The sequence below is a fragment of the Sinohyriopsis cumingii genome, chromosome 4, assembly GCF_028554795.1.
Source record: "Sinohyriopsis cumingii isolate HCF-2022 chromosome 4, ASM2855479v2, whole genome shotgun sequence".
Lineage (NCBI taxonomy): Eukaryota > Metazoa > Mollusca > Bivalvia > Unionida > Unionidae > Sinohyriopsis > Sinohyriopsis cumingii.
The window spans coordinates 48,727,781-48,799,869 of record NC_142964.1 but is presented as its reverse complement, the minus strand read 5'-3'; the positions used below and the strand labels follow the sequence as shown (position 1 = coordinate 48,799,869).

The 72,089-nt window shown below is 39.6% G+C and overlaps 1 pseudogene across 1 annotated transcript; it reads left to right on the top strand.

Annotated features, from left to right (window-relative positions):
• The first annotated feature begins 15,791 nt into the window (after positions 1-15,791).
• Positions 15,792-46,678, top strand: LOC149801130 (transmembrane protein 135-like; annotated as a pseudogene). The gene is made up of 4 exons (XR_016420441.1): positions 15,792-16,252; positions 20,439-20,562; positions 44,158-44,635; positions 44,995-46,678. The product of XR_016420441.1 is annotated as a transmembrane protein 135-like (transcript).
• Positions 46,679-72,089: the final 25,411 nt, after the last annotated feature.

The following is a 72,089-nucleotide window of genomic DNA, read 5'->3' as shown; positions in this document are numbered from 1 at the left end:
TGATATACTCGTTCTGCTACTTTTCGTATTGAGGCGATACAAATGTCAAAGTATCTACTGGCTTCATTCATCGACTGAAATATTTTTTCCTCGTGAGTTGTTGTATCAAATGACTTTACGGGTTTTGCTTTCTTTGGGTATTTACCGGTTTGGCCTTTTTTGGTATTTTGACTCTGCGAGACGGCTTGCAAGTTTATAAGAGAATTATCAGTCTTATTATTATTAATATGATCAATCACAAGTCCATTTTCGATTAATCCGTTGAATACCTCAAATACCGCCCTATGAACATGGTACTTCTTCTTTCCGGCACCAAACATCAGATACCCCTGATTACTTACGGTACCAACCGGCTTCTTCAGTTTGCGGTTTCTAACAATGCCGTCGCGAGATGCCTCGTAATTGACGAGCACAGGATGCGGCTGAAATTCTTGGTCCATTTGTATAATAATACTATTTGTCTAATTTATTATTTGGTTTAATTATAAATCTTTCAACGTAGTCTTGGGGGGTTTTGATGACGAAGTCGGCGGTGGGGTCAATGACGGCGTTTTTAATTCGCTTGTCATAATAGCGTTTTAGTTCCCTGTATCGCTTTCCGCCACAATTGATACACAACTGCGATTTTCCTCTTACACCGACGTGACAAACCAAGCACGGGAGGGGGCCAAGAGAACCATTACGAACGCTTTGTAAATGATACCCGCAGAATTCGCCTCTACATGATTTATTGCACGGGGTTATCGACCCAATCATCAACCATTTGCATTTATTCATTATACTATATTCTTTCATTTAAATACTTGTTTTAATTATATGGATGAGTTCGAGAGATTAGCAGCAATTAAGCCCTGGAAAAATATTAAGTTCAATCTCGATAGAGTCCTCAAGGACGCACCAAAAGCGTTAATAAACGATAGAACCCTGTTGAGTAAAATACGCGATTGTATCGATGAATTCAAGCGTGATGGCGCATCTCATAGTTGGTCAACATTTCGAATTGATGGCGTTGTTGATGCTACCATGAACGACAACCGCGCAGCAACGATAATATCACAACTTGACGGTAAAAAGTATTTCTTCAGAGTAAAATTCATTGTCCGGGTGGAATCAGGTAATTGGATCATACGTGATAAATTTGAACCAGTTCTCAGCGACAAGAAAACAGTCATTGTTAGCCGCGACTCCAAGCCGGGGCTGTTAACCGGAATTGACAGACCATACTATGAACGAGCGTATCCTGAAACAGCAGTTGTTTATGGAATATACCCGTTAAATAAGAAACCTGATATCGGAAAACTGAAACCAATGAAACAGTCAACGGGGATAAATTGTGTAGCAGAACGAGTAACAGAGCATTTTACAAATGCGTGTCGAGGAAACAAATTGACTGATTTACGACGTAGCAAAATCAACCAGTGGGAACTAACCGTAAAAGAGCGTGGAGCAACCATCAGCGACATAGCGAGATTAGAAACGTCGTTGAGATTTCCAATAACCGTTACAACGATAACCGGTGAAGTATTATACGAATCAAAGTACAAATCAAATGGGGCCCCAATCAAAATTATTGATCATAACGAACACGCATGGACGCCCGCGATCACAGTGTTTCCACGGGATAGAACGGTAAAGTATATCCCGGGGGAATTTATACAAGATGGTTTTCTCGCGGAGAGGAAACTATTTGATGCTATCGCTTATTTGTGTAAAAACGACCCTGTATCAGTGTGGTTACTTCGCAGCGCTGATACCTTTGATCAGTTTGTAAGACCAAACGGTGAATTATATCGCACTGAAGCATTTCACAACAGGATGAAAAAAACCGCCATAGAATTTGAGGAGCATGATGAACAACTGCTAACAAATTGTTTTACGATTCCATCGGTTGTAGCTCATGTTGCAGCAAGGAAAAATGCGTGGAGTCCAACGCGCAAGGAATTTCTACCGGATGTACAATCCAGTTGTTTGGAATACTATCATGGTGGACTATGGAACACTAAATACAACCGCGACGCTATGATTTCCGTTGATATGGTTGCCTGTTATCCAGCGAGTTTTCTCGGGTATGGATCCGCCGCTGAGTATTTCAAACGATTTGGACACCCCAGACATGAAATGACTCGTGTTGCTATTAATGGACCACTGCCTGATTTTGATTTAACCGGATTCGCTCGCATAGTATCATTTGAGTTCGCGGCAGGACTTCATCGCTGTTGCTATATTTGGATCGGTAGACACATGGCTGAAAAGAAGTGGTTGCCAATAGCGCTGCTACGGTATATGATTGATTGTAAAATGCTAGTTTCGTTGATTGTCAGTGACGCGATTATATCATATCGGGCGCAGACTGAAGTCTGGTTACCAGAACCAGAGCGTCTAGATAGCATAATTGACGAATCCAGAAAACACATCGATGCCGACGAGGAATATATCGTCGAATGGTCCAAAAAGATATTCAACCAACGAAACCGCGAGGCAAAAGATCTCGGTAGAAGAATAATCGGTAAGTTCACACAAGGTGGAAAAAACTGCGACTACAAACGATATTGCTCACGGCTGATTATAGATGACGCAGAATATGATTTCGTAATCAAGGACGCAGTGGCGAAAAATAGATACGTGAACTGCGAAACAGCTTTCTTGTCCAATGGAACAAAGTTGGGTACAGTTGTTACCTACAGCGATGGAGACAGCCCGGCATACCCGCATTTGAGGGCGTCTATGCTGGGTTACGCCGCTATCAATTTATTCTCGATGATAAATAGATTCCCCGACACCGCGGTTAGAGTAGCCGTTGATTCGTTTTATGTTGACGTAGCGTATAAGGAAAACGTAGCCGAGTTTACTAGTCCGGACGAGAGTTGGGGTACATGGAGAATTAAAAATGAAATACGACGCGATTATTCCCCGTCAGCAGATGTCACCGTTGAGAACAATTACCTACGCGGCGATAAATTGTCAGAATGGTCTAATGCACCACCGTGTTCTGATCCAATTTGTAGACACAAGACAGTTTATTTAAGCGGCTGTGGCGGGTCAGGAAAGACGACTCGGGCAATTGAATTATTTCGAACGCGGGCAAGTATAATCGTGCTTACACCGACCCATAGACTAGCGCAAGAGATAAAACAACGAAATGTTGACGCCATTACTTATCACAGCTTTTTTCGATACAGCGGCGGTGAGTGGACCCCTGATCGAATGGGGGAAAAATTTATTCCTGGGGTTATCATTTGGGATGAGATATGTACTGTTTCGTTAGATACTTTACGAATGTTTCTTGATTGGTTGCTGCTCGCGAATACAGCGGTAATCATGTGTGGGGATCATGGCCAACCACCACCATTTGTCGGCGAGGGTCCACATGATTGGTTGAGCGGGTTCGTGGACTATTATGAAGAAACCGATACTGATTACCGAGCACTTGATGAACAACTGCGCGGGGTTAAAAAATTAATCAGATTACAGCCGGATAGAATTCAGTGTGAAATAATCCGCGAGGTGATTCCGGAAACGCCGTTAAATGAATTCTGGGAAACATGGAGACCAAACGATTTGATTGTAGCGAGTAGAAAGATAGTCAGAGACACACTTCAGCGGAAGTTGTTTACGTTGCATAAGGAAAGGTTTCCAACGCGTCCAGTGCCGTTATGTTATAGACCCGCTGACACACGGCGGCAGAACATTGAAGTTGAAATTCCAGGCCGGACAGAAAAACAAATTCTCGTGCTGAATGATATCGTGCTCGTTGATATCGGCGTCGTCGAGGACGCGCTACGTGCTGATAAATCCCCGTGGACGCTAGGATACGCAACAACAATACATTCCTCGCAGGGACTAACCATCACGGACACAATTGTTTGGATGGTTGATAATCGCATCGAATGGTCGAATCTAGTCTATCTTGCAGTGTCCCGAGTACGGAGAATAAATCAGCTTCGAAGAATTGTTATTGACGGAGTCAGCGACTCCGTCACTGACAAGGTCAGTGACGACAACGACATCATCGATGCAAGTGTCATTGATAGAAAACTCTCGGGTTACCGCCAACAGGATAAAAAAAAACAACGGCGTTTTGATATTGATGCCGAATTAATAATTGCGTTACGACAACAACAGAATAATCACTGCGCGAGTTGCAATTGTATAATGAGTTGGCGTTATTCGGATAAAGACGCTCGCCAATTTACCGTGGACAGGATCGATAACAGTCTCGGTCATGTCAAAAACAATGTGAGGTTGACCTGTCTTGAGTGCAATAGACGCAACGGCGCTAGTTAAGACCACGCGGGGGTAATTGAGTATCGTCAGGTATCACTTGTAGTTGCTCGCGTGTAAACCCCCGCTGTGGGGCAGTTGAATCCAGTCTATAGATCGGTGGTCTACCAGTTGATCGTGTTATCGTTGATATGTTATGTGTGGTAACACTCCAAATAGGATCAGTAGCTCTTTTTTTACCGCCTTCAAGCTCTCCTGGTTCATACAGATATCTAACAGTGACATCGCCGAGAATCGGCTTGGAAACGCTATCTATTTTTGATCTTCCGGGTATATACTTTTCTTTAATCGCGTCGCTGGGCTTCATGCTGATTGCTCGGGTAATCTCGTTATTTAACGCGGCAATTACGCCTGGCAACCTTTTGACCCATTCACGAGATCGTTTTTCTTGGATGAATTCCTTCGCGTATTGATATCCAAATAACCGTTCAGCGACAGTCCGATTGAATCGTTCAACAATTGCCTGATCACGATGTAGCGCAGTATGACCTCGTCGTATCGCGACGCTATGATGTTTCAGCGTTGATAGAACAGCGCCGCGAAATTCACTACCGGGATCAACTTGTAATAGATTTGGCCAGCGCAGAGGACCTCTTCGATAAATTCTTTCAAACGCAGCGGCTACTTCAGTTGCTGACTTTGTTTTCAACGGCTCCGCTTGTTTGTATCGACTCGCAACATCAACTACGGTTAGCGCGTATTTGTAACCGTTGTCATGCGGCAGAAATAGTATATCAGCCTGATGAACTTCATTAGGTACGCTGACATCAAAGCGCGAGAAGTTGATTTGTTTAGGCGGTGGTAGATAGATTTGCCATATAGCCTGTTTGGATAACCAATTAGCCGCAGTGGCCCTCGTTACTTTTGCAGCGCTTGCAAGCTTACCAATTGCGGCCTTCCCCTTCCAGTATCCTCTCGGAGAATAATAGATGGATTCCATGTTGTTATTATAAACGCTAGCGTTTTCAATTACCAGCGCGAGAAGCTCCGCTTCCAATCATTAATTTACCTTTCATAGCCGATTTTACCAACCATGAGGCCAATTTTTCTTTGACGGATTTATCAGGAATAGCATTTAACGCGTGAATTAATTTTACGTCCGCGATATGACGCTGTTGCAGATCGCTACTTTTGTAGTAAGCAACATCATGAGCATGACACGCCTTATCGATAGCGTTTATTGGGTACTCACCGGGTTTGGGCTGATTTTGATCATCGAGTCTGATATCTAATCGCGTTCCGGGGCCACAGTAGCTATATCCTGGGAGGTGTTTTTCTCCTGGATACTTTGCCCACGGGGTTCCGGGGAGTTTTGATAACTTGGCTGCAATATCACCTCCTCGCTTTTTTTTAAAACATCCCCGGGTTTAATAGAAATAAATCTAAATTTCTTTGTACCGCATTGTGCACACTTGCCAGTAAGCGCCGATCTGTTATTTTTTGTTGTAGCGGTTGTCATATCATTTGTGCCAGTACGTACTCTACACTTTACACAATATAGATCCATAATTTATGTATAGAGACATGAATATAATTGACTTTTCAGCGACTAAAACAAGAGAACCAGTTAAGCATGTTGCAGCGTTACCAAACTCGATCCGGATGATTATCATCGGACCATCTGGATCCGGCAAGACGCAATTGTTACTCAATTTAATAATGAGATGGATGAAGTGGGATAAGTTGTATTTAATCGCCCCTAGCGTAGATGATCAACGATGTTACGAGGTGTTGAAAGATTTCAACGAGAATGCATCAGCGATCGCTAAAAAAAATGTCATCGAGTTTATTACAGATATCAATGATGCACCAGGTATCGATGATATTGATGGCGACGTTAACAATCTAGTCGTGTACGATGATGTTATGTTAGACAGTCAAAAAAACCCAGCTAGGATATTTTCCAGAGGCAGGCATAAAAACACTGACGTGATATATGTCACTCAACGATACACTCAGATTCCAAAAGTAATCAGAGACAACTGTAATATTCTTGCTGTATTCAACGGCGTTGATACACACACGCTACGAAATATTTGGCAGACATGGTGCGGCGGTGACATGGACTTTAATGTTTTTCGAAACTTTTTTAGTCATGCTCAGTCGACCCCACATGGATTTGTAACGATAAATTTACATGACCCTCGGACACGATATCGTATCGGACTTGACCAAATATTCGGTTAGTTGTAAATAATTTTCATTGTAAATAGCCCCTTAGCAGCAGGGGGGGGGGGCGATGACATCGACGCGGTCGTCGCTGTGTTTACCGGACGCTGACGACGCTGGGATCGGCTCGCATTAAACTAAATGTCGTCACCGTCGTGTAGGATGGACCGACGTCGTTTTTTTTTACCGGCGCTGACTACACCGGATCCGCTGAGTGCAGAAGTAATAATTAAGCAAAATAACGATTGGACAAAATGTCGGATTCGCCCCCCCTGCTGCTAAAACAGATAGGGCACTGTTACGGCAACGATGAATTAAGCTCAGTAAATCAAAAATGTTCGCACATCATTTCATAGGCTGTTAAGTAGGAATGTTTTAAAATTGAAATATTTGAGTCCAGTAAAAATGCGGAACATTTAATGGTTTCTGGCACAATTATGCAGTATTAACCCCTGTCCAAAACTGAGCCTTTGTAATCCTGCAACGTAGGATCCGATCCGACTGGCGAGTCGTGTTACGTGGATAATGATAAAACGAGGCTTGGAGAATAGAGTCATTTAAATTGTTTGATCTTTCTCCTTTATGCCTGCAGGAGGACTAGACTGACTGTAAGGATTATGATTGCGTATAAAAGGTCAACACTTGTTTTGTATACTTTCCGACTCCTTTGGGAGTTTGTTTTCCAGTTTCAATACAGTTTTATCTAACTCCAACTTTGGTGGCTCAATTGTTAGCTTGCCGGCCACGCAGCTAGAATGATGCAGGTTCGAACACTACCATAGATCAGACCTTACTCTAATTGCATCAGCACTAAAAAAAAAAAAAAAAAAAAAAAAGTTGTCGGTCGCCGTTTTCTAAAACGGTAAACAAACAAAACTAAATTTTCGTTGCTCCCTAAAAATTGAGATATTTTTCTGATGCCAGCCATGCTTTTTCGTTGCAATGATCATACAAAATGCAGAACTTTCCTGATCGTACCTGTTACAGTGTTTAAATGTATTTACATGGCTAGTTTGGTTGCAATAATGCAGAAGAGCTGACAACGCTAAACTGAGTTCAACAGTTTGCAATGTAAATACTACCAAGGTAATATTTGTATCAGTCATACACTGACTTATACCAGCGTCAAAAAGGGAAAATCGGACTCGACATAAAATCTTGTGCCGTATCCGTTTAGTTTTAGCACTTGTCATGCGTATATACTTTTATGGGAATGTTAAACACTTAACGAAAAATCCGTAGTTAAGTTGTATTATATCATTTTTGTTAGCCATACACTTCGTAAACCGGAAGAGCTTATGGGATTATCTGTTGTCTATCATCTGACTTTAGTCCGTCCGTTAGCACAGGTTTGTTATCGCTACTTTTCCTTAGCTACTTGGAGGATTGCCGTGACACTTAACACACACATTCATCCATGGTCTGGTTTATCCTAGATAAAAATGGTGCCGCTCGAACATCCAATATGCCCGTCACAGAGGCCATCTTGAAAATTTTGTTATTGCTACTCCTCCAGAAGGGATGGCCATATATACATGGGGGTGGGGGCACTAAAAGACTTCTTATAATGTATACTTTATCCTAAATGAAAATGGCGCCGCTCTGAAACCCAATATGGCAGCCACAGAAACCATGGTGAAAATCTTGTTATCGCTACTACTGAATGGATGGTGATATCATCATGGAGTTTTCCTTAAAGACTTCTTATTTTGGCTAGTTAGTCCTGAATAATAATAGCTCTGATCTGGATTCCAATATGGTATCCACAGCTGTCATCTTGAAAATCTTGTTATAGCTACTCGTATAATCATAACAAGGAATTTGCACTGAAATAAACTTCTTATGATGTCTAGTTGGTCTTAAATATAAATGGTGCCAATCTAACATCCAATATGGCCACCACTGTAGCCGTCATTAAAATCGTATTGAAACTCCTCCTGAATAGAAAGCTACATTGGCGTTGACCACTCCTGTGGCCTAGTGTTTAAAGTGTCCGCCTCGGAAGCAGGAGGTCGCGGGAGCGATCTCCGGCCCAGTCATACCAAAGACTTTTAAAAATGGTACTAACAGCTGCCTCGCTTGGCGCTCAGCATTAAGAGGTTAGTGTTTGGACTGGTCGACCTGGTGTGAGGATAATGTGACTGAGTGGTATACGATACTACATGTGTGCGGTATGATGCTTCAGTGCTAGACGTCACTACAAACTGCTACAGTGCAGACATCGTAGCGATATGACTGAAAAATTGTTAAAGCTACGTTAAAAATCCAAATCACACATACATTTACGTGTTTTCACCAAAATAGTTCTTATAATGTCCATTTGGTCTTTAACAAAATATGGTGCCAATCTGAGGACCAATATGGCCGCCGCGAAGTAGCGATCTTGAAAACCTTGTTATCGCTACTGCTTCTGAACGGATGGACATATCAACATGAGGCTTTCACTAAACACTTTTTAAGATGTCTGCGTGGTCCGAAATGAAAACGGTTCCTAGCTGACATCCAGTATAGCCGCCGTCTAGAAAATCTTGTTATCGCTACTTCTACTTAACGGATTGTCATATTGACACGGGATGTTCTGGGGTCTAATATGGCTGTCACAATGGACAGTTTTAAAATTTTATTATCACTACTTCTGTGAAGAAATGGTCATCTTATCGTGGGGTTTTCATTAATAGACTTGTTATAATGTTTAATTGATCGTAAATTACAGTTTTTCGGATCAGAACTCCAGTATGTGGCCACCTTGAAAATCTTGTTTTCGATACTTCTCTTAAATAAAAGTCATTTTGACATGGTATTTTCACAGAAGGGTTCTAATGGTGTCTACTCGGCCCTAAGTGAAAATGACTAACCCTCAACAGGGCCACTATCGCTGTAATAAGATAACCGGATGGGATTTCGGATTTACAACAGAACACTTTTGATGGTGATACAAATACAATGTTTAATAACGAACGACTTGAATGAGCAATTAATTATGATTGATATGTTCGTGTATATGATCCAAATATTGGATCGGTTAACATAAAACGCACGGACTTAATAATGAAAATACAAATAAATGACCTTACACAGTACAAGGACAAGGGGTGAATGATTCACAGTGATTTCACAACAAAAAGTTTGATGTGTTTTACTCAAATAGTAAATCAAATGTAGTATTTTACTCGTATAGTAAAATGTATTCACTTAAATAGTGAAATGATGGAAACAAAAGGGACAGATATACAAATTACCTTTACAGTCCCAAAAACACTGAGTTTTACAAACCCCCAAAATTAGCCCACGCCTAAAAGATTACATGTATGGAATTACACACTCCGTCTGCAGCACACTCGGCTAATCAAGCCGTCAGTATTCCAGGTTGGTCAATCAAGCAATCAGTTCCCACCAATCTTATTCAGCAACGACCGATCACCTGCTACACCGTTTATTCAGTTCTACGGCTGCTATGGTTCAGCTTAACAGCTGCTATGGTCGACTTCTATGATTAGCTCTGCAGCTGGCACCACTTCGACTCCGATCACTCCGATAACTCGGATCGCTTCAGACAATCGGGTCAGCTGAAAATGCATCTAACACCTTGTACTACGCATGACACGGGCATATACGATAAAACGTAATGACGTTATATACGGTAAGTTATACAGATTACATTATGGGCACAATAATTACAAAACAACAAACAGGTTCAGAAGAAAACCTAACCGTGCCCGACAAGAATCATACGGTACTAAACGTTTCTAAAAAATGCAGCTTTATATTGCTAATATAAATCCCTTGCTAAGTCACAAACTAGAATATGAAATATTTGCATTATACTACGTAAACCGATGCTACATAGCAAACATACAAAAATAAACGCGGTAGTAAAATAGTTATAACCTAAACACAAGAAATTAATAATTCACATACCCCTACAGCTGAAGATGTGCCAGTCCTTACATTTATTGGTGTGGTCCCTTTCAGACTTGCATCATAGAGGAAACCCCCTAGTGTCTAAAGTTAAAGGTCTTTTATGTGTTTATGTTTTCCCCCCAATATGTCTTTTCTTGTATTAGTTTTAATAAATTTTATTTTATTTTGTTCTAGGATTTGTACACCTCCCTAACTGGTGTTTAGATACTCTTAGACCCTGGCTAGTCTTAAGAGTTTTGTTTACAGAAGTTATCCATGCCAGGGATCAGTTTTGTCCGGTGTTTGCTATGTATTTCGTTCTATATTGTTTTGTATGTTATCCCTTGTATTTTGTACGGACTGGCTGGTAGAAATCACATTTTTTAGTTGTTATTTAAATATGCAAAATGTAAGTTTAGTAGAACCAGTTTAATGTAGGTAAAAGAAGGAAGTACATATAATTTGGTGCAAAAGATGAATAAGGAATTACTTGACACATGAGTTTAAATTATGGTCGCTTAGTTATAAGTTATTCTAGTCTGGTAATTGGTAGCAAATCTGGTGCAATCATTTGGTAACTCTAGAGTAACTCTAGCAATCAGTATAAATTAGTAAACCGAATATAAATTCAGGAATATGTACAAATTACCAAGTTACTTTCTGTTGAAAACATTTGGTAGATCTGAGATAAGTCTAGTAATTAATGAATGTAATACATAAGAAACACTGGAATTGCTTAGTGCACGAGTTCGAATTAGGGTCGCTGGTATAAGCACGGGCAGCGCTTACGCTATGTATCATGGAGCTAGTGAGCACTGTTCGTGCTAGTACACGTGTTGTTAATGTTTTGTCAGTATCGCTGATTAAGTATATTTAGGTATTCAGACAAATCGTGTTATGTCAATTGATAGCAAATCTGGTGAAATCTAATAATTAGTGCAATAAGCCAAACAAATGTAAGTTCATGAATCAAATTACAAATTACTAAGTTACGTTCTATTGAAATCATTTGGTAAATCTGAAATGAGTCTAATAGTTAATGAATGTAAATACATAAAAAGCATACAATTTTGTGTGGTGTTTGTGTGTTTGCAAATAGTTTAGAAGAGTTACAGTAGAATATAGAGAATCGTTAAGAGTTGAAGAAGCCATATCTCTTCATTCATTCCTGGTTATTATCCTTATTAGTACGAAAGTCCTTTCCTGATGTAGACTATCTGTTCTTGTTCTTGTGGAATCTTCATTGATCAATATCATTTTTTCTTCCTAGTTGTATAATTTGGTATGCAATCTATTGTATTGTTACCTTGGTCTCGAGTTCTGTGCCTCGACTTGTATACATTCCTGTTTTAGAAGCCTTTATATGCATTTCATTAAGAATATGACATTTTTACCGTTGTCTTTATTCTGTTTCTGTCTCAATAATGTAATATATAATAAAATTCCATCCTCATTCATTCCACGTAGACAGCATTCCTCCTACTTGATTGAAATAGGGGCTATCCGTCTCGGCGAAAACCGGGGGATTTTTTGTTGTAGCATTCCGTTTTATATCCTTATTTCCCCTTGTATCCATTGTCTGAATCATATTCCAAATCCATTTCGGGTCATGCAACTCTTTAAATTTATTGGTGTGGTCCCTCTCAGACTCCATCATAGAGAGGACCCCCTAGTGCCGAAATTTGAATGATTTTATGTGTTTTGTTGCCCCCATAATATATGCAGTGCGTGTATATTCAAATATAATTTTTACAGAATAATTTGGATTAGGCTTTTGTACACCGTATGTAGGTATTAGTTCAGGAAATTCGAGTTATGGCAATTAATAGTAAATCTGGTGAAGCAACATATATATTTTAGGAGTAATTTCGAGACAAGTCTAATGTAATTCGGGCAATTTTAAGAGTAATTCTTTAGTACAATTAAATACATAAATAATGCAACTAATAGTGTGTGTGTTTGTTTGGTGTTTGCATGTTTGTGATTAGTAGAGAAATAGTGAAAAATCTGGCAAATTGCCTGCTCGTGGTGTAGTCCATTTGTTTTATATTCCGTAATCAAGAATGTCCATTTGTAGTCCATAAATTGTAGCCATTTCGTAATCAAACGATTTTATAATCAATTTCGTAATCATACGATTTTGTAGTCCCGTTATTGTAAATTTTCCATAAATTCTAGTGTAAGTATTGTCTTGGATCTGAAGTCCGTATTCGTTCCATTTCATGACTGAGTAAGATATTAAGTCCGTTGTCTTAAATCAGAATCCGTATTCGTTTCTTTTTGGTGTATTGGTGGTTCATTTGTCTGGCCTGTTTGTGGTGTAGTTGTTGACGCCTCTTAGCCCCACCTCAGCATATATAGCTGGTGAGGACTTAGAAGTGACACCCTGGTTTTTAAAATGTTATGTGGTGAGTGTCTCCCTGTCCACCCTTTTGATGTTAAACGTGTACGTGTCATAAGAAGAAAATTAATAATAAAATAAGTAATTTAGTCAGGGTTGTTCTCTGTTTTGTTCGTCAAATAACAGTTTTATGTTATCCCAATAATGCTTAGGTAGATATTCTTTCTTCTCTGTGCCTGGGTTGGCAATGGGCCTGATTTCTAACTACCCTCACTTGAACATAGGATAGTACTAGCTTCCCTTAGGACTATTATATCCAAGGGAGGGGCTCCTTTCCTTTTTATTTTTGGTAGTTACTATTTTTAAATTGACTCTGCGAAATTCGTTTTGTCTTGTGTTGTGCAATAATGTGCGTTGTGCTGTAGTTGCTCCCCCTATCTAGGTCAAATTCATTATAGGTGTACGTTCTTATCGAAAGCTATTTGTGTCAAAGGAAATTTTGAATAAGTATTTAAAGCCAAAAATAAAATATTTAGTGTTGAAAAATAATAAAGTGTTTTAGTGCTTGAGTTTGTTTGGTGAATGCATGTGGTGCATGTTATTACTGGTGTTCTAGTTATTCTATATGCCTTAGCATATTGTGACTGTTGTTAAATTGTTTTATATTGTCAATCGGTAGTACTTAGTTGCATTATGAAATCCAAAATCCAAAAGAGAGATTTATTCCCTTTTATTAAAGTTCGTTATCAAAATAAAATAAAAATAGTACGTATTGCCAATAGTAGTAAATAGTAAGTCTTGCTTCGGCAAATTAAAAGTAATTCAGTCGAGCTGAATTGTGAAAATCACTTGATGGTAGTAATATTTTCAGTTGTTGTAATTAATATTTATAATCAAATTCTTGGCTGTGTGTTAAAATGCCGATAATAGTTGGTAGTAAGTCTTGCTTCGGCCAATTGAAAGTAATTAAATCGATCTGAAATGTGAATAATCACAGGTTCAAGGAAAAATTGCTGTTGTTGTAATCAATATTTATAATCGAATTCATGTGTTTGAATAAGATTACGTCAATCCCATGGCACATTTGAGAGTATTCCATCAGAATCGTTATCCAATAGGTTCTTCTTTCCTTTGGTTCGTTTTGCTTGGTACCAAGATTCTCCTCCTGTTTTGAGTTTTCTGGGGGTGGCTCCGTTACAGAGTCAGAGCTAAGCAGGGTATACTTCAGACGAAGTGCCATAGTATTTCATTTCTATTTCATTACTTTAGAATGTCTTGTCCGTGTATATTTGTGCTGGTCCAGAATTTTCCGTGTCTTGAATCTGTATTCCGTATGGTTAAGTTGTTTGTTTTGCGTTTTATGCCCCTTAGAGGTATGTATGAATCAGTCTGAGGTCCACCTTGCTGACGTGTCTGGCCTTCTCCCCCAAAACCTGACATTCTGTCTGCTATGAAGGACACAGATTAATTGTTTGAGTTCCCGTATCTGAAATGACTTTACTAAATCGAAATCCTTGTTTGTTTTCATTACTGCTCTGTAGAATAAATATTTTGTTTTGTGGTTTATACCCCTTAGGGGTATCAGTGAATCAATCCAAGGTCCACCTTGCTAACGTGTCTGGCCTGACACAAAAACCCGACATTATGTCTGCTATGATAGACACATTAATTCTTGCATCACTATAGTAGACCGCTCACTGACAATATGTTCCGTAATTTAAAGATATAATCTTACTGTGGTGCATTTATACACTGTCTGTGCGTTGGAAGCAGTCGGTTTTTCCCATTGAAAGTACTTCACACAATATACATAAATCACCCTCCGGTATCGTTTTACACAAACCCACGTACATGTATTTAATAAATAAAAGGATTTATACAATTCCGTGGCAATTGTGGCTATCATAAACCTATTGTTATCTCTACCCCCTAAAGGATGGCGATATCAACATAGGGGTTTTCAGGAGTGGACTTCTTATTTTAATAGTTGGTCTTAAATAAAAGTGGTGTCAATCATACACCAAGTATGGCTGCAGTGATAGCTATTGTTAAAGTCTTGTTGTCTCTACTCCCCCATGATCGTTATGGCATGGATTATAGACCAAAATACTTCTAATGGTGTCTACTTTGTTCTAAATGAAAATAATGCCAATCTGATATCCAATATGTTCACCACATCAGCTAATTTGAAAATCCTGTTATCGCTGAAGATTATAAGAGATAGTTTCAACAATCATCAGTTAAAAGGAAGAAATGACCTTATCTTGAATTCCTGGAAATTCTTTTAGCCCAGTAGAGCATCAGTTCCGTTGGGACTCTCGTTTGTTACACGCACGCAACAAGGCGGAACGTTTAGTGTTATGATGTGCGTCCTTCCGTCTTTGTTAGTAATTTCATTCCGCACAATAACTCAAATTGTTCAAACGTTTTAGGCGGCTTGCACTTGGGGTAGAGAATAACTCAGATGATCTATGGGTCAACGGGTGAAAGGTGAATATCAATGTGACTGGAAGAAGAAAAATAGATTCTGCACAATAATTTCAGTTTTCCATCATCCACAGTTACCAAACTTGGCTATCAACGTGATTATTAGATGGAGTTCAAGGGCCGGAAATCTGAAGAAAAAAATAAGGAAACCGTCTCACATGGGCGACCACGTACCCCTGCGCGCGTTAAAATCCAGAACCGGAAATATGCAGAGCGACTGCGTTGTCTAGACGCGATTTCATAAGCAATCAATTACACCTTTCATTTAGCTTCCTTCTAGTAAACAGTTAATTCGAGAGACGAAATCTCTCTCTCTTTCTCTTTGAGCACATTCACATGCACCTAATACAAAATATCGTACAAAAATAGCTTGTCACTTGTACATTTTATGTAGATTTGTATACAGTTCAATCTTTCGAACCGCTCTGGTGGTCTAGTGGTTGGAGCGTCCGACTCGGATGCGAAAGGTCGTGGGTTCAATCCCCGGCCGAGTCATACCAAAGACTTACAAAAATGGTACTAACAGCTGCCTCGCTAGGCGCTCAGCATTAAGAGGTTAGTGTTAGGACTGGTCGGCCTGGCGTCAGGATAATGTGACTGGGTCGAACATCGTGCTACATGTCTGCGGCATGATGCCCCAGTGCTAGACATCACTGTAAACTGCTACACTGCAGCGATATGGCTGGAAAATTGTTAAAGCTACGTTAAAAATCCAAATCACACACACACACACAATTTCGATCCGTCATGCTATGTATTATCTTTAGAGGGGATTAACACCGTGGACAGACTTGTGGCCCGTTACATCTGGTCGATAACGGCAGAATCATGTGAGGTTGTAGGTGTGAACTATGTCTACCCAGCACTACAAGCATAGGTGTGAACTATGTCTACCCAGTACTACAAGCATGACAAGGACCACGAGAATGTGTATAGATTCAAGGAGGATTTTAAGCTCTCTGAGTCAGCCAAGATGTTTCTCCGACGGTTTCTCAAAGGGTTTGGCAGCGGAGTTGGACTGTTCGTCGGATTCAAGCTTGTGTCTGCACTCATGCGAAACCCTTTCCGAGAGAAGTAAGTTTAGGCCACCGATCTTTAGGGATCTTTTCTTTAAAGAACTCTAGCCACACAAATAGCTTAAAAAAATATTTCTTTCTCAGATGTGATGAAAAATTAATTTATCCATTAGTCGAAAAACAAATGAGTTAGCATGCAGGAAAATTACCAACAAATTTCTTGTCATAAAGAAAATCAGCTCCCCATTCCGAAAATGCTTATTAAAAATAAATGCTTGCCCCTAATGTACTTTGGTTGAGCCCGTGGTCATCACTATTCTGACAGCGTAAACAGTTTGTTAAGATTTTGCTAATGTTTTTCATTTGCCTGTATTTTCTAAACATTTTGCTGCGTAGTTTAAAAAGGTACGCTTAGTATTTCTCATAAAGTTTGATATAGGATAGGTAAAACTTGACTTACCAATGTAGTAAGTTTATCAAACATATCATGAAGTCGGTCGAAATTACGTCACTTGTTTATATATTGATTAGCGTGCACGCAGAAGAACCCTAGCAACCTGGCAAAAAAGATTGACTATCATATGAAATAAACGTTGCTTGACCCTTTGTATAATCACCATAATGTACAACCATTGCTTGACCCTTTGTATAATCACCATAATGTACAACCATTGCTTGACCCTTTGTATAATCACCATAATGTACAACCATTGCTTGACCATTTGTATAATCACCATAATGTACAACCATTGCTTGACCCTTTGTATAATCACTATAATGTACAAACATTGCTTGACCCTTTGTATAATCACTATAATGTACAAACATTGCTTGACCCTTTGTATACTCACTATAATGTACAAACATTGCTTGACCCTTTGTATAATCACTATAATGTACAAACATTGCTTGACCCTTTGTATACTCACTATAATGTACAAACATTGCTTGACCCTTTGTATACTCACTATAATGTACAAACATTGCTTGACCCTTTGTATAATCACTATAATGTACAACCATTGCTCGACCATTTCTATAATCACTATAATGTACAAACATTCCACGTTTCATTTAAGTTCAACAGTGTTCATGTTATATTTCCACTATGTTTACACATTCATTATTAAACGTAAATATCGAAACTTTAGGACGATCCTTTTTTGTTTTTCTCCCTCATAATCATAATTCATGTATTTTAATATTTGTACGCATTACTAACGTAATCGTCGTTCCGCCACTTTCAAGATCTTCATCAATTGCTCCGTCAATTACTATCACATCTCTGCACACACACACACACACACACACACACACAGAGTAAAAGCGTCCGTCGATTAGCCGCCGTTCTCGTACAGTGATACTGGATGCACTGCAGGAATCTAGCCTCTAACGTACGACTGAATATATAGAAAAAGCTATAGGGTAAAGCCATACTTGTCGTTCTCGAAAAGGTCAGAGCCTGCATGTGGTGCCCACGATTAAATAGTTATTATAAAAGGTGTTACCTTAACCCCTCTGTCAAAAAGGCTGAACGAACATTTTGGCAGAATTACTTTTTGTTAGATTGGTAATGATTCATCCAATGTACAAATAAAATCCGTCAGGTTTTTAGCGAATATGAGCATACGAAAATACTGGAACCAAACCTTAATGCAAATTGTCAAAGACCGTGGCCTTGACCGCGGGATCAAAAGGGCAAAACTGCGTTTCACATAATTAATTGCCTTAGCGTTATAATGATGTATGCCAAGAATTCACAAAATATTCATCGTGGGATGGAGGAAATATAAAGAATGAAACAACTTGAATAAAAACTTTAACGATTATATCCTTTGTCTGTGACCTTGATTCAAGGTCAACGAGGCAAGCGTGCATGTCACCGAACGAATTGTCTTGGTATCAAAGCCTCTGACTCCATAAATAATCTGATTTTCCATGAAAGGAGAGATAAGTAAACTATTTGGTCCAACAAATGTATCCAGTGGTCGTTAACGACGTTGGAGAAAAAAAAAAATGTGTTCAGAGTTAATATATGTTAATACTTGATCTACTTAGTTTGATGACATAACACGCAATGCATTTAGATATTCTCGTTACCGAATGACTGTAATTTTGTTGAAAATACTACTTCAGAAAGCTCAGATGTCAATGACAAGAAATTTTAGTAATAACTTTGGCTCTAATTATTTGAAGGTTATTTTCCTGAAAATAAAGATTTTGGGATCAAAGGAATAAATAAAAGACAGAAGAAAAACCAATTATTCTCGTACACGTTGAAATAGGTTTAAAAATAGTCGATTCTCTTATTTGCATATCCTATTTAAATAGTGTGGTGCATATTTTTGGAAAGATACGTAGGGCCTATGTATTTTCGTTCGTGTGTTTCCCCGACATGCATTGTTAAGCACAGTTCAAGTTCTAAAGTAAGCATTGGTCTGCTTGAATTTACTTATTATGACCTTCGTTTTTCCATGCAAATGTATTGTCTTGCCCACACAAATATTTAAGAAACCTTATAATTCCACAAAAACATAGGCGCCCAATAAAAACACATCTACAAAAAAAGACCTGCCTCTTAAATCTTCCTGACAAAATCACATTTAATTCTTGTAAAAATTAATCATCATGAGAGTTGAATAATTTATACAACTTTATATATTTAAAGTTCACTTGTTGTAAGGGGTATATATATATATATATATATATATATATATATATATATATATATATATATATATATATAACTTATGTTGAATACTAAAAGTCAACAGACTAACCTGTGTTTGTAGATAAACTACTTATTATTTCGATATAATCGCTACATTGTTGTAATTAATAAAAATTTATACATATGAAAACTAATCACTATTACAAGCATATTTTCAGCTTCATTGAAAGGTTATTAGAAAATAAAACTGTCCCATCAATATACCATTTCTTTGTTCCCACTTCTACCTCCGCCACCCCACCCCACCCCACCTTAACGAAGATATAACAACTCCCATACAGCGCTGCAGGAGAATTATGGTATTTATTTGGTCAAATAAGTCGGACAACGCACCATTGACTCAAAACCTTTGTAATGTAGAATATTTTTTAATTGTGTAAGCATGTATGTCCCGTACGGTTCAATGCTACTGTAATAAATTTGGAGTATGCGCATTTGGTTATAGCGCCCCGTTTAAAGGAATTCGTAGATTTGTGTGATTATTGGAATTCGGCGCAATGGAAATATCCCTAGCCGGAAACCAAATAAAGATAAACCATGCAGACGTGCGGTTGATAGATATTTGGCAGGTTTTTTTTTTTATATCTGTGGTCTTGCATTAATCAGAGTAAAATTTAGGTATAGAATGGACACGTCGGGCTTTCTAATTTACAGCTGAAGTTGCATGGACGTATTTGTAAATTTGGGGTAAACTTATGACTTCTAGCTGGAATCGCGCCAGGGTTTGACAACTGCTCGGTCAAGTAAAGTAAGGACCCTTGGCTTGTAGCAATACAAACAACACATACTTTGAAAGAGGGGGTGGGCAGGGTGTTTCGAAATTAGTGTAGTGAATATTTCAATTAAAAAAATTGACTGTGTGCAAGTAATCGTTTGTGTGAGAGAGACCGAGACCCGTTCATTCTGGTAAAGGGCTTCAGTATTCTTGTAGAACATAATAGTAGATGATATATTTCATACTCGATAGTGAAATCTAAAAATTATTGGTTAGATATTTTTCATGCTTTTTTCTTTCCTGTATTTTCACCATGTTAAACATATTTTGTGACATGGTTTATGTGGAATTGTTTCTGTTAAGTCACTTTATAGAAATCGGATGAGATGTTGTGATGAAGAGCTTCTTTAATCTTCTAATTTTCAATTCTGGAGCAAGTCTGGTATATAGCCATAATGAAAAATAGTTTCTTTTCTTTCATAAATATCGGATATATTTCAACCTGTGGTACCCCCCAAATTTTTTATATATATATTTTAATTGGTGCCTTCACCACTCGTAATTATCGCGCTTTTGTACCATACAATGAAGTTCATCCGATATTCACGTAGGAAACGGAAATATCACCAATTTATATTTGAAATAAGGCCTAAAGTTCAAGCGCTAAGTTACCTTTAATTCATGAACAAGTGCTATGTTAAAGTGGGGAAAGTGTGTGAAATGAATTCAGCTACGATTTACACAAACATGCAGTTCACTACGGTTGTTATGCATCCCCTTTTGTTGTTATAATTTCAGACTTCCGAACATTCCTCGGGATATTATGTCGAAAGACTGTGCCAGGTTTGCCGCATTTTTAGGATTATATCCCAGTCTATACGAGTTAGCTCTTGACCTGGTACAACGCTACAGGGGCAGAAAGGTACTTCCTTTACACACATAAATTTTTATGTGGTCTCAAATTACAATTAAAAATCTGCAGTTATATGCCATCACTGCAATAGCTGAAGGGGATATATTGTTTTACTGCAGTCCATCCGTAACCATGACATTTGACCCATTCATAAGTAGATGACCTGATTAGATTTGACCATTAGAGCAATTTTTCTTTCCTTTCTATAATTCTTTTTGTTTTCCTTTTCACACCTGGACTATTTTGACGAAATCCTTGCTATCACAATTAAGAAAAAACAAAACAAAACAAAAACACTTGAAATAGACAAGTGAAATTTGGTGGGCTATTTTAAATATGTAGATAATCTAGCTAGAGTTTTAGACCATTGTATATATTTTTTAATTGTTTTGCACATTTGCTAACTTTTTGGACAGACTAATTGGACAAAAACCTTATTTGCATGATTAGGCAAACATCACTCGAGGCAGCAGAGTAAAATTTGGTAGGCATATTCCTATTTTCATATAGATGTCTTGATTAGATTTTCAGGCTATTACGATCATTTTTAAATTCTTTGTTTCACTTTTTCAACATTTTGGACCCTGACTATGGTCGAAAATCGTGTTTGCTCAATGAAGCTAAAACTACTCGATAAGCTCAATTCAGATGCGTGCTTATGTACACATACAAACACCATGATTACATTTTGAGGCAATTATATCAAATTTTAAAAATCTTACTAAAGGATTTTTTTATGTTGTCTTGTTTGTCCTAAATTGAAGTAGTGCCGATCTCACACGCATATGACCATTTCGAAAATCATGTTATCAGTACTCCTAAACTTTTTTTTAATGTCGTTTTGAAAATGGTACCCGTCGAATATACTCAGAGACATCCAATGCAGTTCTGATAGCGGCCATATTGAAAAAATTGCTATCACTAGTCTTTCCGAACTGATTGTTTCATTGGCATAGGCGTTTTGACTGAAAATTTTCTCGTTATTTGAAGATGGATCCCAAATTAAAATGATGCATTTCAGACAACCAGTATGATTCCATCAGCGAGTACCTTGAAAATCTTCCAACTCCTCCACAATGGATGGTCTTGTTTGCATGGGAGTAGTGAATAGGGATAGTATAGGGTCTATGGGACTTATCATTAAAAACACCCCTGGGACAATATAGGGTCTATGGGAATTAACATGGACAAAAACCCCTGGGACTGTATAGGGTCTATGTAAATTTAACATGGACAAAAATCGTGGGACTGTATAGGGTCTATGTAAAATTGAAACAGGGAGGGGTCTCTATTTCTTTTATTTTTTAAAAAAAAAAATAAAAAATAAAAAAAGGGGTAGGCAATTGAAAGTCTATCTCTTTTCGGGAGATTGGAGTGGCCCTGAAAAGGGCCTTTGGTTTTCTTCTTCTAATTTCTTCTATTTCTCCACCAGCTTCTTATTTTCTGTCCTACACTTTTTCTCTTCTTTTCTTCCTCCTTTTTCTTCTTTTTCTCTTCTTTCTGCTTCTCCTTCTCTTCTTTCTTCCTCTTCTCATTTTCTTCTTCTTTTTCAATTTTTTCGTTCCATGCTCTCATCCTTATCCTTTCCTCTTCATCCTCCTTCTCCTCCTTTATTTCTTTTAACAGATCACTGATGATGTCCTTTAGTTTTCTTAAATTGTTGATCTCCATCTTCACTCGATCGGGACTATAAGAATAGTGATCCTCGTTTAGGTTAACCAACATTTGCTCCATCATGCCCAAATTGTCCAGGACGTCTTGCAATTTTTTCATTTTATCAAGGTGGTTTGAAGCCATCTTCTTTTTATTCTTTGTAGAATGGTGTGAACGACGAATACTGTGGGTTTTATAGTTAAAGCGCGGACGTGATGGAAAACATCCCCCTAAAGCCCAAAAATTATATTACCTAGATCATCACTTAAAACGCGCGGACGTGAAGGAAAACATCCCCTACTTTTCTCATCTCATATTATCTACTATCCACATACGTGAAGCAGCAATAAACAAACCCAAAATCTGGTATTCACACACGCAAAGCAATAAAATGAATCCCAAATTAAGCGCTTACAAAACCCAATAATCTACTATCCACACAAACGTACTTGAGCGCTTACAATCACAAACAGATATAATCACACCAGAAAAAAGTCAGTGTTTATATTCACACTACTTTACATACATACATTGGCAAATTGATTACTATTTCTTTTCTAAAGGTTTGGGTAGCCCTGAAAAGGGCTGTTTGTTTTGAACTCCAGGGCACCTGGTTAATGGTTGCACCTTCCAGGCCTTTCACTCTTTTTTGAGGGAGAGGAGAGGCAGAATGAGTGGCTTCAGAATCCCAATCTTCTGTCTCTGGGATTCTGAAATTTCCTTCTTGTGTCTGTGTTACAGCCATTCCTCTCTCCTTTTCCTCCTCTTCTTTTTTTCTTCTCTCCTCCTCTTCTTTCTTTCTTCTCTCCTCCTCTTTCATCCTTCCCTCTTCGACGATGGCCTCCGCGGCCAGTTCATTTAATATGAGCCTGGCATATTCCAGGTGCACATGAAGTTCCAACAGTTTCGCTAGCCTTCTGCTCATTCTCTAGTGTTGATCAATTAACAAGGGTAGCTAGACTGCCGAGCGATTTTCAATTTATAGTTAAAGCGCGACGTGAAGGAAAACATCCCCCTAAAACAAAAGTTATATTACCTAGATCATGACCAAAAAAACGCGCGGACCTAAAAGAAACACTCACTCACTTTTTTACTATCCATTACTAATTTAAAAATTTTCATTAATCACTTCAATATACTATCCACATACGCAAAGCAATCCAATCAAACCCCAAATCTACTCTCCACGCACGTCAAACAGCAAAAAAACATTATCATTATCTACTATCCACACAAACACATACACTCACACCACAAAAGAGTCAGTGTTTATATTCACACTACTCTACATACATACATTGGCAAATCGATTGTTATTTCTTTTCTAGAGTATTGGGATGCCCTGAAAAGGGCTGTTTTTTTTTGTGTGCGAAGTTGAAGCTAGGGCGATCTTTTAGTTTCTAAGAATGCGACGTCCTCTGACGATAGACTTTCTGACGATAGGTCTGCTTCTTCGGAAAGAGAAGAAGAACTCTTTGGTGTCGATACGACAGTCGACAAAGCCTCTGTCAGGTTCAGGTTTCTGTTGCTGCTGTTGTTGCTGCTCTCTCTGCTGTTTCTGAAGTCTGTACTTCTCTGTCCATTCTTCTTTCTCCCTGTTCACTTCTTCTCTGAAGAGCTCTTCTATCAGGTCTTCAGTGACTTTTAACATTCTCACATTCTCTGTCTCTTTAGGCTTCGGTATCAGACTGTGTCTGACCCTATGCAAGTTCACGTAGGCTTCGTTTAGCTTAGCTAGTTTGGAGCACATCTTCGTAGGAGGATGAGTCGACAATGGATGGTTAGACTGGAAACTACCCCGGTTTTTAAAGTCAAAGCGCGGACGTGAAGGAAAACATCCCTACACGGTTTTCGAGTCGGACCGTTCAATGAGTGTCATGAGAGGGATAGTAAGAAGTCAAAGAGCATGAATCAAGATTCCTATAGCCAAACAAAAGACAAAGGCATTTTTTTCTTCAAAACACAACATTTTTTATTCAAAATCACTTAATACTAGAAAACAACTCTAACATTTTTTAACAATAATCAAACAATATAACATCAAATATTTTTTCAAATCACAAACATTTTTTAACTAACACTTTATTTTGGACAGGGCTGACAACGTTGTGAATGAAATTGTGATTTCCACTGCTGGAAGTCATTAGGCCATTGATGGACACTACGTTTCCTAGCTTGAGACAAAAGACCAGTATAATGTTCATGAAACCATCGATCTACTTTTACATCGTTTCTAGAAGAAGAACGAGGATCAAACTGAGTGACTAAATGTTCTAAGGAATAGCCCCGACTACGATGATGCAGAAAATATACACAATATTGTCCACACAGCAAGTAATCTGTACCTTGTAATTTCACATTATTGAATCGGGTGGTCTGAGCATTTCTTCTCATAAAGTTAATGATATTGTCTTCCAAAGGGGGCAATCCATAGGAATCGAAATATTCCACACATCCTTCTTGAGGAAAGTAGACGACTACCCAGTGGGTTCCTGGGAGATGACTGTCGTCCGTTTTGATCACATAAGCTTGATGGTCTTGAGGTTTGCGATGAGGGAGTTCATCTTTAGCACAGACGACAGGATTCCAAGAAGCCGTGTACGAACTGTGGTTCAAAAGGTAATAAAGTTCCCAGGTATCCATTGATTTGTGTGGTTTTTTTCTTTTTCTTCTTCACAGGTAATAATAAGTGATCAATTCGATCCTGACTTTTTGCTTGAAAATGTCTGACAAATAACCGTTTCTTCGCTTCGTCTCCGCACTCTGATTCAGGAGAGCTTCGATACGATGAATCTCTTGAGTTGTTAATGGTGGACAAGAATGTTCACGCAAGTCTTTATACCACTGATGCAACACGACTTCGTCTGAGATGAGACTCCAAGCTTCGTCCAGATACTGGTCCTATTTTTCTTCTTGACTCTGCATCAGGCATTTATCGTGTTGAATTTGACTGGGATGATCGTTTTGAAATCCATAGCAATCTTTCTTCATCAATTCCGTCATTTTATCGACCAAGTGTTTGGCAAAACAGGAGACTAAGTGGGCTTCTTGTTCTTGCCATCTTGACTTCATCATGATAACTTCTTCTTTCGCGGTCTCCTCACATTCCATGTCCAAAGTTTCTCCACTAGGTAAAGAGGGATAACAGTCTTCCATGGTTTCTAATAATCTAGAATGACTTCTCTCAAACTGTTGATTTCTGTGGTATTGTCAAATTCTGCATACAGAATGACGTTCACCGTTACATCAGGGATTCGGTTTTTAAACTGAATTTCTACACGAATTTGGCTGGATTTTATAGGGTGGAAATGTCCTTCGTCGCTGCCTTGGTCTGGAGTGAAATCGAAAGCCCACAAAGCATAGCCTCCTGCATAATCCTCGTATGTAATGCCATGGCTGGTGTTGGCTCCTAACTGTCCCGTGGCTTCGTACAGGGACAAGTACGATCTCAAATAATTATTCGCGGCACTAAAGTTAGGCTCAAAGGGTCGGGTACACAAGGCCTTGCCGTCGCGACTGACTTCAATCTTGGACACGCCAAAGTGTCGAAACTCAAAAGGATTTTTGTTGTGAAGTCCATTGAAAGCTGAATTCCTGACGATACCAATGATCAAACGTTTGGGTAACTGTCCTTAGAACAGATGATCTTCGATCATGGATTGCTGTCCAGCAGGAATGGTGAACGTTTTCACTTCCACGCGTCGTATCGGATACTTGGCGGTCGTTCTGCTCAACGTCTGACTGACGTCGTTTCCCACTTTAGGTAACACTTCCACACGTCGTACGTAGAGTCTGGCTTCTTGGATGACAGTTTTGTATTCGTTGTTATGGGCCATCAAATGGAAAGCAGCAGTGCTACGATTCAGTCTCAGGCGGATATCCACGCAGTTGATCAAATACTTTTCTTGCAGCCACATGTCCAAATGCAAACGATCTATCAGTTCTAAACTTCGCCCTTGCAGAATTTTATTTCTACGTGTGTTAAACCCCACATTGTGAGGATCGTCATCTGCTATCAGGGCTGTGTCGTTAAACGTGTCTAAACCTGCCGTGTCAGGTTTCCATAACACGCAAGCATCCAGACGAGTATTCTTGGCTTCTTTTCCGTACGTCAAGAGATTTTCCAGGTAGGCACGATACGCGTAAGTATCCATGCTGCTGCTGACCAGTCTGTTATTCAAGTACAAGTCCAATTCATTGAACAAGGAATGCATGAAATTGTTGACAGGAGCTACTCTATCATTGGCTCCATGATTGGTGTTGTCCACCGCTTTGATCACTTTGACTTTCAAGTACAGGTAACTGCTATTCAGATCGATGTAATCTTCGGGCTGAACTTTGATATCAAACTCGATGGGAGCTGAATCCGTCAAAGAGGAGACGGGATGAAATTCCACCCATTGGGAATCTTGCATCGTCATCATCGTGGGTGGCATGGCAAACAGATCCAATTCCGACTTGAAACAAGCGCAAGACTCTCGGTGCATCATTTTTTTCTGTGTCTCAATAATCGAAAACATCTAAGTCTCGAACGGTTCTTCTTTTCTTTGTCTTTCTAGCTTTAGACGTGTGAAGTCTAGTGAAAGGGTGTTTTCTTCTTCGTCTCTTTCCACCTTGTCCTTGCTGAATGCCTGACTCGGTAGCGTACAGAGCATTTATAGGTGTGTCTCGTCGACCCAAAAGGTCTTTACCCGTTTGCAACAAGACATTTTTGCCTGCCCTTAAGAAAGCTTCTTTGGGACTTTGTTTGTCGATGATGACATTTTGGAGAAATTCTTTGCCTTGCGTCAGTGCCGCATCTTTCAAGGCGTGCAATCCGCGTGTCACCATCGGTTTCAACACCGGGGCCACCGAACGAAAGGCCGATTTTAACATATCTCCTAAACCGTGTCCTCGCTGTCAAGCAAACCCCTCGATACACTGGATACATGACTTACAAGTCGCGAGAGAACCGTTTTCGAAAATGGAGTTTCACCGTGACTTTTCCTTTGGTGAATGGAATATTTTGTCCCAGATCTCCTTTTATAGCAATGTTGACCGTGTCCAAATACGACTTGCTGACAGGCAAATAGTGAGGATGTACAAATTCGCGGTGGACGTGGTAAGTGTTTCCACCTTCCTCGTCAGCGGCCGTGGCAGAATCCACTTTGAAAGGAATGGCACGCAGTAACGGTACGGAGGTGTGTCCCACCACGTTGTACTTCACCACATCGGAGTACACAAAGATCAAATTCAGTCCTTGGTTCAGTTCTACTGGGAAACGAAATAGCTTGGCAAAAGAATCGTTGTCGGAAATAACTGGCAATTCCTTTTTCTTGAGCATGGCCATCTTCATGTCCGTGTCCCCACCCAACATGTCAAACAATTCAGGACAAAATATAATAGACATGATTTTACCCCTTCAGGAAATTTTATCAGGAAGCGAAGAGCTACTTAGTGGTACTCCAGGGTGATACTTTTTTTGACACTTTCCAAAGGTTTCAGAAACACATTAAATCTGGAGGTAATGGTGCTGACCAAATGTTGACCACTAAAATAATAGCCTGGGGGAACGAACAATTGGTAGGACCAATTTTGAGTTTTGTCATCATAGGTTCTGTGATCAAATCTGACATGGGTATTCAAGTACTTTTGCATTTGCTCGTCATGATCTTCCACCGTAAAATATTTTGAAGAGGAAGAACATTGAGGACTTGGGCCGGGTGAATGATTTCTACCAAAGCCACTGCCCAATGGGCTTTGTGATCTAATCGGATGGCCTGAGGTAATTTGGCCGTGTAACAGCACAACGTGTTCTTGGGAAACACCTCCATGGAACTGTCACTGGGTAAGGTTAAGTAAAATTGGTTTTGGTGACTCATAATTCCAGAGTTCTGTGGCTGTCCGAGGGGTTACTGGGCGTCAGAGGCGTGTCTCCGCCCCAAATGGAATTGTTGTTGTTGGAGTGGTGACTGGCACTTGCACTGGACACAAGGTTCCCGTTGTTCCCGCTCGAGGTGAATTTCAGGCAGGGATTAGGAAGCAGGTAACCGATGCAACTGCTCGATAAAATGGTCCACAATTGTTTGTCTCCTTGTTGCAAACTCAAATTGGCAATGGCTGCCCCGATGACACAACACACCACGAAGATTTGGCAGAAAAAGACGATTTGCGTTGTAGGCACACGTTGTCCACACCACACCCACAAAGGTTGTTTTTGTAAATCTTGCAGAGAAGAACTGGGTGAAGGAGTGGTCGCAGTAGCTGCGTCTGTGTGAAAGGGCATGATGCTCACTTCTTTTTATAGTCGATGACTTGCGAAGCGTCGATCCAAGAATCAAAACTGGGTGGATATCCTTTCCTGTGTTCGAGAATGTTTTCGATGTCGTACACGTCGTCTTCTTTTTTGGTGACACGTTATAGCTCGGGCAAGTAAAACGTTCATTTGAGCACTTCTCCGTTCATGTCTTCTAATTTATAGACAGTAGGATCACGGCCATGCACTCGTCCAGTGACACGAAACAATTCGGTCGTCCAGTTAGGCAAGTAACCTTTGTCGAAAGTGCGTTTAGTTTTGCCAATGCGCACCCAATCTCCTACGGTCAACACTCCACTTTTCTTGGGGACAGCCCTCGTCGGGGACGTACCAAACAGGCGCTCAAACACCAACACTTCGTTCTCGGGAGTCACTTCTTGCGGGGCACGTCCGATGCTTCGATGGTAAGATTGGTTGTACGCTTGCACCAGGTGCGGTAAGATGTCGATGTATTTCAGAGTGTGGTGATGCGTAAAATATTTCCACATGCGTTCTTTCAAAGTGCGTTGAAAACGTTCCACGATGCTGGTTTTGGTTTCAGGATTCTCGGTGGTAAAAAGAAATGAATGTCACGTTTCTTTAATTCTTTTTGGAAAGCTTGGTTCAGAACTTCGGTACCTATGCCCGTTTGCCATCGAAGAGGATGAAGACCGCTTTGTTTCAACACCCGTTGCAGGGCTCGCACTAACTCGCTGGTCGATTTGGAAGTGAAGGGCACAACCCTGGCAAATTTGGAAAAGACGTCGATGGCACAAAACAAATATTTGTAGCCACGATTGTAGCTGGCCAAATGAGAGACATCGGCTAAGTCGGCTTGCCATTGATGATCGATGCCTTCCACTCGGGTGCGACTTCTGGAAAACTTGCGTCGAATGGGTTTGTGTAAAGTGTAAGTAGTTTATTCTTGTAACCATCGTTGCACTTGAGGTAAACGGAGACTTTTCAGTCGCGTTTTGGCACCACGATACAATTTTTGTACTCCTGCGTAACCTGCAGGATGGGAGGGATCGTAGTAAATGCTGGCTAAGACTTTTTCCATTTTTTTGTTTGTGTGTTAATAAGGCACCCACTCTCGGAAGATACTACTCTTTTTCTCTTGGGGTACTTTCTTGGATTGTAATGCTTTGTGTGTGCGACCGGCAATAGGTGTCGAGGAGGAGGAGGATGTCTGAACAGGGGATATTTTTTCTTGTTTCACTTCCGTCTTCACCTTCTTTTTCTCTTCTGATAAAGAAGGGGTGGTCATCATCTTTTTAATCCATCCAATTCTGGAGGTAGGTGGTGTTGTTAACTTGCGTACTTTTTCTGGTGGAGTTTGAAACCCTTCCTCTTCTTCTCCTTCTTCTGTCTTGGTCACTGGTAGTGGTGGTGGTGGTACTGGTGATGGTGCTGGACTTTTCATCGTGGTCTTAAAATCTTTCAGAGTGGGAAGAGCTGTTTCATCTGAGGATTTCTGGTGAAAGCGTTGCAAGAGTTGACCGTACTTTTGCGATTTTTCTGTTTCGGACAAATCTTGGCGATCCATCAAGGACTGCAATTCGTCTTGTAACTGGGACATCTCAGTCAAATGGGGATTGGGAGGTAAATGCGGGGTGCGTTGTTCTTGCCAACGATGGTATTCCATTCATCGTTTGTAAGGCACTAAAGCTAGTTTTCGTCCTTCCATGGGATGTCAGGGGCCAATTCTGAGATCTTGGGTCTCCAGAGGGCCTTTTTATCTTGCTCCCATCAGTCCTCCCAACATGGTTCCCGAGACTCCTTTCAGTAATAGGCCTAACAAGAGGGGTAAAATTCCTCCACATTGGACCAACATCTTCTTCTTTTGGCGAAGGGGGATTTTCTTTTGAACCATTTGGCGAAGAACGTGACGATGTTTGCCTAAGCATTGTTTCTGGTGTTTGGACAAAGGGATCGTGCCTTTCAAGACGTTCAAACAACATTCGCACACGGTATCGATGACCTCTTTGGAAGCTGATTGAATGAGTTTTTTTCGTAGGGGTGGAGAAGCTTTGGACAGGACAGATAACATGTCCCCATGTTTGACTAAACGAGGAGGCAGTCCTTTCCTTTTCTTTCCTTGGGGCTGTTTAGAAGAGGGATGTTTTCTGGAGGGTGACATCTTTGAGTCTTCAGCACCAAAAAACACTGATACAATACTTGGTCACACACCTTTTTTATACTGGAACGCGTCGCCACTGATTGTCTTTACGTCGTATTAGTTTGAGGACAGGCATGACACATCGTGCAGGGGTACGTAACGGACTAAATCGAGCCAGTTCTTGCTTGGACAAATCCAGTAAACTTTGTAACATGCCCGATATTTCTTGAACTTTGATTTTGGGAGCAGGTACTTTGTGAGCAGCAGCCACTGCCACTAAATTGGAGGGTCCTGCCACTGGGGAAGTTCTTGGGGTCATCAACGGAGATGTTTTTGGTGTGATCAACGTCTCCAAGTACTCTTCAGTTCTTGGTGTCATCAACGGGGAAGTGGATGAACTTGAGGCTGCCGGAGACGCGGTCACCGCCGTTGCAGGTCGTGGTTTGCGAGTGTAACGTTGCGTCCTGGCCGAAGTGCCTCTCTTGCGACTAGTTTTTTGTGGACTTTTCTTTTTCTGGGGACTTTTTCTCTGCTTCTTTTTCTGGGGGCTTCTTTTCTTTTTCCGGGGTGGTGTCTGGTAAGAGGAGGGTCCCGCCACTGGAGAAGTTCTTGGAGACACAGGTCTCCTTGGGACCTGGTCTTTTTCTTCTTCTTCTTCTTGGAGCTTCGTTTGACTTTTTTCTTGCGGAGAACTTTGGGGGCATTAGGATCCCATCTTAAGAGAGAGCGAATGATGACCCCTCATAGAGTACCGCTCCCTCCAGGTTTCAAAATGATTTGTTTTTTGGTTTGAGTGTCGATGCGGCGATCGGCCAGTTGGGTCAAAGCGACTTTGTTTCGATCAAAAAAGCGTTTGGTTTGATGAGAATCTGAATGATCCCTTGCAGTAAATGACGTGCAGTCACCGTGAACCATCGTAAGACTTCTTTGAGACTAGCTTCTAAGACACGAGCCCGTATTTGTGGATTTTTTTCTCGACTGATACCATACAAGGCACGAATCAATTTGACGGGGAGATGTGATTGAAGGGACGTCATGTTGACGCTGTGTGAGACAGACGAAAAGTGTTTGAGGTTTTTATAGATTTTTTTGGTGCGGCTAAGTCGAGGACGGAGACATGTACAGGACAGGCCCTCCGTCTTGGCACCAGTGGTGAAACAAGTGGGTACGAAATCGCAAATCATTGGGGGTCGTAGGTTTCAATCGACGAGTAAATAGGCATGTGGAGTTTGAGTGGCATCGTCGTACGCCTGAGTCAGCCAAAGTGTTCCTAACTGTTTGGCTAAGACTTGCACTTGCGATTTATCTCGAGGGCTTTTAAACAAGACCACGTAATGCGCATTGAGACTGATGGTGCGATGGGCTTTACTTTGTTGAAACAAATTTTGGGTGATGTAAACGACACTGGCATTACGGTGATGCCCTTTGCGCGTGAACCACAGTTTAATTTCTTCTTCGTCTTCTCCTAACATGTCATCGAAAATGACCAAATGGGTTTGACGGGAGTCAGAGACGATGCCGTCGTCTTCTTTAGGAATGCCTTCCACAAACACGATGGAATCGCCTTGACTTTCTCACAAGAGGCTGTACGCCGATTGCCACTCTTTGTAACACCACACGATCCGTTGAGGTGGACGATCGATCAAATGATGTTTATATTCGATCAAACGTTTGACGAATTCGGTTTTGCCTGAACCGCTAGGTCCAGCAATGAGCATGTTAAAGGGATGGCGAAGATACAAAGCCTCCCATCTGGCACGATCTAAGTGTTCGTCGATGACTTTGACAGTGGAGGAAGAGGGAGCAGAGACAGCAGAGGTAGCCATAGTGTTAGAAATGTCACTTGTGACACTAAAACAAACAAGACAAGAGTTTATATACTTTTTCAGGACACGTTTATTGAATGCTTCAAACATGAACACGAAAGACAAAAATACATAAAAGCCAAAGGCTTAAGTACAACGATAAAAGGCACATGATAACCATCAACGTGGAATAAACACAAGTGTCTGTACAACATGTTTTGGGTACTGTTCTGACCAGTTCTATAGGGGGTAAGGTCACACAAGTGTCCTCCCGAAAGGGTCTTTCAGGCATGTCCACGACAGTCCTGTCCTGGGTGAGAAGTTCTTCTTCTTCTGGCACGGTCACTAACACAGGTTGAAAAGTAACTTTTTTCCTTGAACAACTCTCGTGCATACTGGGCCACTTCTTGGGTCCAAGCCTCAAAACCCCCTTTTTTCCAGTCACGGACATCTGTCCAATGGGCGTGTAAGTCACAAGCTACACACACATCGTCATACACGTCTTGGGTAGCTAAAAGTTGACGAATCTTTTTTCCTGTAGGGGTCGAGAAGTATCCAGATGAAAACGCAAGGCTTTGAGCAAAAGGAGTCTTTCGTGACCATTTAAGGCCATTGGGGTGGTAAGTACTGTTCGTAAAGAGTCCACAAGGAATCGGCTGGTAAACGAAATCCCAGAAAACAAGGCACTAAGACACACACTATGCGTCGTCCCAAATTGATTGGATACAGTTCTTGTAATAATTGATGGTAATGATCCACGGTTTGAATATTTTCATTGAGTTCCTTCCACGGAATCTGTTCAATCACCTGTGATAAAAGTCGTGGCATGGCAGCCTGTTTTTATAGTCTCTTTGTTTCGGAAGCAATACACGTACTTTCTAGCCAGAGATCTTCGTTCTTCAGTGGGGAATCTAAATCTTGCATACTGTAACCTACAGTTCAAACTTCGTTTAGAAGTTTCCTCTTCCGCTAAGCAGATCCCACGTAATAGACCTTTGTAATCCTTTAACTCGTCTTCCTCAATGCGTTGCACTAGGTGAATCTCGAAGTAACCAAAATGATGAACATTTCGATCATTCACTAACTCAAAGTGTTGAACAAGATCTGACCACTGAAACAATTTCTGACGAATCAGTTCTCTTATGCCATTCAGGTACCAGTGGTTCAAACACTGGTGACGTAACGGATGCAATTGTTCTTTACGTTTGACTTGTATTTTGACCAGCTCTCGGTAAATGCGTTCCCTCAACTCCACAGGCAAAGCACGAATGTTCTCTTGTAAAGTATCCAGGAATAGGTCATACTAAATTCTCTTTCTGACACAAGAAATGTACCGTTTGCACAGACATGGTTTTACTTCAGTGTCGAATTTAAATCGTTTAGTCACTAATTTACACATTACAATTCATTCAGAAGTTTCCTCTTTCACTAAGTTGACATTGTGTACATGATGTTGGTAATTCGTTAACTCTTCCTCTGGAATTCGATGCAGTAAGTTTACAATGTAGTAGATAGAATCATCAATAGCAAACCAATCCTTTTTAAAACTAGGGGATCGTTGTTCAATGTCTGTCCAATGGAATACTTTCAACTGAATCAGTCCTTGTATAGCATTCAGGTACCAGTGGTTCAAACACCGGTGACGTAACGGATGCAATTGTTCTTTACGTTTGACTTGTATTTTGACCAACTCTCGGTAAATGCGTTCTCTCAGCTCCACAGGCAAAGCACGAATGTTCTCCTGTAAAGTATCCATTTGAATATATTGTCCTACTAAGGGTAAGTAATGACAACTGGGAGACCATCGAGCATGTTCCAGGTAGACTGAATCTTGAGGTTCCCAGTGGTGAAGTGAAACACCGCAACTGAAGTACTTGACTTTATCCCCTTCGCCCAAGTAGTAAAATCCGGCTCTGGCTAATTCTTCGGGGGTCGGTCCTCCCAGATACTTAGGCCATTTTCCTTTGAACGATTGAAAACGATTTTCAAAGTTGCAGTATTCCGACAAACGCACAGGGAACGAATATTCGTCTTTCACAGGTTCGTTTCGATGAGGGCTGGGTGACATGGACAGGAGTTTGCTCAGGGCTGGATGACATCCGTAGGGAGGTAGACGTGAAGGTGGACATCCACACTGACCATGAAACCCAGTAAAGTGTCCAAGAGGACGAGCGGCATCGCTTTCGCATCCCTCAGGTTTGACACGCACAACATCACTTTCCATGTTAGGGGCAGTGAGGACAAAGTTCCCATGATGCTTTACGGCATCGCTAAGGTCACAGCGTACAGCATCGTTCCCATCGCAAGGCTCACAATCGCATTCCACTTCAGAGGCCTCAAACTTGAATTGTGCCTGTCTGAACTTGTTTTGTGTTTCTCTGAAAATATTCATCTTGTGTTCGCTTGGTCTTGGTAGTCACAATGAACTATCGATCTTGACCATAGCCACCTTTTTATACTAGTCGCAATGAAGTCTCAAGCTTGTACATCGTTCCTTTTTTATGTCTTGTTTTGGAAGGTACCGTCTCTAAGGTGCCGTCATAATTGTACCGTAGTGTAATGGGTGGAAAGGCTATAGAAAGGTAAGGGCAGTGCGGAGACCATCGAGTATGTTCCAGAATAGCTGAATCTTTATAGATACATAGATCCATTCATAACTTCAGACCACAACTGAAACACTGTACTTCGTATCCCAATCCAGTCTCAGGTCCCAAGTAGACAAATCCTGTTCTAGCTAAAACATGCGAAGAAGGTAATCCTTTCCTATCCGTAGGCCATTTTTGAAACGTGTCCAATCGACGGGCACAATCACAATAGTCAGGTAAGAAGACCGGAAAATGGTAGGGTTTCATCCTGGAGTTCTCACTGGATTTCTCACTTGATTCTTGCTGTGGCGAAGTCATACTTCTGGTGAGTGGCTATCCTCTTACAACCAATGTTTTATACCACCATGTCCATACGGCAATGTAAAGTGGTTGGGAAGCCGCACTCGCTTCTGGTACACGATTTGATAGACTTTTTCTAAAGGTGGACTGACGATGTGGTGGGTGGGTAAACGTACAATCTTGTTGGGCTGATAGGTGGTCACTTTAAAGTGTTCATCTTCTCTAGACTGCAAGGCTTCTTTCAATACGTCAAAGTTCACCACTCGACTGGTACGATAATTCAGAGTCAATCCTTTCACTTTACACTTCGTCTGCACTTCTCCTTGTTTGTCCCGGTATTCGTAGCCGTAATTTTTAGGATCACCACTGACGAAACTTAAAATCTTGTCGTCGGGGTGCTCGTCTGTCCAGGCTCCTAAACGGTCTCCTTCGACGTTAGGGTGATGTTGACTCGGGTGATGGATGTAAATGCAACTGTCCATGTCAAAGTACAGGACACGTTCCCCTAACAGTTCTAAAGCTTCGTACAATTTTAAGCGAGCATGAGCTGTCACGTAAGCCGCAATGATGACATTTCCAAAGGGGTCGTCTTGTACAAAGTCCAGATCTTCTTCGTAATTGACCAAGATCAAATTTTCGCGAACGACGACCACGTGTTTCATGAATTTGGTTTTGTTGTGAATCATCTGGAAGTAGCGGGAAGGTTCGGTCAAATATTCGGTCTTAGGTAAACACGGTCGTTGTGCCATTTTGCCCCACAAGCAATTTAACATCACTTTGGCAAACGATCGCCTGCCTTCGTTTTTCATAATGTGATCTAAAGGAATGCCTTCTTGTGCCCAGTATTTCTCTTTGAATTGTATTTGGTCTTCGGGAGTGTGACACCAGGAAAGATAGCCACTGGCTTCTTGCTTCAGTTTCAAAAAGGCATCCACGTAGTCTGCGAAAATGCCTTTCTGAGTAGGGTGACCCTTGTGGTATTGTTGTGTCTTGGGAAAGTGACAAATTTCGTACACTTCTAACAGTTGGTATCCCATGTCCATAGCTTTGAACAATTCTACGCTGACCCACGTCCCCGTCAAGGCCCGTTCTTCCTGGGTGTGCTGACAAGGTTGATCTTGGTTGCACGTTTCCGCACAAGTACGGCACAAAGGTAACATCAGTTTGCCTAACAATGGTGAGGTAACACGGGATGGTACAGGTTCGTGGGAGGCAAAACTTTACACTTGATCAAGCCTTCGTATTGTCGAATGTTTTTCAGGTCGATGTGTTCCGTCAACAATTGTGGGTGCCATGCAGGAAAGCGACAATATTTGCACACGTAGGGATACAGCGAACACACGTCCAAGTATTTGATTTCTTCTCCTTTCTCTTCGTCAGCTTGGTACAGCAAACAGGTGGCATTGGTCCTTCCTCCGTACAAACTATCCCTCGGGTTCAGGGGGTCCATGAACTGGTAGCTTTCCACGAGGCGTTTAAACTCGAGATCGGTTTTCAAACGGTGATCGTATTCGTGTTCCCACATTTCCACCACTTGGTATCCTTCCTGTTCTAACTTTAGGCGTCGCTCACAAGTGGTCTGGTACAAGTCTTTCATGGTTCGTTGTAAAAACTGATTCTTAGTGCCACGGTCAGGGTAGCAGACAGGACATCCGTGAAATAAGCAACCGTTAAACTCGTACACGATCTTGGGGTTTTCTAAGTCCCAGCCATCGACCGAATGCGTTCCGATGGTCTTTTCGCCCCCTCCGTTGCGGGAATGCTGAATCCATTTGTCTTCCTTGTCGCACACGTAATGTAACCAGCGTAGGGCTTTGACCGAGTATTGACGTTTTACATAGCTGGTCGTTTGAGGACTGATGACAGCCACGGTGTTTTCAGGCATGATTCGTTGTCGGTAGACTAAGGAACACGCTTTGGCAATGGTGCAAGCTTCTTTCAAAGGATCGACCCCTCCGTGTTCCATGAACGGTTCTCGAAATTTTCCACAGCATCGCCGTAAAATGTCCACGTCGGAACGACAATACTTTAGCATTTCTTCCTGAAAGTCAAAAGGGTCGGAGGCATGGACCTGGTACCAAGCGTAGAAAGCTTCTCGTTGTTCGGTACGCATGTTATCAGGGTCGTAATAGTGAGCCTCAGGCAAATGGGGTAGAACGGCATGTTGATTGGCTTCGGTATTGAAAAAGTGTGGAAAGTACCCTTTAGCCATTTCTGTCATTCCAAACGTTTAAGGCATTCGACTCAAAGGCATGGCCAAGTAACTCATCGAATCTTTAAACTGTACTTGTCCCACTTGCATGAAAATGATTTTGGCTCCGTTCAAAGTGACTTTAGGACGTTCGGTGCCTTGTTCCGTATAGTATCTGAGAAGAAACTGTCCATCGTATCCGGAGAAATTGTGTGCCATCACCGTGGCATGACGATGACAATCTCCGTAACGTTCGATGTCCTCTTGGCTCCACGTCTTGTCGATGGGGTCTAAGACCCATTGTGCGAAATCGGCTAGCGTCTTCGATCCCCGAAAGATTTTTTCACGCCCTCCAGGAATCTTGCTGCATTGAGGGCAATAACTCAAGATAGGTTCTTGAATGCACTTTTCGCACGCTCGATGAGCCACGCAGAAATTAGGAATGTGAATGCCGGTCTCTTGCATGCATTCGAAATCGAAAAAGATGAAATTGCCTTTCTTCTTGTGTCCATCCTCTTTCTCTGGTTGCGGTTGCTATTTTTGCACGTAGCATTGGTGTTCCAAGTCCACGATGTGATGACAAATGTGACATTTTTTCTTTCCTCGACATACGTGTGCCTTGACAGTATTGGTACATAGGCCTTGTCCACACGTAGGGCACAATCTCAGGAGTTGACAAGCACTTTTCTTCTGTGAACCTTGCGTCTTCAAATGCTGTAACAGGTAGGGCTGACAAACGTGCGCAGACAAGTTGAACAATGCACTGGTTCTTGTCCTACGCGCAGACAGGGTGGAGAGGCCAAACATCCTGAGCATTTCGATCCACAATGTTTGTGTTGCTCTCGATTATTATAACCATAGTCGCATTTCTCACAGTAATAACCGTATCCCAGGAACGCGGTAATACTGGTAATGGTATCGAAATGGTCATCGTGATGATAGAGGTGAATGTATTTTCCATCTTTAAAGTCTTGGCCTCGAAACAACAGAATCCCACGCACTTCTTGAGGGTGCACTTTCAATGTGTAGCGTGGAGCTAGGACATCTTGCAATGTTTGCATCTCAGGAATGCCACAGTGTGTGTCTTTGAACAGGCCGGCTTGTTGTAGCAGGAGTTCTGCTTCGTTTCGTTGTTTGGCTCGGTCCGATTGTCGAATGTTCTCCCAGTCTCTTTTCCATTCTACCGTGTCGTTCTTGTTGGTATAGGTTCGTCCCACCACAATAGCCCTGGCTAAACACATCTGGTCTTGAAAATTGTGAATTTGGACGAGGCTACGCTTAATTCTGCGAAGGCCGTTCACCAATAACATCTTTTTGTGTCCAGTCCCTTGAGGAGGAGACACGTGGGTCATAAACAGTGTGGCTTTTCCGTCGGTGATGTCAAACTTGTCATTGGATTGTTATACGTGTTGAATTTTGTCCATGACTTTGGAAGGGGTCAATTCTGCAGAGCTGCTAAACTCGATCCAAACCGGGGATTTCAAGCCGTCGTGTTGTATGGAAAGTCTCAAGCGATCGTCTTCTTTGGGTTGACATTGTCGCTTGAGTGTGGTGAGCAAAGAATCCTACATCTGGGTGATGAACCATTCTGCTTTTTCTAGCGGTACGTCGGACTTGAAATTTTTAAACTTCACCGTGTAGGTGTAAGCCGTGGTTCTAAATTTTCTAGAGGAGCGCTTTTCTGTCTCTCGAATGTGATAGTACTTTTCAGGGTTGACTAAGAGTGGTGAACTTTGTTTAGAGGAAGACTCTCTGGGTTTGAATTCTGGTTCACTCATGTCCTCTTCAAAATCACTGGCATGAATTTGTGCCAAGACTTCAGCTCTGGTACGAGGCGATAGATCACGTTTCTGCCTCTTACTTTCTTCTTCTTTCTTCTTGAATGAATTGAATCGTTTCATCTTGACTGCAAAAAGTTAAATGACTAAAATTTAAACACCATGGGTTACTTTATCGTTATGGCAGACCAGCGTATATAAAGGGTATGTGTCTTGTCCTTTCACTATTTATTTCACTCTCAAACCGAACACAACGATGGAAGAGACTACACAAATCGAACATTTCATCAGAGCGTTGCGAGGGGTCATTAGAAAATTTTCTTCAGACCAGTCGTCGGACGACTCACCTTCCTTTCGAGATAAAAGTCAAGATACTTGCTATATCTGTCAGAAGAAAGAGCATTGGTCTTCAGAGTGTCCAGACCGTCAATAAAGAAAAAAGGGGCTAAAAAAGACAAAAGTCAAGATACCTGTTATTATTGTCAAGAAAAAGGACATTGGTCTCCAGATTACCCAAAAAAGAAACAAGAGGAGTCAGAAGAAAAGAGGGATTCTGAAGAGGAGTCAGAAGAAGAGAGGGATTCTTCAGAGGAAGAAAGCAGACAGGTGAAGAAAAAGACACAGGAAAAGAAAGGAAGAAGGGAAGAAAGTGAGGAGGAAGAGGAGGAAAAGACTGTGACGGTGAAGAAATTAAAAAAAACAGAGAGACTAAACAAGGAGACAGAAGAAGTGTATGAACTTTTGAAAGTCTTATGTTGTAAATTGAATTGTAAAATGTGTACCAGAATAGAAAGTCTATAAAACGTAAGTGTCTTTGAGTTTTGATTTTAAAATAAGAACCTACACTCACGCACACTCATACACATGTAATATAGGGGTAAAATGGTTTTTCTTTAGTTATTGGCAATTGAAAGTCTATCTCTTTTCGAGAGATGTGGGTGGCCCTGAAAAGGGCCTTTTTTGGTGTAGGGGTGAGTTTAAGCAATCAACATTAACTGTCTTAAGCCTTTGCCACGGCCAAGGCCTACTTCTGGACTGCGTACTGTTGATGATGATGATTTGGTTGAAATCACTAAGGGTGGCACGGTAGGCTTAGTCACAGGGTTGGAGTGTTTAGCTCGGGAAGGTCGTATTCTCTTCGGTCGTGATAAAGAAGTCTGATACATTTGTTTCAGACTTCTTAACTCCACTAAAATGTCTAACAGTACCGTGACCGTTTGATTTTCGCACCCTTGTTTCTTTGCTACTGCTACTTCTTCTTCTTCTTGTTTTTTTTCTTACCTCTTCTTCTTGCTGCTGTTGCTGTAGGAGAAAAGCTTGTTCCGCTTCCTTTTGCTGTTGTATAAATTTCTCCAATTCTTCTTTCTGTCTCTGTCTAAAATTCTCCATGTGCGGTAATGAAGGAGAAGGTGGCGAAAGTTCCGGAACAAATTCTTGCGAGGTAAGAAAACCCACAAAATCCCAATTCACCTCTTCTGAAAGTAAGTCAGGGTTCCCTTGGGGGGTCTCCACTGCTGGTGCACCCCAATTGATCGTTTTCTGAGTTTCCGTCATGTTGAAAACAACTGTCCCATGGATTGACTGCACACAGGCGATAGCGAATCTATATAGACCACGTGACGTCACAGACTGCTCTCTTCCGATTGGACGTGGGCTAACTGAATTTTGTAACGCGTGTTTGGATTGGTCAATGAACTCAATCCGTTTCAATCCTTCCTCTGCCTATAAATAAGTACAGTTCACTTCAACCCTTGTATCTTCTATGATGTTCCGGACGGACATACCGATGTATGTCCGATCCAAGTGGACAGTTGTCCACAGGACAGACACCAGTCTGTGGATGCGAAGAGTATATGTGGAGCGTCAAGGATGCCTCAAAAGTGTCCTGATTTACGGTCCTGCAGTCAGGCGCAGCCTAAGGACAAGAAGAAGACCAATGCGGTGCCCTTTATGTTAATATATCCTAATATTAACATAAAACTCAAAGGCCCTTTTCAGGGCCACTCCAATCTCTCGAAAAGAGATAGACTTTCAATTGCCTACCCCCCCCCCCATTTTTTTTTAAAAACAAAATACAGACCCCTCCCTGTTTCAATTTTACATAGACCCTATACAGTCCTAAGGGATTTTGTCCATGTTAAATTTACATAGACCCTATACAGTCTCAGGGGTTTTTGTCCATGTTAATTCCCATAGACCCTATATTGTCCCAGGGTTTTTGTCCATGTTAAATTTACATAGACCCTATATTGTCCCAGGGGTGTTTTTAATGATAAGTCCCATAGACCCTATACTATCCCTATTCACTACTCATGGGATTTTCACTAAAAGATTTACGACGTCTACTTGGCACTAGATAAAAATTGTGCTGATCAGACCTCCAACATGGCAGTCATATCTTTTCAAAGATACTTCTCCAAAACGGATGGATATAACTGTATAGGACACCACAAGACTGATTATAATGTCTGGTTAGTATAATGACAATGATGAAGCTCTGACATACAATATGGCGGGCATGGTGGATAACTTGAGAATCTTCTTGTAGCTAGCTAGTCCGACCTTCAACATTATGGTCATGAGGACGGTCTTGAAAATATTGTTATTACTAGTCGTCTGTACAGAGTGGTAATAATGACATGTGGTTTTCACTACAATAGTAGTCACGCATTTAGCTGGTCCTAAATGGAAATTATATCAATATGACCTCCCAAAAGCTACTTCTCCAGAACAGATGGCCTTTCCGAAACTTGCATTTATTTAATTATACTTTCTTCTTACAACGTTCGTTTCATATTAAAATGATGCTAACAACCTCCAAAATGATTGTCTTGATGGCGAACATGAAAATATTTATATGGCTACTTTCTTGAATGGGCGGTCGTGTCGAAATTGGATTCTTACTAAACACTACAGCAATAGGTAAGTAGTGTATACGGAAATGGTGCCCATTTGACCTCCAACATGGCACCATAGTCATTTCGAAAATCTTTTTATTAATACTTCTCTTCCACGGATGGTGGCATTAATATTGGGTTTTCACTGAAACACTGTTTGCAATATTTAATTAGTTCTTAATGAAAATGGTGCATAGCTGACTTGTTCAAATGAATTTTGATGAGAATTTGTTATTAGTTTTATTCCAGTAAACAAGTTCATAGCAATCTGACGGTGATTTTAAGGTGAAAGGTTACGAATTAGGTATTTAACTGTATTTCCGCGAAAGTAATGTAACGTAAACGCATATAGTTTTCTTAGCAAATTTTGTATGTTGGCTCTTCTAAAGAATGTCAGAGATGGTTTCAATACTTAGCATTTAAAAAAGAAACGGTCTTACAACAACCAGTAGAATAACAGTCTCTTCCAGGACTCTAGCTTAAACTGGAATTTTGTCTATCAGATAATACGAAGTATCGACGATACAATGACGGCGGTGTTATTGGGATTCCATGGTGAAGATCAGAGTTACGGCTGTATAATTTTAACAAAAATATTTCCTATGCAACCAACATAGGTATTCATCTTGCATTTCCTGAATAATGTCAAGAGCCTTTAATGTTTGCTACAGTGGAGAATGAAAAAACATTGAATGAGTTATTGAAAGATAAACTATAGAATTTAAGACGATTTTGTGATTGTTGATATGACTCATATACTTAACTTAACATGCATTTGGGTTTGGGTTTTTGGAAAGGAGTTTTTTAAAGCATATTTAGATGTATATTTGTTTCTACCATATAAAAGAATATTAAAGAATCAATTTAAATTAATTCTGCTACAATCCTCCAGTTAATTCAACCCAAATTAATGAAGTTTCAGTTCCGAATGTACAAATGGAACGTGTTGTAGACGTAGTGCTGTCTGCAAATCGCGGCAAAGCGGCCACCACTCTCTCTCTCTCTCTCTCTCTCTCTCTCTCTCTCTTATGCACTGTACAATGCTTTATCAATAAAACCAACCTCTCCTGCACAGTACATTGCTATGTCGCATACCTCTAATGCACAGTACAATGCTATGTCGCCATCCTCTGATGCACTCACTGTACAATGCTTTATCGATAAAACCCACCTCTCCTGCACAGTACAATGCTATGGCGCCAACCTCTGATGCACAGTACAATGCTTTATCGATAAAACCAACCTCTCCTGCTCAGTACAATACTATGTCGCCAACCTCTGATGCACAGTATAATTCTTTATCCCTAAAACCAACCTCTCTTGCACATTATAATTCTATGTCGCCAACCTCTGATGCACAGTACAATGTTATGTTGATGAAACTAATCTCTCCTGCACAGTACAATGCAATGTCGCCAACCTCTGATGTACAGTACACTGCTATGTCGCCAACCTCTGATGCACAGTACAATGCTATGTCGATAAAACAGTGAGATGGACTTTTAAGATTATGGAGAAGAGCGATCGCTAGTGTCGACGAAACATATTTGTCTGAGGAAAACGCAAATCTTACTTTATATGCATCAGGATTGACAAAAAGAGGAAGGACGTTTAACCTGTTAATGTTTTGTTTGGGATATCCACGAAGTAAATGATAATTTGGACAACTCACTCTCGCGTTTTGTATTAGTGATCCCTTGTTTGCACAACCTGTAAACCTCCATCAAAGTTTTATCGAAATAGCTTTGCAAAATGTTCAAGAGTGGTCAGTTGCCGTGTTGATGTCGATTTAAAAAAAAAAAAGATCTGATTAGCCCGATTGCAGGACCTTTTATTTGGTATTGGGTAGCTTACCTGCACACCTATTAGTCTTCAGTTCCAAATACGACTTTACAGTGGGCCTGACACACATGCCTTCTGATATACACTTATTACATCATATATAGGATTTGTACAAATAAATTAAAGCAAAGCCTACTCTTAAGAATGTTTCTACCGACAGGATGACTGGAACAGCGGGATCGCGGGTGGTCTGGCGGGATTGTCTATAGTTGTTGAGGAACCCACACGACGAAGAGTCGTCTGTCTCTTTGCCATCGCACGGGCAATTGGGCACTCCTTTCTACTATGGTGAAAAGGGAGAAGATACCCTTTATTCCACACACAGACACTTTATTCTTCTGCGCTTGTTGTTCGCTCTTGGTCTACTGCAATGCTCTAAAACCTCAGTATCTATTTGAGGGCTACTATAGATCAGTTTTAAAGTGGTCCAGGGACTACACTGACAAAAAACTTCATAGTTTATTCAGGGCAACAAACGATCACTTCGTCACGTGCAATGAGGTCGGCTTACACAAGGACACTTGCACTATGCACGCCATGAAAGACTTTTTACGGAGTTTTCCTGCATTTGCTAAGCTCTACCTTCCAATTCATGTCACACCAGTCTTAGTGTTCCGACAGAAACTCGTCTGGCAAAAGTAATCTCTCTCTCTCTCTCTCTCTCTCTCTCTCGCAAGTTCACAACCCAAATTATAAGAGAATATCTTCTTTAGACGTTTCATTCGATAAATTACGTCCATGTTTTACACATTGTCTCACACAAACACACGCACGCACGCACGCATATATATATATATATATATATATATATATATATATATATATATATATATATTGCATTAACTAAAGTAATATAAAAAGATGGGATGAGAAACATATTAACACCAGCTTTCCATTGCAACTCGTAGTGTTTAGCTAATGATGTAATAACTTTATCCAGTGGTGTAATAACTTGATCTACACTAACTGCGGTTACATAATTTACTTTTTATTCCAGGCCAATGAAGGTCTTGAAATCTTTGATACAAAACATCGTTATGTCAACCACCTTCCTGGCAACTATGGTGATGCTGGCGAAATACATAATCTGTCTTCTCCGTAATGTACAACATCGGCCGCCACCACTGCCTGGGTACATTCCTGCCATAGCTGGGTTTACTGCTGGCCTCGGTGTCTTATTTGAACGTGCCAGCAGACGTAAAGAATTGGCGCTTTTCCTCATCCCTCATTCACTATACGCTCTGTACCTCTGGACTAAGGAGGCTGGGCTGGTGAGACACATACCGTACAGTTCGGTTGTACTGTACGCTTTGTCCATGGTCTCTGTTATGCATGCTTACGAGAGAGAACCGGAATCCCTCAGTGTGTTATTGCATGGTATTCTACGGTACTTTGTTGGAAAACGCGAGAGTACAGTTGAACGCAGGCGACGTGAAATCAGTGAAACGAGCATGTGAGAAGTGCATAGAAGATAACACTTTATATGTGAAGTATCAATTGTTTTTATTTCTTGACCTTTACTGGGTGTGTGAAATCAACCAGAAGAAAGTGGGTTGCGCGTTACGTGCTCGAAATGTCATAACAGTATTGTTAATGTTACGCTTTCAAGAGTTGTCTGTCGGATATCTGAGCTCAACTGTACAAAGCATTTGCGTCTGTCTTTTGACTTGTATAAAGATATTCAGGATCAAAGTGGTGTGCTTATTATGTAATTCGGGATGATATGATAAATATTTTGACGAAGTTCATTGGATGTGCGATTTTTAAAACCGGAGAGATTCTTGGAAATTGGGATTCATAAATAGATTGTATTGTAGTTCTCAAATCAGTCGTGTAGGTTTGCCAAGTTTGGCTTTCTCACGGCATTCTTTACGAAACATCGCTTGCACGAAATTTCGATTGTTAATAATTTCACTATGAATAGTTATAGAATAGCCATAATTTCAGAATTAGCGTGATGTTATTGGTACTATGATACAGCTCCAAGTACAACTCTGTGTTCTTGTGTTTGCATGGTGCGATCTTTAAAACGAAACTTAGATATTAAAGAATAGGAAAAGATAACTGAGAAAAAATTTTCTTTTTGTGGTGGTTGTGGGGGGAGGACAGAAATGAACAGTATTCGGCAAACAGTTAACGTTCTAGCTATTATTTATAGTGTGTTACCACGTGGTAGCCAACATGTGGCGCGGAAATATTGTTATGGAAAATAGCATTGCATTATTTCAAAAAGAATGGAAAGGACGCAGTAATATTTACAGAACACAGTCATATCAGTCATGGAAACGTTACTTTAATATTTTGATTGTTTTATGTTGTGGTTTTGCCTTTAACCAGGGCAGGCTAAATATAGTAACACATCTTTACAAGGAGCAAAGATCCGACATTTATCTCTAAATTTTTGTCAGAACCTAGATTTTGAAAATATACATATTCATTAGAAACATTTAGAACTTAGTTGTGTTTCAGTTCGTGTTTCTGTTTCCATCGTCACGTTTTTTCCCCCTACACTCTAGCAATAGTTAAGTTACTTTGTGAACCAGACAAGGAGCAAAGGAACATACTGAAACTGAGCATGTTTTTTTTAAATGGGAAAATCAATTTCCTGGTGTCCAGAAGTGAAGCTGAGTATCTGTCCAATAATCATTCAGCCAATATATAGAATGTTGATATATATATATATATATATATATATATATATATATATATATATATATATATATTATATATATATATATATATATACTCTAAGAGGTTAACAGCACATCAACACAATCATGGCAATACAGTCCCGACTAAGTTAGTTTTATAGAAGAAAAGGCGAAGTTAAACATAAAAGGGTTAAAATCCTTATTATACAAAGATATTTGTTAATTATATCTTAAGAAGATGTCAAAGACCTTCTAAGGTGGAATATCATCACAGGGCACATCCAATGGCAAAAAAGGGTTGTATGCATTAGTCACCCTTTACCACATAATAGAGCCGTACAGCAGGAGAGGCCTCCGGCACGTCAGTTATATTTTTAATTTTTATTTCAATTTAAACAAAACATTAAGTGTTTCGTAGCACAGCTGCTACTTACTTTATTTAATTCTTATTAAAATAAATTTATCATCAGGTGTGCCAGAAACTCTCAGTTATTTGTTATTCACGGTTTTAATGCTTTAAATAGTTTCCGCAGTTCGTAGAGTATGTATGCATGTATGCCTTTATGTATGTATGTATGCATGTATGTATGTATGTATGCCTTTATGTATGTATGTATGTATGCATGCATGCATGCATGCATGTATGTATGGTTAGGGTTTAACGACACGCGAGAGCAATCCAGGCTTCAATGCCGATTAAGTTTAGTTATCACCTAAATGGCATACAAAAAAGATCGAGGCAAAAAAGGGTACAGCCCTTAGAATACAAAGACAAACATATATATATATATATATATATATATATATATATATATATATATATATATATATATATATATATTGAATGAATTTACAGTAAAATCTATATTTTACTAGTATGGTATGTGGAATTCCCAGAGTACTTTTTAATTTGGACTAAGGGAATTTCGCACTTAAAACAACTAGTGAAATTACGATACGAGAGCATAAAAAAATCGAAACTCATTATCAGTAGAAATTCATACTTGATGGGAACTTAATAATAGTCCTATTTTAGTGATGGACCATAGTGACATTTTAATTCCAACCATATTAAATCAAATTCATTTATACAACTGTAAATCTTCAACATGTGTACGAGAGCGCGATGCCACTGGTAACATTTGAATTATAACAATCCTGTATGGGAGGGGGTGAGATGAGGCTGCTTCGCAAAGTGCAAAAAGTACCATCCGAGACCAATTGATTTAAAACTTTCTGGGTGTTCTTGTACCTCTATATATGATGGTGGTGATTTAGAAATTTTTCATGTGACCACATTGAAACAATCATGCTGGCACTTCTTAATAAACCTCTAAAATATATCCAGTTTCATCGTCTTTTCTAATGTTACAGCGTTTCTTCTACCTATCCAATTTGCTCATTAGATGCGCATCTTTTACGGGCATGTATTAACACATTGCCTATTCAACGAGCTTGTTAGGATCTAGGTATATGATAAAAGATTTTGGTTTAGACTTGTTATATTCGCCATCATGTACAATTTTTCTATATCTGCACAGTATTTGTTTTTGTTGTTGTTGTAGGGTTCAACTCCATTTTTCAGAACAAGATAGGCTATACATGTCGGCCAGTACACATGGTGGTGGAAGAACCCGGGAAAACCCCGGAAAGAACTACCGACCCAGAAGAAGCTACTGGCAAGCTTTCTCACATACCCACATTGGCCGAATCCGAGACTCTAACCCATGAAGACAGGGATGAGATGGCAGTGATCCGTAACGATGAGCGCTTTAGACCACTCGGCCACTCGCCCCCTCCTCTCATTATTTATTATTAGTCTCTACATATCGATGCGGTATCATGCTAAATCTTCCTTGTATTCCACTATTAACAGGAACACATAGTAATTTGTTGACAGTTTTAAATAAAACTTGCATCATAAATTAAAATAAGAACACTAAAATAATGTGCGAGATCAAGTTATATATATATATATATATATATATATATATATATATATATATATATATATATATATACACGTGGGTAAATGTTTTTTTCTTCTTCACAGATACGTAACGTATAGCTTTCAAAAACATCTATGTATCTATGTTAAATGTTCATCGCCAGTTTCTTGGCTAATTGTTCCAACAATTGCCTCGTGGATCTAAAGATATCCACAGACGTAATCGTCCTTTTAACTGTTATTTCTTCTCCTTCTTTTGTGAATGTATTGACAATGACATCATTGTTGAATGAAATATATCTTTCGTCATTGTTCGGTTTGGTCATTATCGCTTTATCCGGATTTTGTCCAACTTCCCGATGTACAAATGTATTATAATGTAATTTCTGGATATTTCAAATTCTAGCTGCATTGTTTGTTTGCAAGACCTCTGTACTTAGAAAAAAATGGTCACGTTAGCGAAGTTTATTATTCGATCGCACGATCATTTGCACAGAGTATGTGGAAAGTGTTGGTTGCGTTGAAAATAATATTCAGTTTCCGCTGTGAACGCCATAGGTATTCCATTTTTCCGTTTGTATTCTTCCATACGCCAATTTTGCTATTTGACTCCTCACATGGTGAAATGTTTGAATGGCGTCAGTACCTACTTAAGCTATTGGTTTAGGAGGCGCTCACCAGTTATTATGTACTTTTGAGAGAGTGACGTATGTAAGGTGAAGTTCTTTGCTTTTAAAACATGCACAGCGGAGAGAATGTCGGCATACCTCTATGCTACTTTGATGTAATGTGGCTGACATTTCTTGGATATTGTACTTATGGACATTGTACATGATCTAAGCACACTACTAACCAAAATGACTGCTCCTTGTGCTAAAACAAAATCAGCCTGAATTAGTCTAAAGTACACTATCCATAGCAGATATTAAAATAGGGAAAAGGAATTTTGTCCAACAAGACAATGCCAGCTTCTGAAAGTGCAATGAACGAATTACCAAATATATAAAACGTAAAAAATAGTTATCAGCTCTTTTTTTAAAAATACAATTTACATCTGAAGTTCAATTAGTCAAAATGACCAATTGGAGCTAGCGTTTTGTTTTTTTTTTTTGTTTTTTTTTTAAAGGTGCATATCTGAAGTTATGCCTTCTGTTTACCATATAAGCCATATTACACCCATCAATCATATACCAAAATAAAGGGAATTAAAGGTTGTTGGAACAATACTTAAGATATAGACGGTCTTTTTAAATAGACAGTATAACCAGTGAGGAAATCCGGAGAAATTCTTTTTTTTTCCTTCAAAATTCTAACCTTATGCAAAATACTAAACTGTAGAGCGCCACCTTACATCTCCAGTGGATACATGCTAAACCCTTACTTATTTCTCTTTTTTTCTTGGTGTGTGTGTGTGTGTATATATATATATATATATAGCATTGTAGGGTGGGTAGGCGGCAGTTACATTGGGTAATTAGCTTGTATAGCAAACAAACAAATGTCTAGGCTACATATTTCTTTAATGGTTTCTTTCCACTGCACCAAATTCAAATTCAAAAGCTCTCACTAACTTACTAATATTGAATTAACGACGTTTTCGCCCAACATGGGCACGTACGTCGGTTTTATTCCTGCAGAGCAGGATTTTTAATTACTCCTGGGGGAAGGAATAAGTGCCTCATCCCCCAGGCATGTATGTGTTCACAGAACACTGTTTAATTTAGCCGTCAGGTCATGAGACTATTATGTTAAGTCCCAAACGACCTGAATGTAGGGCTTTACATGAGTGGGAATGGACACAACACACATTCATGCCAAAGTAGAAGAATTTGTCTGCCATCACTGAGCTAGGTGCCGACCAAGGCAGTATGTGACGCCAGTAGCGATTGGTCACCACTATGACCTCACATCCGGACACCCAGGTTTGGATGGGTGGTAATAGTACCACATTTCCGTCATGGTACAGAAGTCCGGGACAGGCAAGGAAGGAGAGGTACCCGGAAAGAGGCGCAAACGACACAGAGCTCCGAAACGCCAGCCCGTACTTAACCAAATCTAGTACAGTTATTCAATGTACATAAATAATGCCAATAGTGTGTACGCCACCTGTGCAATTAATGAAATATATTGAGTCAAAAAAATTCAAAAATGATTTATTCATTAATAAAGTTGGAATTTTGTGACAAAGTGTACATATAGTAAACTAATAAATACCAATCAGCGAAGTCAAAATGACTTGTACGTAGTTTGTATCACGCATAAGAAAAAATTAGAACCAAAATGAGAACCATATGTATTCAGCCAGGCAACTTTGAAAGTAACTTGTACACCTCGAGTTTCAGGAACGTCTGAGCTTGTCCGGATATTATCTCCACTGGTATTCGGTCTGGCATATTCTTCACTTGTGGGCAGCAGACCTCTTCAAATAAAGTCTGCCATCGTTTCCCAGTCATGATACTTTTCAGTCGCAGCATAAATACTGGACTAATAACGCCGTCCACCACACGAAGTCCAAGCTCTTTCGTCTTTACACCCGACGAGGCAAGTAAACAGGTTTCCGTGAGCGGCTTGCACATGTATATGCCACGCTCCCTTTTCTGTTACTTTTGTTGGTTCGCCATGGACCATATGTATCATGCTTTGCCACTCCTTTATCTGCCCCTTTCGAATGATGATCGGCGCTCCGGATACTTTCTTAAGACATCTTATGTGGTGATATGGGTCGGTTGAGTTGAATAAGCAGTATGCAATGCAACCACTGCACTCTAATGTCCCTGTATGGCCTGTGTCATTCTTCTCCATTCCAAATGGTAATTCCTGGCTGCTTGTAGTTGCACCATTTTCCCTCCCTTCAGCCGCCTTCCTCGCTCACGAAGTGCTCTGGTCGACGTCCCTTTGCTGAATCGAATGGAATGAAAGATTCTCACTTTTATATATATTGAATTAACTACGTATTCTCCCAACAAGGGCATGTACGTCGGGTTTATTCCTGTACAGCAGGATCTTTAATTACTTCTGGTGGAAGGAATAAGTGCCTCATCCCCCAGGCATTTAAATGTTCACAGAACACTTTAATTAGGCCGTAAGGCCCTAGGGCTATTTATGTCCCTAACGACCTGAATGAAGGACTATTCATGAGTGGGACTGAACCCAACACGTACTCGTGTTAAGTAGTGAATTTCAGTCTGCTCTCAATTTGCTTGATTTGTTTACTGTGTAAAACCGGCTTGATGTATAATTTTAAAAGTTCTACTGAGTGCGGCCACCACCATCACCAATTAAAATAGAATAAAGGAACAGGAAAACAAGAGCAAAGAAATAATACCAAGAAGAGGAAACGATTAGCAAACCGCCAAGCCGTGAACAAAGGAATTGAACAGAACAAAGGAACTATCAAACAAAGGAACGATAAGAACACGTAACAGAAAACAAAGGAGAGACTTCTAGCGGAGGAGCAGACTGGGTTAGGACAAAAACAAAAGATAAGTCATCATTCAATGCTATACGCAATTTAAGTAGAAGAATGCAAACTAGGTCCAAACAAATGGCTCTATTCAATCCAAACACGCAAACACACAAACCACCAAACAACCCTATCAATAAATCAGTAAAAATATTGGATGTATCACAACTCCAAACAGCACCAATAAAGTATGTAAAACAAGCAAGATTAACACAGGTAGTACCAACCACAGCAAACTCGAATTCGACCAACATCACACTGGGACCCCAAATTCTGGTCTCAAACACAGACCAAACAAACCACAAACCAGCAGACATAATTAACACACACCCACCCCACCAACAGAAACTACTAGAAATACAAAACTACACTCCAGGGAACAATATAAATACAATGCCAATACTATCGCCAATCCTCTTCAAGGAAGCGGAAAAACCAAACACAAATGAAGATATAGACACCACTATTCCAAACCTAACAAATGAATTTGACAGTAACGTACATACCTTAAACTCCCCACAATTAGACCACATAACCATAACCAGCACCCCAAAATTCACCAAAAATGAAATAACCAATTCTAGAAGCATGCAAACAAACCAACAACAGGAAATCAAGCAAACAACAATAAATCAAAACATTAGGAAAAAAACTAGACACTCAAGCCAAACTCCTGGACCATCTGGGATAATAACAGCAAGGAAACCACCAACCTATGGGAACAAATCCAATGAATTAGACACTACAAAACGACCCAGCAGCATCACTAATATGGCAACTCAAAGACCCCAAACAACCCAAAACACATACCTAGGTAATGGCAAGGGCCCGCTAAAACCCCAAAACAACCCCCCCCAAAAAAAAACACAAGTAAGGTTAACTCAAAACAGGAAATAAAACAACAACATAACCCCCCAAAAAAATGTACAGTTATCATTCCATCGAACACACCATATACATAAGCAGCAGGTGCAACAGAATTACTAGTCTAAGTACCAATAGTATTATGACAGCACTGGCCAAAATTCACACTGGACAATTCAAGACCAAGGCGAAACTACCTCATTGTCCAATGCAGTACAATTCAACAGGTGGAAAAATTCATCCAAAATGAAACTATAGGCCCAGTAAAGATCAAAGTAGAGAGACACCATAGCACTCAAAGGAAACCACGAGTCACTTCGAACTCCAAACACAGTGAAACCACAACTAATCTGGCTGAACCCACTAAAACCACTATCTTTAAAAAAGTAATAGCACTAAACGGATACAACAAGGACATAAGCAATGAACTCCTACTTCATAAACTCACCGCAAATGGAGCACAGACCACCAACGTATATCGTCTTAAAAATCACAAGGGACAAGGAACAAACAAAGCAGTTATAGAGGCTACCGAGCCAACACCCTCAATAATAAAACTAGGACAGGTAGGAGTGTACCATAAGCTGGAAAACTACATAAATAGGCCAAGATTTTGCACCAAATGCCTGCACTGGGGACACTATGCCCTCAGATGTAGATTCAAACCAAGATGTAAGTACTGCGGAGGTCAACACAAAGGAGAATGTCACACAATTAAACAAAAATGTGCTAACTGTAAAGAAAACCATTATCCTAGATCGACAGAATGCAGATTTGCAATAAAAGAGAAACAAATAGTGGACTTAATGAACGAAAAACACCTCATCTACCATTGTGCCAAAAACATTATTTGTAAAAACAACCCCAACACACCAAAATCTACCTCTAAAACAATCAATGAGCACCAAAACTCTCCACGCAGAATCAGAAGCATTGCATCACAAAACATACCCTCGAATCAGGAAAGAAAAGAACCAAAAACTACAACCCACATTGTAACAAACCATGACCACCCTGATAACACCCCAGATACAAACAAAACTGTCACCCCAAACATCCCCAAATCTAACACACACCCCAACACAGAATTAATACAGGAAGTAATGAACCTAACAACACGAACCATAATGCAAGGTCTCAGTAGCATAATCAGAACCCTCAAAACCATTTTCACCATACTAGCTGATTGGACCACAAGACTAACAGATAAAGACAACGTCAAAAATGAATAGTACAAAAAATAATAAAATCACCATCTGGCAATGGAATGCTGAGGAATCTTTAAAAACCTATCAGAACTGCAGAACAAACTGAATAATACGGCCATAAAACCAGACGTAATCTGCCTACAGGAAACCCTCATAACACAAGAACATAAACGCCTGCCCAAACTACAAGGCTATACCCAGGGAATCTTTAAAAACAGACCCATGGGGCAGAAAGGGGGTGGACTAGCCATTTTTTTAATAGATACACTAATCTACTATGAAGTAATAGAAGTACCCCCTAACCTAAACATCAATAATAGCATCGAAATAATGTCAGTAATGATAAATATAGGAACCACAAACATTCAAATAATAAATGCATACGACCCAGGGGGTACCTTCTGCCCTACCAACCTAATCTCACTAAAGACAATCACTAATAACAACAACAACAATCTAATGATCTGTGGCGACTTCAACGCACACAGTGAATTATGGGGAGGTAAAAAGAAAGATTAAAGAGGAAAAATGGTTGAAAAATGGATAACTGAGAACAATCTGGTCATCGTAAATGACGGGTCGAACACTAGATTAAACCCTGAGGATGGCACTCTCTCAGCCATAGACCTAACCATCACTACCCCAAAATTGGCTCAAATCACAAATTGGTGGGTGGATCAGGAAGATACGTTAGGAAGTCACCATTTTCCGATCACAATCAATATTCAAACAAAAACTCAACACATTCCTAACGAAACCCCACCTAAATGGAGGTACCAACAGGTAGACTGGGACCAATTCCAATTATTACTAGCTAGAGTAAATCCAGATAACGTAGAAAGCCCAAGTATTGACATGTATTATGATAACATAACAGACACAATTATAGAAGCAGCTAACCGATGCATACCAAAGACAACTAATATCCAAAATAAAAACCCTGTACCATGGTGGACTAAACAGTGCACTATAGCACATAAAGACAAAAAAAGGGCCTTAAATAAATATAAACGCACCAAAAATTCTATCTACTTCCAGCAATATAAAGATAAAGAAAAAGCACTAAAACAAACTATAAAAACTGCTAAAATTAATCTATGGCAAACCTTTTGCTCTAAACTGAGTCTAAAATCAAACTCAAAACAAATATAGGACAAGATAAAAGCCATAAAAGGGAAAGCAACTACCTCAGCCCCAAAAATTAAAAATGCCATAACAAATAAAGATAAGGCAGACCTCCAAGCGAAGCATTTTTCGAACATGAGTAGCAACAATAATCACACCAAAAACTTTCAAGAACACAAAAAGCTAATGGAGGGAACCCAACCTCACATGTTTCAAGACCAAGGAACAAAAGAATCTCACCAAACAGCGACATCACAGTACATGAATGGAAGATAGCCCTACGATCCAAAAACGAAACATCCCCTGGTAAGGATCAGTTAGGTTACATTATCTACAAAAAACTACCTATCAATATAACAATAGCCATAATCAAACTCTTTAATAGCATTTGGGATAAAGGCCAACTACCCGCCAGATGGAAACAGGCCATAGTAATACCAATCCCCAAGCTAGGTAAAGATCCCAACAACATAAATTCGTACCGACCCATCTCCCTTACAAACAATATTTGCAAAATAATGGAGACAATAATCGCAAATAGGTTAAAACACCACCTAGAAACCAATAACCTACTCTCCATAAATCAATGTGGCTTTCGGAACAAACGGTCCACAACTGACCAACTTCTCAGATTGGAAACAGACATCAAACCCGCTTTTAACGCACATAGGAAAACCGATCGCAACCTCATAGCGGTGTTTTTAGACCTAGAAAAAGCGTTCGACCTAGTATGGACCAATGGACTAATGGCCAAATTAAACCAATTTGGAATAACTGGACGCTTGTTCAATTGGATTGGCGATTTCCTCACAGGCCGGAAAATTACCACAAGAATAGGCAACACCCATTCGGAAGAATTTTCACTTGAAAATGGAACACCGCAAGGCAGTGTAATAAGTCCGTTACTATTTAACCTAATGGTAAACGACCTTGACCTCAATGTAGCCTCCACAAAAATAAACTTGTCACAATTTGCAGATGATAGTGGCATATGGAGGAATGGAAATCCTGCCAATAACACAGTAGTTAAAGAAATCCAGCAGAGCCTAGACAACATAGGGAGATGGGCGGACAAATGGGGTTTCAAAATATCTCATGAAAAAACTGTGGCAATCATATTCACCCCCCAAACGAAATAACAACCTAGTCTATCCAAACTTCTATATACAAAATCAATTAATCAAATACGTAACAGTAGTAAAATTCTTAGGAATGTTCTTTGACAACCACCTCACATGGAAACAGCACATTGAACAACTCACCCAGAATTGTAACAAAGATCTCAATTTACTCATGAACATCACAGGGACTGACTGGGGATCCAACCAGGAAACCCTCCTCACGATATATAAAAGCCTAATTAGATCAAAACTGGATTACGGTTGCCAAGCATATAACTCGGCTAAGCAGCCTGTACTACAAAAACTTGACACTATCCAGAGAAAAGCCTTGCTATTATGCACAGGAACACTCCCCTCAACATCATTAGAAGAACTACAAACACTAACAGGAGAACTACCCTTAAAATTACGTAGGCAAGAACTGCTCCTCCGATACTCCATTCGATTAGATACCCATCCAGACAACCATCCCACCAAAATAGCTATAAATAAGTGTAAAGTTGTTTCAAACCCAAAATCATACCTATCACACCAAGTGGCAAAGTAATCCTTGAACTAAGAGAAAAGATACCTCTACTAAAAAAACAGGTAACAAACAATACAGACCAGAACAAATCACCATGGTTACAAAAACCACCAAGGATTAACATTGAAGCTACCAAATTAGGCAATAAAGAAGGACAAGAAAACTTACTAAAACCTGTACTTGTAAACGAAATCAACCAAAAATACCCGGACTATGTTAAAATATATACCGATGGATCAAAAACAAACAACCCACCAAGAACAGCAGCAGCAATAGTCATCCCTGAATTCAATATACAAACGGGATCCAGATTACCTGACTATTGCTCCATTTACACCACTGAATTCTGGGCTATACTTGAATCACTACAATGGATCAAAGACAACCAAATACCTAAAGCAGTCATTATAAGCGATTCCCTAAGCGTTATCAAATCGATCCAAAATCGCAATACACACTTTAGGGAACAATTCCTCGACAGAGCATGCCAATTAATCGACGATATCACCACAGCACATCAATTAGTCGAGCTCATGTGGATACCGTCGCACATTGGAATCTCTGGCAACGAAACAGCAGACAAAGTTGCAAAAACCAAACTAGGAGATTAAAACTCTATCAAGCTTAACTATAGCTCTACAGACGCAATAAGCTTCGCACAAACATATATAGAGCAAACATGGCAAGATTTTTGGAACTCCTCCACAATAGGTAAAAAGCACCATGAAACCCAAAAAAACGTAGATAGGAACATACAGCTACCTAAGAGTACCTATTTAAAACAGAAAACCATAAACAGGATAATAACTGGAAAAACTAAACAAGAAGCAGTTTTGGAAGGTTTATAGGACCCAAACCAGCAACCATTAACTGCTTTAACTGCCACACCACCGAAGATCTACACCACGTATTCAATATATGCCCAAAATATCAACCCGCTCGGAAAATATTTATCAAAAACCAAAAAGAGATTGAATCACCACACACATACCCAGAGTTACTTATGGACTCTAATAAAAATAAACAATCAGCATATAAAAATATAAATCAATTCATAGACTCAGCAGGACTTAGGAACAAAATATAATTACTATCCCCACAAAAGCAAAAGACCCAGTAACTAGCTAAATAAATTTAGAAGCCACCACATAAAAAAACCATAACATATCATTCAATTTTATAAAAGTATTAATAAATAATTCACTTACGAAGCACCTATAAAAAACTAAGGAAACCGCAAAATCGGATGTCCTAGATGTCCTTAACGAACCGAGTTATCAGCTAGGATTCCTGTCCTAGATGTCCTTAACGAACCGTGTAATCGGCTAGGACTCCGGTCTCTTGCTAAATAAAGTATAAATAACATTCAATCTCTAAAAACATCAATTAATAAATAACTTAAAGAGGTAATATCTAAAAACTTATAAATAACATAACGTAAGAAACACACCCTAAACACCTCGACTAGTAATCCCATAATAACCTTGAAAATCTCTCTTCATACATGATATCTACTAAGAACCTCTATAAACAGCATAGAACATCCCCCCCTCCTTTTAGAACATTTTAAAGAAAAAAAAAAAGAAAAAAAAATCTCGAAAAAAACAAACAAAAAAAAACACCAGGCAAATGCAACAAGAAACCAGCGATGTAAAGCAAGCAGGACCGTTCCCGAGCTCTCCTTCCCACTAATGACAGCCAACCATTCAACTGTAGGGACCTTTATGGGCCCACAGATTGAGGCCAAACTATCAGGGTTCCTTGAATCCATAAAAGCCTGGGGGAGGTGGCACCATCCCCTTCCCCAGGAACAACTAGCAGGCTGCGGTGCAGTCTGAAAAAAGTGGCACATGCACAATTGTGCGAACGCTGCTATAATTAAACTCAACAACAACAGTCTGCCGTCACTAAGCATAGGTGTCAACCAGAGCAATATGTGACGCCAGTAGCGATTGGTTGCCACTATGACGTCATCTCGGGGCACCCAGGCTAGACGGGTGGAAATGGTTCCACATCTCCGTCAATGTACGAATGTCCTTAAGAGGCAAGGAAGGATAGGAAACCAACAAAAAAGGCGTGAACGCACAAGAACCCTTAAATGCCAGCCCGTACTTGATCAAATCGAGTCTAGTTATTTTAATGGACAATACAAAAACAAAAGAAGCCAATAATGTGTAAGCCACCTGTGCAATTGTTCACATCAACTAAATCGTTGTTGTGGGGTTTAACACCATTTTCAGCACACGATAGGCTATGCATGGCGGCGAGTATTAATGGTGGAGGAAGAACCCGGGAAGAACCACCGACCCACGAGAAGCTACTGGCACGCTTTCTCACATACCCACATTTGCCGAATCCTAGAGTCGAACCCACGCAGACAGAGGTGAGATGGCAGTGATCCGTAACGGAGAGCGCTTTAAACGACTCGGCCACTCGGGGAACCATCAACTAAGTCAGAAATTTAGAAAATGATTCATTATGAAGTTGGAATTGTACGGTGTGTACATTCGATATACTAATTAAATACCAATCTGTAAAGTCAAAATGACTTATGAATAGTTTGTATCACGTATAATAAAAATTAGAGAATGAAAAGTTTGATGGTGGTAACCAAACGGGTCAAATTAGGATACTGAAAAATAGAGATATTATCAAAAGCAGTTTCCAGTCAAAATGGAAACTGCATAATTCACTTAACGCATTTTTGGCAGGTAGCTCGACCTTTTCCATATCGAGATTCCGGAGATCAGCAGGAGACTCGTTGATATGCAGGTATTTCCGGAATTCTGTCATTCTTCTTCCATAATTCTATGGGTCCCTGTGTCCGCACGTGCAGCATGTTTCCCATGCACCCACATACCACTCCGTCAAGATACCAGCCAGGGCTCTGATGTTACTCCCTCAACGTCGCCAAAGTGAATGATTCGGAAGGCAGCTTTCCAGCGAAGTAATTCTGCACTACACTTAGTCGTCCCGGGCAAACATATCGGTCCTTGACGATTACAATAACATCATTTCAACAATCTGCGTGATTTAATTCATAGCCACCACGCGGACACTAAGATGTAGTGCTCCACGATGTTAGCTGGTCGACGTCCTCCTGCTGCATGATGACTCTCACTAACCATCTCTCTCTCTCTCTCTCTCTCTCTCTCTCTCTCTCTCTCTCTCGGGGGCCTCGAGTGGCCGAGTGGTCTAAAGCGCTCACCGTTCCGGATCACTGCCATCTCACCGCTGTCTGCGTGGGTTCGAGTCCAAGGCTCGGCTAGCGTGGGTACGTGGGAAAGCCTGCCAGTAGCTTCTCGTGGGTCGGTGGTTCTTCCCTGGGTTTTCCAGGGTTCTTCCTCCACCAGTTATACTGGCCGCCATGTATAGCCTATATTGTGCTGAAAAATGGCGTAAAACTCTAGAGCAACAACAACTCTCTCTCTCTCTCTCTCTCTCTCTCTCTCTCTCTCTCTCTCTATATATATATATATATATATATATATATATATATATATATAAAATCAGCCTTGCGGACTTCTCAGAAGACATGTTGATATCATATTTATATAACTGGCTTGATTGTTTCTGGTACACAGATCTGCGTTTCCTACATTAATCTAAACATCTGATATCTTACTAATGAGTTGTCTAGAAGTTGATTTGAAAATATATAAATGATTATAATATATCTGATCAGACTCACACTCACTTTCAACCTTTTCCTTAAAATATAAATGTTAAATAAATGTAGTTTATGTGTAAGGGTTGGTAAAGATTGCCAGAGTTCAAGTATAAAATATATATTTCTTTAAAATCTATATATAACATACTATTGCTAATTAGAGAAGCTTAATCTACTATCTTGTCTCTAATATCATCAGCATTTTCAAAATCTAAAACTAATTGTAAGTCCTGTAAATAATCATTTAATTATTTTGCATAAACACAAATGCCTGTTCTCACTTACACAGACCATAGAGCTAGACCTGTTAAACCAAATGATTAATGTCCATAACGCCATGGGGTGAGTGTGCTGTCAAGAGTCTGCTTGTATTGTTTTGGACTGCAGAAGCAGAACATTTCTTGAAATGTGGATTCTATTCAACATGACTATGTACAATACATGAAAATTGGAAAACAGTTGAATCATAACAAATGTCCCAACTACAGTGCTTTCAAAGTCGCAGTAAATTACAAAATGAACGTTAAGTTTTACGAGAAAACGTTATTTAGACGTTATCGCCATAGTGTTGCCTACAACAGCAAAGCGCAGTGTATTGCGTTTGGTTAATTTCTCTGGAGAATAGAAAAGTCGAGGCACAATTACCCGTGATGTCTATTTGTCTGGATTGAAACCAATTGAGAAAGTTCTTTAATTTCAACATACTCGTATTTTTCTTCAGCACAGCCAATATGATGTACCAAAGGTTCCGTGTCTCCAGGGGTGAACTGAACCGAATGTTTTGATTTAACACCTTAACATGTTGTTTTCACTTCTCTCGATTGCCCGGTCTCCCACCATTTCGACCACATTAGCGGATATACGAAATTCATATTAAAATTTATTGTATATATATATATATATATATATATATATATATATATATATATATATATATATATATATATATATATATATATATATATATATATATATATATATATATTTGATTGTGCTGAATACCACTATGTGGTAATGACGGTAATATTTTGTAATGTAACCTTAACTTTAGTTGAATATAAATGTATATATTTATTTTCTTCCGATGTCTTCTTCTAGTGAAAGTTATCACCGTAGAGTGACCGTTAGTGCTAGTTGATTTAGTACCGAAACAGAGATAATTCTTAAATCCAGACTTAAATTAAGTCATTTGTAAAAGCCATTTTTTAAGTAACTGATTTTCTGATTAATTAGTTTATTGCGGATATTTTTACATTATTTCTACATTTTGCATCGAATGTTGTTGTTGAACTTTCCCATTCAACCTTCTCTTTATTTTACCAATATTTGTATAAAATAAATCCATCTTTTATTTTTTGAAAAGTCGTCTGCAAATTTATCTTACAACTCTTTCGACAAGGCAGTTTGACTTTTTTTTACATTGTGGTTCGTCATCTTAGAAACCTTTATTTGTATCGACAAAACTTTTGGGTGATATATTTATATTGGTTGAAAAGAGAGATTTTTCTATCAAAATATCGATTTTAGTAGCTTTTAGTGACTATCAGTAATAAGTGAAGGTGAATATCGAAAAGAACTTTTAATGCCATTTAATAAGATTTAATGACAAGTGACTACCTTAGTAACTAAAAGTGGCTTACGTTTACCTATGTAATAGGTCGATGTGCCTGAACAGTGCCCATATTGTTATTTTTCATCAAAGGATCTGTGCAATCTTTCTTAACATGTTTTAAACAAAAATCATAATAATGCAAATCAATTCATCGTATAAAAAATGATAACGAGCTGCAGCCGAAGAAAGAAAGAACAAAAATGCAACAACTATAGTAGAAAAAGTTTAAGGAAAGTCTCGCTAAGGCTATCACTAAAATTACAACAGAAGAGGTCTACAGTTTCCTGTCAGACAAAATAGTGTTCATTCATTATCAGAATTGTATTTTTCACGTCACAATCTCAAAGACGATTACCATAGAAGTGGTATAATGGTGGCATTTTGATTACTGATCTAGGTCCGAAGACTCTATCCCCCACGACTGTATCCTCATTTATAGTCGCTTTCACTTTATCTATTTACAATCCGCGGTTTGCACATAAGATATGAGTAGGCTAAAAGTCATGGAGTCTACAGTCTGTGCCCTAGATGAGTAAGATAAATGCAAATCCTATATTATTACACTGCTGAAGAGGCCCACAGTTTGCTATTAGACAAAAATACAACTTGAAGAAGAAAAAAAAAAGAATTAGACACGTTGTTTAGCAGGCTGGAAAATGGAAGCAGAAAGTCTGAACAAATTCTTTAATTTTCCAAAGACTGAAAAAATGAATTGGAAGAAAAAGCGGCTTATCGCGAATAAATGGGAGCGGAGGTTGGAGTTTGATTAGTGGGTGCGGGATGGTGATAGGTGAAAATAGAAAAATAAATTAAAAGCAGAGCGAAACGAATGAAAAATGGGGGGAAAATCAGATTTATGTTAGTTGCTGCTATCGACTTTCTTTTTCTTTTTTCTCTTAGACTCAAGACTTGGCCGAAGAGACAAAGCCTGTACTAGCACAATAACCAACTGTATAAAGTACATCTCCAAAAAATAAAGTAAGGCTGTACAACCTACAACATGCACGCAAGCTGTGCAACATATCACTCATATTATCCCTGAAATGTTATAGTTTGTGTTTAAATAAATGTCAGACACGTGGGCCAATTTAATGCGGGGGTGGGGAATTTGTAAAACAAAATTGAATCTCGACAATTGAGTAATAGGAGCATGCCTTATTTAAACTAGAATCCATGAATGTTTATGTGAGCGTCAATCACTTATGTTTAAACATTCCATATGTACCAGATGCTAGGGATATTTAGCTGTTATGATCAGCACAAGATTCGAATGCAAAACTAGACGCTCGAAGTGAATGCCGATTTTAAAAAGCAAAGTTGTGTATCCAATGTTTGAGATAAAATCTAAAAAGTTTAACTAGTCAGAATGTCTTCGAATTTTATATATAGAGAGAGGCAAATTTTGGTACTTAAACCTTTTTAATTAGTGTAGTTGCATAAAACGTTTTTGTTCAAAAAGCGACAAGACAAAGTACAGAATTACCGTGTTCAACTTGCTCACACTATTTTTTGTTCCGGCGGGGGGATCGAAACCACTATACACTTTTTCATGTTCTGTCCCAAGTACAGTAGACAACGAACTAAGTTGATGAGAAAATTACTTTCAGCGTCATATACAACTATCAGTTTAGAATACCTGCTTTGGTGAAAGGGTGATGCAGATGAAAAATATAGAATTTTGCATTACTCAAATCGTGATTACTGTCATTCTCTCTCTCCCTCTCTCTCTCTCTCTCTCTCTCTCTCATGTTGATTATGTTGCAATACTTGAATCATGTAGGAAGACGGTTAATTTATAACTTGTGTCCAATCTCATTATATCCTATTGTGACATTAATATGGAAGTGAAATTGTTTGAAAACTGTGGAGCATAAAATGTTTGCTTGACCCCCCCCCCCCGCCAAACTATTGAGTTACATGACAGGTCCAGCGTGTCTAAAGTATACATCATTAGAGTATATATATATATATATATATATATATATATATATATATATATATATATATATATATATATATATATATATATATATCATTAGAGTATATATCATTAGAAATACTTAAATCGCTCATGTCATGCGCTATAGCCGATCTCAATGTCCACATTTCAATTACGCGTACACGCGTTCCATTTTCGATATTCCCTAGACATCTATTTTCCTCCTTTTTCAGTACATTTTTGATTCAAAGGCCTTATGATATTATGTACAGCGTTTGATGACTTGTAAACGGTCCATAATATTTTGCAATTCTTGTTGCATTATTTTGATGTGTGAATTTTAGCTCTCTCTCTCTCTCTCTCTCTCTCTCTCTCACCTGAAATTTTTTAAAAAATTTTCAAATCTATGTAAATGATGCAATTTTTTGTGTGTGAAAGTATCTAATAGTGTTGACAGTGGTGTATCTTGCTTTCTCGTAATGTATACTTTGTGTTAATGTCAATACAGTGAGGTAACAGTGGCTCTTTCTGACGAAATATCGTCCTATAATAATCCTCAGATGATTTTTCCAGTTATATATCGTTCTTTTTTAATACTTAATTAACGCATTTTAGCATCCATATACACATATTCTACCAGTTATTGCTCTTTTCTGCTTTCGCCACTCATTCAAACAGAGAGGGACCGGTTTGGTCTAATTTGGTGTTTGGTTTTACGGCACAGCTAAAATTCAAGGTCGACTTAGTGCATAGACAAGTAAAGTGTCCTGCCCAATAACACCATAGCAACCGATCGACGTTGATCCGATCAATACTTCTGGTCATAAGTCCAATGTCATAACCACTGAATGATTGCGGCTTATGGGCAAATTGTAAGCTTTCTTTTCAATCATATGTAGTTATGCACACAACTTTTCACCCTTTATTAGATGATTAATTCAATAAAAAATAAACTTTGTTACCCTCAAACACAGATCGGCTATATTCTCTTTGTATACCCAGAATAGCTTAATTTATCATAGGTTTTCGTTTAAGAGTCAAATGTTCGGCTTGTTTTGAAACCAAATCACTCAACGTCATTCGTTCATCTGAAAACTTCTTATAACATGTTAACTGATTTTCGTTTCCTTGTTTTCAGCAATATGTTGTCCTTTTCTGTATATTTGTCCGCGGGTATGTCCACTAGGTTGTTCGCTATCTTGTATAACATGATCAGCTGGGTCTTGGTTCGCCTCGATTCAAGTGGTTCCCTCTGGAGATGATCCAACATGGAAGTGACGCTGCTAACATTTATGTATTTGTTTGTGGTGAATCTAGTGGCTCTTCTATCTATCTTATATATCTGATCTTTGTTATATGGGTTCTACACAGAAGAGCAGTACTAAAGGTGATGTCTTACATACGAGAAATACGTTTCACTTATTACTACCTCCTTGCTGATTTGGAGGTTGCGCACAGGAATCCAGGACTCACGGTACTAATTCAGTTCCCTTAGTAAACCCATGCAAACACCATAATATTAAAGCTTCAATAACCTTTAATTGTTGAGTGCTTATGATCAAACCTATATTTATCAGTATAGATGAAACCTGGATGTCTTCTTCTGTGTTGAGGAAAGGATATGAGCCGCAGCATTTTCTGGACCTGCATGTGTTTAGAACATGTGCTTTCAATTCCACACCAAAGAGTCAGGTGCTAACTTTAGTAATGAATGTTCCAAACTCAAAGACTGTTAAAGGACTGAAATTTCATCAATAAGACAATGTCTCTATTTTTTTCACTTAAAACTAGGATAAGCTCTCAAAAGATTCCTTTTCCTAAAACATGACTTACAGTATTAACCAATCCTGGTCAGCCAAACCCACATATACTCTATTTTATGTTCACCATTTCCAGGCTGGTTCCCATTTTTTCATATCACTAGTACCGTGTGTCCTGATTTTCTTGACAGCCCTAGGAAGTAGTTCATGACATAAGTAAGCAATGTGCATAGTTCTGCTTACCAAAGATTACATTTGTGAATATTACATTATATTGCAAGTTCATCTTCACCTAAAGACCAATGGTGTATTTAAGGTAACAGTTAAATATTTGAGCTTTATTTAAGAAAATAAGAAAAAATATTAAAATAAAGCTGTCTAATAAGAATCATCTTTTTTAATATCACCATTTATCGCACTTCAATTTAATGCTGAAATATATTACCAGCCTTGTCATATTATGTAATTAATGAGTAAAAGGTCAAGGTGACCATCTATATGTACATGTATTATTTCAGAAAAAGAGACTTAAATGAGGAAAATCACCTAAAATTCCCCCAGAAGACATATAATTTAAAGCTAAAGTAAAGTAGACATAAGTCCATTAAAACGCAAAATATGAACTTCCAAAACATTCACTGAAAGAAATTAGTGGGATGAAAGGTCATGAGAGGTCATCACCATTAAGCGTGGGGGGAAGAGACCTAAGTGATCATATCTGAAGCATTATGTTTCAAAACACAAATAGGAAATGTCATATTGTAATTACTCTATAAATGGTAAATTGTATAAATTTTTATATATACATCGCTTATATATAAACCAAAGTGCAAAAACACTCCACCCAACATAGTCAAATCTACATACTGTTCCCCCTCCACCCTTCTTGGCAACAGTTGATGTGTCTGAATATGTGTTTAATATCCCACTGACAGTTACTCTGTTGTTTACAAAAGGTATTAATTTTACTTGTTATCCACAAATAAAACCATATGATTGCATTTATAGTAAAGTTAATTGCACTTGCATATATGGAGTCACTGTGTATTGCTGTGGCTGTCTGTAGGACTCACGGTACTAATTCAGTTCTCATAGTAAACCTATGCAAACACCATGATATGAAAAATTCAATAACTTAAAATTTGTGAGTGCTCGTGATCAAACCTATATTTATCAGCATATATGAAACCTGGATGTCAGCTTCTGTTTAGAGGAAAGGATACGAGCCGCGGCATTTTCTGGACCTGTATGTGTTTGAAACATGTGCTTTCAATTCTGCACCAAAGAGTCAGGTGCTAATTTCAAGAAAGAGTGTTCCAAACTCAAGACTGTTAAAGGACTGAAATTTCATGAATAAAACAATGTCTATTTTATTCACATACAACTAGAATAAGCTCTCAAAATACTCTTTTTCCTAAAACTTAACTTATATTATTAACCAATCCTAGTCAGCCAAACCCATATATACTCTATTTTATGTTCACCCATTTCCAGGCTGGTTCCCATTTTTCCATATCATTAGTACCGAGTGTCCTCCAAAGTTGCTATTCCCTCTTTCCGCCATCTTATCTCTTTGGCGTTTCCAAGAGAGGTTAGTAGTAACAGGGGGGTGAATAGCGACAATGGAAATCCCAGTCAAAATGGTCGTGGGCACGTATGGCGACAATGAACATGGGAAATAATGGGCCTGTATAGCGACAAGGGAAAGTGAGGTTGTTGTATAGGAACAGGTGAGGTGACATCACGGTACTGAAGATTCGTAACAATGTAGCAAGGGGCTGACCTCAATCGGACCTAACAGCGGAAAAAACATAGAACGCTCGGCGGGACAAAGACATATATAACATATAAAACATGCAGACATAGATTGATCAACATCAAACACATATATGGCAAAGAGAATAAATATCTTTTCGAGGCATATGAGTGGCCCTGAAAAGGACCTTTGGGTTTCTTCTTCTTCTTCTTCTTCTTCTTCTAGTTTCTTCTTTTCCTCCACCATCTTCTGAGTTTTGTTATCGCTGTTGTCTTCTTTTTTCTTCATTTTCTTCTCCGCCTGTTTCTCCTTCTCCCTTTTCTTCCTCTTCTCATTCTCCTCTTCCTTTCCTATTTTTGCATTCCATTCTCATTCGTTTCCTGTCCTCTTCATCCTCCTTATCCTCCTTTTCTTCTTTAAAGAGATCTCTGATCATTTCCTTTGACTTTCTTAAGTTGTTTATTTCCATCTTCACTCAATGGGGGCTATAAGAATAAAAATCGACCGCTCCGGTGGCCTAGTGGTTAGAGCGTCCGTCTCGGAAGCGGGAAGTCGTGGGTTCGAACCCCGGCCGAGTCATACCAAAGAGTTACAAAAATGGTACTAACAGCTGCCTCGCTAGGCTCTCAGCATTAAGAGGTTGGTGTTAGTACTGGTCGGCCTGGTGTCAGGATAATGTGACTGGGTGGGACATCATGCTATATGTCTGCGGCATGATGCTCCAGTGCTAGACATCACTATAAACTGCCGCACTGCAGACATCATAGCGATATGACTGAAAAATTGATAAAGCTACGTTAAAAATCCTAATAAAACAATAACACAATAAAAATCGTCATCCAGTTTAACTAATATCTCCTCTATCATTCCCAAATTGTCAAGCACGCCTTGCAACTTCTTCATCTTGTCAAGGCGGTTTGAAGCCATCTTGGTTGATTCAATTTTGAATGGCACGAATCAATCAATCAATCAATAAAAATTATAGTCGCCTACGCAAGGTATGTGCTTTTGCAACCTGTTAATTCCTGATGGCCAGGATACTTAATTGGTCGGTGTTGTAGGAATGGTGCCACTATAACTCCGTTCTTATGTGTGAATGTCACACTTTTTAATTAGTCTGTCTGGACGAGGCATGATGGAAAGGTACCCTGGAACGGCACACGAGACCAAAAAACAATTTCCAATCCAATAGTTAAGAGTGTTTTGGTTTTCTCCTCAAATACCATTTCCAATAAGAATTACCACAAAATATGTCCAACTAAAGAACGAAACAACGAGTTATTAGCCAAAGAATTCAAAACCCAATCAGATTTTACCTATCATATCTGACCATTGCAACTTAGAAGTCAACCAAAAATATTCAACTGCCAATCAAATTTAAGTTTACGCAACTAACACTACCTAGTTAGAAGACCAGCCAAAGAATACAACCTTCAATCAGATGCAGCCTTACATAGCCGACATGTGCAAGTTAACTCAAGCCAAGTTAGAAAACCAACCGAGAATTTCAACTGCCAATCAGATTTAGCTTTACGTAGTTAACTCGGAGATCTAGCAACTTGCAAATTTAACCAAAACACCGACTTCATTACACTAGCAGCCCCAAAACGCCAGGTCGTACTTTTAGTTCAAATCCAGTTATACTAATGGACAGTAAATAAACCCAATAATGTGTAATCCACCTGTGCAATTCTGTCAAACTGTTCGAAATAATTATAGTACATAGTGTATGTTGTAAATACCCTAAAATATCTATTTACTAAGCGACTTAAAATAGATTGAACACTATTAGGTGAAATAAGATTATAATTTTGAAGCAGTGGATACAGGATCGAATCAGTGTAATGGTGTTATCGAATGCTGAGTGCAAGCCAAAGTGGAATCACTTATTAAAAGGCAACTTGGAGCCCTGACAAGGGCTACTTTGGCAAGCTAGATGAAAGTTCCCCGGCGTTATTCTGTTTCTTTAATTTTTGCCGCACTTCGCTTGTCGTGTTTGATGGTATCTGGGAAGTGGTAACCACGTATCATCGACACGTAGTTTGCCTCTTCCACTAGTTGGTAGATTGGATTGTGTGTGAAGGCATTCTCGTACCATTGTGAGAGAATCCTGACCCATAGTGCCATTGCGCCGGTCTGGGTCTATTTGTGTCTAGTAATCTCCAGGCTAGATATTTTATGGCGTTGACAAAGTCTCCTGCCTTTCTCACATTGTCCAGCGTTGGTTCTAATCCTATATATCTGCACCGTTTTAGTTCGGATCAGTTTCCTCTTCTTATTCCTCTGCCTCTTCCTCTATTTCTTATTCTGCTTCTTCGACACTAGAGGAAGACATTTCCAAATTAGCTACCAGTGTATCTGTGTCTTCCTGTGGAACTTCCTGCCTTGTTGGTATTGATTTAACTGAGGTGTGGGCACACATACGTGTGCCTTGGCACTACTGGTACGTATGCCTTGTCCACACGTAGGGCAGAATCTCAGGAGTTGACAAGCACTTTTCTTCTGTGAACCTTGCATCTTCAAATGTTGTTGGTAACAGGTAGGGCTGACAAAAGTGCGTTGACAAGCGGGACAATGATGAAGCCCCCTGCTTTCACCAACGGTACGTCGGACTTGAAATCTTTAAACTTCACCGTGTAGGTGTAAACTGTGATTCTAAATTTTCTAGAGGAGCGCTTTTCCGTCTCTCGAATGCGGTAGGAGTATTTAGGGCTTACTAATGGTGGTGAACTTTGACTAGGCGTAAAATCACTGGGTCTGAATTCTCGTTCACTCATGTCATCTTCAAAATCAGTGGCATAAATTTGTGCCAAAACTTCAGCTATTGTACGAGGCGATAAATCACGTTTCTGCCTCTTACTTTCTTATTCTTCTTTCTTCTCGAATCGATGCGATCGTTTCATCTTGACTGCAAAATGTCAAATGACCACATGTTAAACACTATAAGTCACTTTATATCCTTGGCAGACAAGTGTATATATAAATGGTATGTGTCTTGCCTTCCCATATTCATTTCACTCTCAAACCGAGCAGAACTATGGAAGAGCCTACACAGATCGAACTATCGATCAGAGCTTTGCGAGGGGTCATCAGAAAATTTTCTTCAGACAAGTCGACGGACTACTCACCCTCCTTTCGAGATAAAAGTCAAGATACTTGCTATATCTGTAAGAAGAAAGGGCATTGGTCATCAGAGTGTCCAGACCGTCAAAAAAGCAAAACAGGTGCATGAAGTGACAAAAGTCAAGATACCTGTTATCATTGTCAAGAAAAAGGACATTGGTTTTCAGAATGCCCTAAGAAACAACAGGAGCAAGAAGAAGAGAGGGATTCTGGAGAGGAAGAAGAGATACCCTCCCCCAAGGAAGAACCCAGACACGTGCATAATGAGAAACAGGAGAAGAAAAGAAGAAGGGGTGAAAGTGAGGAAGAGGTGGAGAAAAAAACTGAAAGTGAAGAAATTTAAAAAACAGAGAGAGAGTGAAGACAGACAGACGAATCCTAAGAACTTTTCAAAGTGTTAAGTTGTGCTGTGAATTGTATTGTAAAATTTGGACCAGAATAGACCAGGCATAAAACGTAAGTGTCTCTTGGTTTTGATTTTTAGAATAAGAACCTACACACACACACACACACACACACGGGGTAAAAAGGTTTTTTCAGTTTTAATTGATGTTGGCAATTGAAATACTATCTCTTTTCGAGAGAAATGGGTGGCCATGAAAAGGGCCTTTGGGTATTTGTTTGTTTAAACAACAAACTTAGGAATGGGAACCAAACAACAGTAGTGAAGTGGGCCACCCTAGCCTTAAGGGAAATTAGCATTAAAAACACCCCTGGGCCACTCTAGCCTCAATGGGAAATTTAACATTACGGAAACCCCTGGGCCACTCTAGCCTCAAGGGGAATTTAACATGGGAAAAAGTCTTGGGTCACTCTAGCCTCAAGGGGAATTTAACATGGGGAAAAAGTCTTGGGCCACTCTAGCCTCAAGGGGAATTTAACATGGGGAAAAGTCTTGGGCCACACTAGCCTCAAGGGGAATTTAACATGGAAAAAAATCTTGGGACTGTTGAGCGACAAGGGAAAATGGAACAGGGTCGGGACCCTATTTTAATAGGGTCCCGACCTGATGGGTCTATGGAAATGGAACAGGGGAGAGGGATAGAACACACACACACACACACACACACACACACACACACACACACACATACACATATATAAAATAAAAAAGGGGTAGGCAGTTGAAAGTCTGTCTCTTTTCGAGAGATGTGGGTGGCCCGGAAAAGGGCCTTTGGGTTTATGTTAATGTATCCATTAACATAAAGGGCACGGCATTGGTTTTCTTCTTGTCCTTAGGTTGCGTCTCACTGTAGGACCATAAATGAGGACTATTTTGAGGCATCCTTGTCTTTCTACGTAGACCCTACGTATCCACAGGCTCGT